The sequence below is a fragment of the Loxodonta africana genome, chromosome 25 (assembly GCF_030014295.1).
Source record: "Loxodonta africana isolate mLoxAfr1 chromosome 25, mLoxAfr1.hap2, whole genome shotgun sequence".
Lineage (NCBI taxonomy): Eukaryota > Metazoa > Chordata > Mammalia > Proboscidea > Elephantidae > Loxodonta > Loxodonta africana.
The window spans coordinates 49,979,087-50,051,175 of NC_087366.1; the positions used below are offsets into that span (position 1 = coordinate 49,979,087).

At 42.1% G+C, this 72,089-nt stretch overlaps 1 protein-coding gene across 1 annotated transcript; it reads left to right on the forward strand.

The window, feature by feature from the left end:
- The first annotated feature begins 5,270 nt into the window (after positions 1-5,270).
- Positions 5,271-44,812, forward strand: ACBD3 (acyl-CoA binding domain containing 3). Its single transcript, XM_003410929.4, has 8 exons — positions 5,271-5,614; positions 26,986-27,127; positions 27,777-27,917; positions 30,213-30,371; positions 32,299-32,473; positions 36,202-36,388; positions 38,495-38,779; positions 44,276-44,812. Exons 1-8 carry the CDS (start codon positions 5,329-5,331, stop codon positions 44,485-44,487), a joined length of 1,587 nt encoding a protein of 528 aa, XP_003410977.2. The 5' UTR covers positions 5,271-5,328; the 3' UTR covers positions 44,488-44,812.
- The last annotated feature ends 27,277 nt before the right edge of the window (positions 44,813-72,089 follow it).

Genomic DNA, 72,089 nt, shown 5'->3' on the forward strand with positions numbered 1-72,089 from the left:
TAACAGGAGGTCCTACAGGAGAAGGGTGGGTCCTGATCAAATCTGAGTGGTGTCCTTATAGGATAAAAGACACAGAGACACACAGAGGAAGGATGGCCATGTGAAATGCATCTGCAAGCCAAGGTGCGCCTGGGGATACCAGAAGCTGGGAGAGAAGAGGAAGGAACCTAGAGATTTCTGAGGGAGTGTCACCTGCCTGAAATGTTGATTTGGGCTTCCAGCCTCCAGAACCCTGAGATAATAAATTTCCATTTTTAAAAGCCACCCACTTTGTGGGACTTTGTTATGGCAGCCCAGGAGACTAATACAGGTGTATACTATCAAGATGATTTATCACTGCTGATGTTCACCTTGACCACCTGGATGAGGCAGTGTTTGTCAAGTTTCTCCACTGTAAAGTTACTCTCTTCCACCCCGCCTTCCATACTGGAGGAGTCCTGGTGGCACAGTGGTTAAAGAGCTCAGCTGCTAACCAAAATGTCAGCAGTTCGAACTCACAAGCCACTCTGAGGGACAAAGATATGCCAGTCTGCTTCTGTAAGGATTTACAGCCTTGGAAACCCTATGAGGCAGTTCTACCCTGTCCTATAGGGTCACTATGAGTTGGAATCGACTCGACAGCAGTGGGTTTTGTTTTGGGTTTTCATACTGTACTCTTTGGAAGGAAGTCACTACATGCAGCCCTCACTAAGAAGTGGAGAGTTACGCTCTACCTGCTTGAGGGCAGAGTATCTACATAAATTATTTGAAATTCTTTTGGAAGGGAGATTTGTGTCTTTCCCCCATTTATTTATTTACACAGTCATTTATCTATATCAGTAGAAACTGGTGGATGTTTATACTTTGGGTTATAATCCAATACTACCTTATTTATCTTGTTGCTACAGTGACAGGCGTATCATAGCAAACGTCTATTGAAAAGTTTTGGGGAGGGGCTATAAAATGGATGATGGATATGTTTGTTAATTGTGGTAATAGTTTTACAGGTATACACACATCAAAACTCACTGTAAACTTTAATTTGCAGTTTATTTGTACATCAATTATACCTCAGTAAGTGTGGTTCAGTGATAGAATTTTCACCTTCCATGTGTGAGACTGGGGTTCAATTTCTGGTCAGTGCACCATGCACAGCTACCACCCAACTGTCTGTCAGTGGAGGCTTGCGTGTTGCTATGACGCTGAACAGGTTTTAGAGGGGCCTCCAGACTAAGACGGACAAAACGAAGGAAAGCCTGGATCACGATTTACTTCTGAAAATCAGCCAGTGAAAACCGTATGGATCACAATGGTCCATTCTGCAACCGATCATGGTGGATGGTGCAGAACTGGTCGGTGTTACGCATGGGGTCACCATGAGTCAGGGGCTAACTTGACAGCAGCTAACAACGACAACAAAGTTGTGAAAACATTTTCTCAAATCCTGCTATTCAAAGTGTTGTCTACAGACAGCAGCATCACCAGAAAGCTTATCAGAAATGCAGACTCTCAGGGACCTTTCCAGACCTACTGAGTCAGAATCTGTAGTTTAACAAAATCCTCAGGTAATTCCTATGCATATTAAAGTTTGACCTCTTGGAGCAGGAGAGCAGTGGGATGCAGACCCCAGATTCTCATAAAAAAGACCAAACTTAATAGTCTGACTGAGACTAGAAGGACCCTGGTGGTCTTGGCCCCCAGACCTTCTGTTGCCCCAGGACAGGAACCGTTCCCGAAGTCAACTCCTCAGACATGGATTGGACTGGGCAATGGGTTGGAGAGGGATGCTGGTGAGGAGTGAGCTTCTTGGATCAGGTGGACACTTGAGACTATGTTGGCATCTCCTGCCTGGAGGAGAGACGAGAGGGTGGAGGGGGTTAGAAGCTGGTGAAATGGACACGAAAAGAGAGAGTGGTGGGAGAGAGCGGGCTGTCTCAGTAGGGGGAAAGTAATTGGGAGTGTGTAGCAAGGTGTATATAAGTTTTTGTATGAGAGACTGACTTGATTTGTAAACTTTCACTTAAAGCGCAATAAAAATTATATATAAAAAAAAATTTCGACCTCTTACTATACTGAATGTCTAGAACTCATCTCCCACAATGGGTTCGTAAAAGGGAGTTCTATTTGCTAATCTTTTTTTAGGTCTCTAAGAGCAACCCTGGTGGTTAAATGCTATGGCTCCTAATCAAAGGGTCAGCAGTTGGAATCTGCCAGGTACTCCTTGGAAACTCTATGGGGCAGTTCTACTCCGTCCTATAGGGTTGCTATGAGTTGGAATCGACTTGATGGCACTGGGTTTGGTTTTTTTTAAGAGCCAACTACCTAGAGTATGTCCCTGATGATTCTATTAGCTAGATGGTTCATGTTCTTCAAGAATATTCAGTACGTTAAATTCCAAAAACATAGTGTGTTTTACCTATCCATCTTCCTGATTATATTAAGTTTTAATATTTATACTGTTTTTAAAAATAACTTTTTTTTCCTGATTGCAAATGAAATGGTTATTGCAGACAACTTGGAAAACAGAAGTAGAGGTATATTTACCATCTCATTTTCACCTTCAACAGTTATTGGTAAGTAAAGGTAGAATGCTGAGCTAGACACAGCAAGGTAATATATTTATGACTTCTTAGAGGGTAGGCCTTGTAATGTGTCTATTTTAAAATGAATTAAAGCTAAATCTAGAGATCAAAGCTAAGTAGAAAAACCACTGGACTTAGAGTAGTAGAATTAATTTTGAGTCCCCTACAACTCAGAAGTGGGTTTACCAAGGCCCTCATAGGGGCCCTACCAGTATATTCACGTGGTCCAATATTTTTTTTTAATTTGAAAAGTAAGATATTTAAGGTCACTCTCTCTTTGCATTCTGGCTTCCCTTCCATCACTCTTCTCTGTGTTAGGTGGTATCAGAATGACCCCAGACTTTTGGGGGATCTGTCTAGGGGACGATGATTAAATAAGGGACACATTTAATTTGAGTTTAGTGGCATGCATTTATGTGGTTCACAGTCACTTCCGGGTACTGTTAAAAATATTGCTCACTGTGGGTGTAAAAATGGCTTTCTGGAATACACCTGCTACCCATTATGCCAACTCAGCCAGCACTATGTCACCAAGGTGCAGAGCCCGAAGGCAAAGAACTTCTGTGGTGCCTGGTACAGTAAGTACATGGGTAATAGAAGAGAAATAAGGTTTGAAATAAAAGGACTGAGAAGCTAGACCATAGAAAACTCTTCCAACTATCAGAAGTAAATTAGTAAGTGGAGGGATCACTTCTGTCAATGCCTAATCAAAACGGAGGTTCTCCCTCATCACAGAATCTACTAAGTAATGTCATACATACAATTATAAATGTACCATACCTCTTTTTAATGGAAATCATGCAAAATGGAATATATTAGAACTCCTGTGTTTACAGGGCACAAAGTTGTAGTTGTACTATAGTGAGCCTGTCTATATGTGAAGTCACATGTTTTATTTATCCGCACAGGTCAGATGATGCCTTAATGCAATAGACAAATTTTGTCCTGAAAAACTCTGGGGTTCCAGTAAAAACTGCATGCAAAGCTGCCACTGAAGTAGTCAAATGGCCCTGAAATATTATAGCTCATATATGAGAGAAACTCAGTAGTTTCCCAGTTTTGACCAAAACCCTAAACATGACAGTATCAGTATTGAGTTGTGAAATTGAAAGTAACTTATAAACAATTAAAAATAAAAAATATTGATTGGCCACTCTAGACAAAAGATATTGATCTTTGTATTTTTTTTTAATACAATATTACAAAATAATTACCATAGGAAAAGGTGATCCAATATGCAGCCAAAAATGTAGGAAAAGTTATTATAAAGGGTGTCCATGAGGTCTGGAAACACAGATGAACATAATGTCATCAAGGACATCTTTAATATTTAAAACAAACAGAATGAAAAAATTATGCTTTCAGACTTTATAAACACCCTATAGAAGTGTATCAGGCAGTTAATAAAAATTTTATGGTTGTGTGTGTGTCACGGATTGAATTGTGTCCCCCCAAAATATGTGTCAACTTGGTTAGGCCATGATTCTCAGTACTGTGTGGTTCTCCATTTTGTGATTGTAATTCTACGTTAAAAAGGATTAGGGTAGGATTGTAACACCCTTACCTAGGTCACATCCCTAATTCAATGTAAAGAGAGTTTCCCTGGGGTGTGGCCTGCACCACCTTTTATCTCTTAAGAGATAAAAAGGAAAGGGAAGCGCGCACAGAAGGGAGACCTCAGACCAACAAAAAAGCAGTGCAGGGAGCAGAGCTTGTCTTTTGGACCCAGGGTTCCTGTTCAGAGGAGCTCCTTGACCAGGGCAAGATCGAGGACAAGGACCTTCCTCTAGAGCCGACAGTGAGACAAAGCATTCCCCTAGAAATGACACCCTGAATTTGGACTTTCAGCCTACTTTACCGTGAGGAAATAAATTTCTTTATTAAAGCCATCCACTTGTGGTATTTCTGTTACAGCAGCACTAGATGACTAAGACAGTGTGTGTGTGCTGTTTGTGGATTTTAACTTTTAAAACTATTAGCAACAGGGTTAGATGTCTGATCTGGAAGATGTTTAAAAATGTCATTTGTGATTTCTTTCTCACTAAATCTATACTCACTTTCCTACCTACATTTCTGTTTGTAATTTTTGTATTTTTTATGTTAAAGAGGGCCCCACAGGTTGTATGAGCTTCAGTTACTGCAAAACTAGAACCTGCCCCTGTCTACAACCACTTCAAAGAAGTCACCGACTTTCTCTGCAGCCTCAGTTGCCTCTTAAAAAAAAAAAGGCATTTGCCCTGCATCCCTCAAAGATGCTGTGAAGAACAAACGAAACTGGTGGGCAAGAGAGTTCTGCAAACCACACAACTGCTCACGAACGTGAAGGTCCTAGGACCCGAAGGGCAGGGTGCTTGCCTGAATCCTTGTCCTCCGCGCACCGACCCCAGCGGGCTCTCCTGACCTCGGCCCTGCCGGACACCGACAGTCGCGGGGTAGAACGCAGTCCAGAGGGCGGCCGGGATGGGGGGCGTTGGGACGGAGCACTTGCCAACCGCAAGGAGCTAAGGTCAGAGAGGACACGGTGAAGGCGCCGGGGCGGGGGGTTTCCCCCGTGGGCGGGACCTAAGGGGCGGGGCGGGGCGGGTGGTCGCGGGGGCGGGGCTTATGGCCCCGGAGGGGCGGGGCACCAGGCATCAGACCCTCTCCCAGAGCCCTTGAGCCTCCTCAGCAGCGGAAGTTCCGGTGTCGGTGAGTGGAGGTCGGAGGTCAGCAGGAAGTCGATACGTGGCCGCCGCCTGTCCCCGCCGAGGAGGCGCAGCAGCCGGAGATGGCGGCGGTGCTGAACGCAGAGCGACTGGAGGTGTCTGTCGACGGCCTCACGCTAAGCCCAGACCCGGAGGAGCGGCCTGGTGCGGAGGGCGCCCCGCTGCTGCCACCGCCGCTGCCGCCACCCTCGCCTCCGGGGTCGGGCCGGGGCCCGGGCGCCGCAGGGGAGCAGCCGGAGCCCGGGGAGACGGCGGCTGGGGGCGCGGCGGAGGAGGCGCGGCGGCTGGAGCTGCACTGGGGCTTTGGCCTGGAGGAGCTGTACGGCCTGGCCCTCCGCTTCTTCAAAGGTGAGCCGGGCCGGCCGCTCGCCCTCCTCTTCCTGGCGCTGGAAGCCCGACCCGGGCTGTGTCCACCGGGGTGATTGGGCCAGCCTCACCCGCACCCACTGCGGTGACCGGAGCAGGGTTCCGCCCCTGGGGCTACCTGAAGCTTGTCACTATCCGCTCGACCACCAGGTCACGCCCCTGAGTGGCCTGGAACCTTGCTTTGGCACTCCCGAATCCCGCCTCCCCGAGGTTAGCAGGGCATTTTACCTGATTTAATTCTTCGGATTTCCACGAGCCAAGGTACCTCTTTGTAAGCCCTTGCGCTGTCTCTCCCAGAGATCCCATTTTGGGGTTGCCTTTTCACCGTTCTCCTGTTTCCCATGGCATGGATATCAGACCTCGCCGAGTTTTCCTCATTCCCCATAGCGGGAGAAGTCTTTCTATAGGTTCCGTACATGCTCTCTCCAGCCATTCTGGGGAACCATAAAGTCGAATAGCACTTAATCACCTGGCAGCGATAATGTGCCAGGGAGAAGGAAGTAAAATATTAAGCCAATACATCCCCTCCGGCTGTTCAGACTCAAAAGAGAAGGGATGTCCACTGTGTTCTAGCAGCTTCTGGAAGGTTAAATTTTTACCTTGTAAGCAATTTGGAAGAGTGAATTCTCAGAGTAAGGCATAAAAGTACCTTCTGTGCTTCTAGCAGAATTAATTGAAAAAATGTCTTTTTTCTTAGAGCAAGACTGTAGTGTGTGATTTTTTCTATTGGCTGATTCACTTAGTCAAATGATGGTGATAGTCACATGATTTTTTCAGTGGGAAAAACTGGTAAGACGTCGTTGGTTTGATTCTTAGAGATACTTAGATCTCATGGGGTGTATGGGTAGGAAGAGATAATGTGCAAATGAGACTTTTAAAGTGGCTGCTAGGTTCTGTATATATTCCAGAACAGCATATTCATGACACCATTCCTGGAGGGAGTACCTTTTTGAGTACATATTTACTAGTTGAAGTTGAGTAGTTCAAATCTTCAAGTTTTTTCCTTGAAATATAACTTAAATTGTGCAAGCTATGGAAAATGTCCCTTAGGAAATTTTCCAGAACATTTGATCATTCCATATACATTGCATTTTTTTAATTTAAAAATTTCCCTTTGAGATATTTCTCGTCATTGCACAAGAAGTTCAGCCCTCTGAGCACTAGCTAGCTTGGGGAATTGGTAATGGCTAGTGGGTTTTGGATACTTGACCTGTAGGTCACCGGCTTGAATTTAAAGTTTGCTGTGGTGATGATATATTACCATGTTTATAAAAATCTAGTGGTTTCTATAGAATTTATATAATTACATTCTACCTTAAATTTTTATTCTTAGAACTTATTTTTCCAGTATTCAGTATATCAGAGGGAGAAATAGCCCAGGAGCAATTAAAAGCTACCTTTCTGCGTGGCTCATTACATCATCTAGCAATGAAGAGGCTGTTACTGTAGGAGATGCCTAATTGAGGGGAAAAAGAAAAGTAGGGATACAAAAGCACTCAGAATTATGGGAAGTGGGGTAAGCCAAGTGTTGCTGCGTTTGTTTTAATGTGTGAATTTTTCTAGTGAAATCCTTGTGCTTTAATCAGTCTTGCAAGGATTTCTAGTAGATCATTATTTTGTGGTTTTGTACCAATAGCTTACAAGAATTAAAAATAAAATGACGTATTCTCTTCTCCTGTGGCGTAAATATGAATCTTAAAAACATGAATATCTTTTCCATTGAAAATAGGGACCCCGTTCTTCATTCCAGCCCTGTGACAGTGGTCATAGGCCACTGACTGAACCCATTATGTCAACTCCCTACCCTCTTAATTTTGTGAAAATAAAAGTAAAATAACAGATGAAAATGTAGGTAAATGTAAGTGTCTTAATTATCCAGTGCTGTCATAACAAAAAATATTCTCTCACAGTTTGGAGGCTAAAAGTCCAAATCAGGGTCTTGGCCCTGTCAATTCCTTTTGTGACTCTCTGTCATAGTTTCTAGTGTCTGCTGGCATTCCTTGGTGTTTCTTTGCATGTAGATCCCAACCACCCCACCCTCATTCTATCTATTCTGACACAACACAGAAGGGATTAGGTTTAGGACCTGCCCTACTCTGCCATGACCTCATTAACATGACAACAGAAACCCCTGTTTCCAAACAGGGTCATATGTACAGGGACAGGGACAAGGACTTCATACATCTTTTTGGGAGCACAGTTCAGTCCATAATGGTATTTTACCATCTAAACTTTGTTCAGTAGACGTTTGCTGAATCCTCATTATAGATGAAGTGTTATATTAGGTTAGCACTATAGTTAAGTAGGGAGCCCTGATGGTGCAGTGGAAACCCTGGTGGCGTAGTGGTTAAGTGCTACGGCTGTTAAACAAACGGTCAGCAGTTCGAATCCGCCAGGCGCTCCTTGGAAACTCTATGGGACAGTTCTCCTCTGTCCTGTAGGGTCGCTATGAGCCGGAATCAACTCGACGGCACTGGATTTTTGGTTTTAATGGTGCAGTGGTTAACAGCTCAGGCTGCTAACCCAGAGGTTGGCAGTTCAAATCTACCAGCCACTCCTTGAAAACCATGTGGGGCAGTTCTACTCTGTCGTATAGGGTCACTATGAGTTGCAACTGACTCAGTGGCAGCAGGTCCAGGTGTATAGGTAAATTGTACATTCCTCTTGCCATTAAGGATCTTTGAGTCCAAAAGAGGAAATAAACACCAAGTGACAGCTGCAGTGCAAAACTGAGGAGGCAGATGCCACTCCAGAGAGAAGGAAAGCCAAGAGCAATGAAGATCTGAAAGGGCAAGCAATACCTGTCCAGAAAATGGCAAATAGGAAATACTTGACCGAGAGAGCTAGAAAAGTAAGGTGGAGACAGATCGTGGCAGGCTATTGTAAATAGTTTGGCCTTTTATTCAGTAGACAGTGGGGAAGTGTTGAAAGTTTTTAAAGGGAGGAGCAAAGTGACCCAGTTCTAGTTTAGCAATTTAAGTTGAAGTGTATGGATTTTCTTCTCTCCTTGGGCTAAGGGCCCAATGTGTTGGTTTTATTATAGTCTTCATATGTCTTGGATAGAGTTAACCTGGGGAGTTGTATTTTGGTTTTTAGTATTCTTGGGGGTAAATATTTCTTTCTTAAGTATTCATTGCCTTAATAAGCTGGTGGTTGGCTGCATTACTTCAAATTTCCAGAGTAATAATTGCCGCCAGTTATTGAGCAGATGTTCACTAAACGTCAGGTACTGTGCTGAAAGCTGAATATATACTATTTTGTTTAATCCTCCACCAGTTCTTTAGTGAGGGTATTGTCTCCATATCTTAGTTGCAGAACCTGGCCAAGACTATTCAGTTTTTATTAGTGAGAGGCAGGGTTGGTTCTCAGCTAGTCCAGAATCCAAAGCATAGCTCTTCCCACTACAGGAGGAACCCTGTGTATTCTGATGGTGTTCTTAGGAAAATAATTCAAAGCTACCTACTCTGTTCTTATCACAGTTGGAACTTTTATTTACTTGAAAATAGTAAGGGATAATGGAATGATTCAAGTTGATTAAGTATTTCTAAGTATGATCACTTTATTGAGTCTCTTTAGATACCTGGGAAAAGAAAATGTGGATGAGAGAACTACTCTGAATTGCTGCATAACATTGCTATCAGGTTTGAAATTTATAATATCATGGTAAAATCCCCTCTAAAGGACTGAAGTAAATGTGCTCATCAAAAAGATTGATACGCTGAATTCCACCCCTGAGGTGACCCCGACGCGTGGCGACCCTGTGTGTGTCAGAGGAGGACTGTGCTCCACGGGGTTGTCAGTGGGTGACTTTTCAGAGTGGATCACCAGGCATTTGTTCTGAGGTGCATCTGAGCAGACTCAAACCTGCAACTTTTGTTGGCATCTGAGTACATTAACTGTTTGGACCACCCAGGGATTCAAAATTCCATTGCTACTAATACAAAATTAGACCTCCTCTGCAACAAGTTAATCTCATCCTTTGGGAGGCCAGCATTCAGCCAGTGCAGTCATTGTTTGTGTCACTTTTTTACTCTGGGTGTGGAAAATTTTTTAGACGAAACCAAAGGCAGAGGAAAGATTAGTCCAAAGGACTAATGGGCCACAACTACCACAGCCTCCACCAGACAGTCCAGCACAACTAGATGGTGGCCGGCTACCACCACCGACTGCCCTGACAAGGATCACAATAGAAAGTCTTGGACAGAGCTGGAGAAAAATGTAGAACAAAATTCTAACTCACAAAAAAAGAGCAGACTTATTGTTCTGACAGAGACTGGAGAAACCCTGAGAGTATGGCTCCTGGACACCTTTTTAACTCAGTACTGAAGCCACTTCTGAGGTTCACTCTTCAGCCAAAGATTAGACAGGTCCATAAAACAAACAACACATGTAGCTCAACCATGTATCAAACACAAACCAAACCCACTGCCGTCAAGTTGATTCTGACTCATAGTAGCCCTATAGGACAGAGTAGAACTGCCCGATAGAGTTTCCAAGGAGCACTTGGCGGATTTGAACTGCCAGCCTCTTGGTTAGCAGCCGTAGCACTTAACCACTATGCCACCAGGGTTTCCCAAAGGGTTTCCCAACCATGTATACAAGACTTAAATGAGCATACGAGCCCAGGGGCAAGGACAAGAAGGCAGGAGGGGACAAGAAAGCTGGACAAATGGAAATAGGGACCCCAAAGTCAAGAAGGGGAGAGTGTTGACATGTTGCAAGGTTGGCAACCAGTGTCACAAAACAATATGTATATTGTTTAATGAGAAATTAATTTACTCTCTAAACCTTCATCTAAAGCACAATTAAACAAATTTTTTTTAAGTTTAAAAATTATAAATTTTTATTATGAAGAATTTTGAACATGCATGAAAACTGAATAGTGCAGCGAACTTCCATGTAGCCGTTACCAAGCTAGATGCACTCCACCCACTTCCCAAGTCATCTGTAAATATATCACGTGTATCTTTAAAAGATGAGAACTTTTTTTTCTAAAATGACAATACCATTATCACACTTAGAGAAATTAAAACTACATAATAATTCATTAGTGTCAAGTGTCTAGTCAAGTGATCACATTTCCAGTTTTTTTCTTTTTTTATATTGTGTTTTATTTTTGTTGAGAGTATACACAGCAGAAAAAATTTTTTTTTTTTTACAGAACATACACCAATTTCCACATGTACAATTCAGTGACATTGATTATGTTCTTCACATTGCACAAGCACTCTCAGCCTCCTTTTCCAAATTGTTCCTTCCCCATTAACATAGACTCACCACACTCTTAAGTTGCCTGTCTTATTTTTCGAGTTGCTATTGTCAATTTGTTCACATATAGATAGTCTTAAAAGAGCACAACACTCAAGACAGACTCTTTTTACTAGTTAAGATAAACTATTGTTTGGTTTTAAGGAGACATCAGGGACTGTTTTTGATTTAATGAGAAACTAATTTACTCTGTAAACTACTTAGGGCGGTAGTTCCAGGGGTTCATCCAGCCTCCGTGGCCCCAGAAAAACTGCATTCTGTAAGAATTTGAAATTCTCTTCTGCATTTTCCCCATCTTGGTCAGGATTCTTCTGTGGAGTCTTCTATCAAAATGTTCAGTAATGGTAGCCGGGCACCATCCAGTTCTTTCAGTCTCATGGCAAAGGAGGCAGCTGTTCATGGAGGCAGTTAGCCACACATTGCATTTTCTCCTCTTATTCCTGACTCTTTCTTCTTCTGTTGATCCAGGTGAATAGAGACCAATTATTTGTGCCTTAGATGGCCACTTGCAAGCTTTTAAGACCCCATGTGCTGGACAATGAACTAGGAGGTAGAACAGAAACCCTAAACATGACATTAAACCAATTAATTGGGATGTCCCGTGAAACCATGACCCTAAGCCTCCAAACCAAGGAACTAAATGCCATGAGGTGTTTGGGTGTACATAAGCAGCATCTATTCTTTGTGTGTGTATATTGTTGTTGTAAATATATCTATCACACAACTTTGCTAATTCAACTTCTTACAGTTTTATAACTTATTGACAGCAATTACATTAATTGGCTTGCAACCCTACCCTTAATCAGTGCTATTTTTCCATCATAGTAAACTGAAACTCATACTCCATAAGCAATACCCCCCTCCCTTTCTCCCTGTATCCTTCACCTGGTTTAAAAAAAAAAAAAAAAAAAAAACCCTGTGCCTGGTAATCACTAAGAAACTTTGGTCTCTATACATTTGCCTGTTCATCTTTTTATGGAAGTGAGGTCATACAATATTTGTTCTTTTGTGATTGACTTATTTGGCTCAGCATAACGTCTTCAAGCTCCATCTATATTGTAGCATATATCAAGATGTCATTTCCCTTACTGGCTGAGTAGTATTCCGTTGTATGTAGGTACCACATTTTGTTTATCCATTCATCAGTTGATGGGCATTTAGGTGGTTTCTACTTTTGGCTGTTGTGAATAGTGCTGCAGTGAACATTGGTGTACAAGTCTTTTCCGGTTTCTGTTTTCAAGCCTTGTGTGTTTATAGCTAGGAGTGGAATTGCTGGCTCATATGGTAGTGCTATTTTTAGTTTTTTGAGGACCTGCCACACTGTTTACCACAACAGCTGTACCATTCTGCATTCCTACCAGCAGTGGGTAAGGGTTCCAGTTTCCCCACGTCCTGAGAAACATTTGTTATTTTATGTTTTTGTTTGCTTTAATCTTAGCCATCCTCGTGGGGGTGAAATGAGATCTCATTGTGGTTTTGATTTTCATCTCTCTGATGGCTAATGACTTTGAGCATCTTTTATGTGTTTGGTGGCCATTCCTATGTCCTCATTGGTGAAATGCCTATAAGTCCTTTGTCCATTTTATGATTGGGTTATTTGTCTTTTTGGTAAGTTGTAGAAGTTCTTTATATAGAGAGATATGTGCCACTTAACATCTGTTTGGGCAGTGTCTGACTGCCTATGCTTGTTTGGTCCCATAAGGGTATCCCAATTGGAGAACAGTGCATAGGAGACTTACTTTGCTATATTGGAATCAGGAGATGGATCTGTGTCTTGTCTGCCCCAGCTCTGGGGCGGCAGGGGGAGGGGATCCTGATGCCTGTCCGAGGCTGCCTGTCCCACTGCGCTTGCCACAGGTGGGGGACATGCATACGCCATCTGAGCTGCCAAGGGAAATGCCCCTTGAGGCCGCTGCCCCACCTGGCCAGGTGCCCTGCACATGTGCCCTGGTGGACGGGGCTGGAAGAGTTTAAAGCCCGTTAGGGAAGATAGGGGAGGCAAGCACAGAGGAAGGGAGGGAGCTGGTGATGCTAGGGGCCAGGAGCCTGCCGGCTGGACATTGAGTGCATGTGTGCGCAGCTCTGGGAGACCAGGTGCGACCGCAGGGGCCAGCAGTGGAGCCGAAGTTTACGAAGTCCCTGGGCCCGCAGGCAGCCCGACCAGTGTCCCCCCTGAGCTCCTCTTTCCCGTATATAGGATGGTGTTCGTGCAACATCCAAATCACGTAGCGTCCTGTTTCACAGAATGTGTTGTGGACACTAAGCTACGCATACCTGTATTTGGTTATTAAATTCTTAATGGCTATGTGATTTCTGAAGACGGTCTCCCAGTGGGTAGCTTGACATTTCCGGGTTTGTGTCATATATATTTTTTAAAATAGTTCGTTTAAATAAGGATCCAAATAAGATCTACAGATTGCAATTGATATGCTTCTCTCTTTTTTTTTTTTTGCGTTGGCAGTTGGGTTGTTTTTTGTTAGATTTTGCTGATTGCATCCCTGTGGTTTAACATACTGCTCTGATAATCTGTATTTCTGTAGTTGGATCTAAAGACATGATCAGGTTCAGGTTCTTTTTTTTTTTTTGCAAGACTTCTTCATGCTGTGTTCTTCCATCCATGAGGCAGATAACTTTGGGTTGTTTCTCTTTCAGTGACGTTAGGAGCCATTGATGATTAATGTCTGAATCTGTTAATTCATTAGGAATTGAAAAATGGTGATACTCTAATTGTCTTTTCTTCGCCAGAATGCTTTTCCTCATCTACCATTTGGTTTCTCTGAAGTGCAGCTCAGATAGGAAAGGAAAGATAAATGCTTCTTTCTCTTTTTACTAGTTTTCAAAACAATGAGTTGTTTCCCCAGCAGCCTCAAAAGGTGACACATTTGTGTTTTATTTTTTAAATATCATTCTGAATTCATGCTTTAAACATATTCGATGATTTTTTGTTTTGATTCTTGCTGTTATTATTGATGCCCAGATTGTAAAATCATTGGTGAATGGGAGCCTCTCTAAGTTGGATCCTGAGGTCCTTTGACGTGACTTATCAGTCTCCGAGCTTCCTTGCTATCTGGTATAAGATGTTGCAGGTTTATCTTACACATTTCCTACCTCAGACCGGGAATCGGCCATTTTTCCAAGGAGCCATGGTTTGTTTTAGCAGGAAATGGCATTCGAAGAGCCATAGTCTGGGTACTGGGGGTCGGTGCTCATTGCTGCTGAATTGGTCATTGTTTCTAGCCTTTTCAGTAGCCGGATCTAGGGTGTGTGTGGCGGGGTGGCGGTAATGTTTGATGGCATGATACATGAAAGGTAAAAGGAAGCTGTAGTTGGGTTTGGAGAGACTTAAATCTTGGACTGTTTCTTTATGAAATAGCTAATATGTTTCCACTAGCATTGCTGTTGATTACAGTTGTTACATTACTAACAGCAGAGAGGCAATCATATGGAACTCCTGAAATGGCTCATTTTCCTGTAGTCTTACTTAAATACAGGTTTATATAAGAACTTTTATAAATGGCTTAATTAATGTTTTAAAATACCATACAGTTGTAAGTTATTCATCGGTAACATATGTAATTAGCATATACCTCTTGGCTTTGAGTGAATGTAAGGTTACTGTGAGTTGGAATCTACTCAAGGGCAACAGGCAAGCCTCAGGTAACAGCTGTTGGGCGCAGTGGTGGTTTAGAGGTAGGCCTTACCTTTGGGAGACTCAGATTCGATTTCCAGCTAGCGCACCTCACACACAGTCACCGCTCATCTACTTCTGAAAATCAGCCATCGAAAACCCTATGGATCACAACAATCGAATCTGCGTTAGATCATGGGAATGCCGCAGGGCCAGGCAGTGTTTGATTTTGTTGTGGATGGGGCCATCATGAGTTGAGTGCCAACTTGACAGCAGCTAACAACAATAAAATGTATAAAAAATTCATTTGCCATTTCAACTATCATATCTATTTTTAATTGCTTGGGAAAACATGTTTTATGTGTTGTATTAGTTTTCTATTGATGGTGTAACAAACTACCAGAACGTAATGGATTACATGTATTAATTATTTTACAGTTCAGGAGATCAGAAGTTTAACACGAATCTCAGTGGGCTAAAATCAAGGTGTCATCAGGACTGCGTTCCTTCTGGAGGCTCTGAGGAGAATCTGTTTCCTTGCCTTTTCCAGCTTCTAGAGGCCCCTTCCTCCATCCTCAAAGCCAGCAGCATAACATCTTCAAATCTCTCTCTGGCTCTTCTGCCTCCTCTTCCATTTGTAAAGATCTTTGTAATTATATTGGGCCCACCTGTGTAGTCCAGAATAACCTCCCCATTTTAAGGTCAGCTGCAACCTTAATTCCACCTGTAACCTTAATTTCCTTTTTTCCATGCAACCAAACATGTTCATAGGTACCGGGAATTAAGGCGTGGATTTCTTTGAGGGTCTATTTTTCCACCTACCACATAACCAAAAAAAAAACAAAACCCACTGCCATCGAGTCAATTCCGACTCATAGTGACCCTATAGGACAGAGGAGAACTGCTCCATAGAGTTTCCAAGGAGCACCTGGCAGATTTGAACTGCTGACCTCTGGGTTAGCAGCCATAGCACTTAACCACTACGCCACCAGGGTTTCCACCTACCACATACCATTAAAAAAAACAAAAACCCAAATCTGTTGCTGTCAAGTCAATTCCGACTCATGGCAACTCTATAGGACAGAGTAGAACTGCCCTATAGGGTTTCCAAGGAGCACCTGGTGAATTTAAACTGCTGACCTTTTGATTAGCAGCCGTAGCTCTTAACCACTACACCACCAGGGTTCCCATATATGTCGTAGTATCTTTTAAACTACTGAAATTGAGCATGTGGGTTTATTCTTTTTACGTTTTTATCAAAGTGGAAGCCTAAGCAATTGAAAAGGTCAAGTTGTACTTCAAAATTCGTAGCGAAAAATAGCCATCCCCTGTCTCTATTCTTCCTCATCTCTAAAACCATTTTCAATTATTCTGTTTTTTTCCCCCCTGATATTTACCTCCATCTTCCTGCTGCTGCTTGCATTTAAATATATATATATATTTCTAATTTATGTGTGTCTGTCTTTTCATTTTTCCCTCTTCCCAAACTCCTACTTTTATGATACCACGTTTTATGGGTAAATCAGTGTTGACTTTTTGTTTGTGGGTATTCTTCATTGCTGAGACATTTTGGTTACATTTTGTTTCTTGGGCGGACTAGTTAGAGATGAATATTATTTGTTTTCTTTGTCTTCAAATAACCTTTTTTTTTTTTTATATATAAAGACATCTCTCCTAGATGCCCCTAAACTCTTGTTCCAGCCTTAACTTTCTGCCTTCAAGGTCTGTTGCCCAGTTGTTGTCATCCCTGGAAATTATCTTTTCCTCTCTCCTCTGTGTTCTCTTTTCCTTCCCTTGTTTTTTTTTATTGTTTATTACCTTATTTGGAAGTGCATATACTAGTTGTACCCTAGTGGTACAAACATTCAGGCGCTCAACTGCTAACCGAAAGGTTGGTGGTTTGAACCCACCCAGCAGCTCTGTGGTAGAATGACCTGGCGATCTGCTTCTGTAAAGATTACAGCCAAGAAAACCTTATGGGGCAGTTCTACCCTGTCACATGGGGTTGCCGTGAGTCAGAATTGACTTGATGATACCTAACAACATTCTCTGATAACTTCTTGAGAATACAGGGAAAGTAAAAATTTTGAGATGTTGCATTTCCAAAAATGTCTTTGTTTTACCATCATACTTTATTTGATTAGCTATAAATGTCTAGATTGGAAATAATTTTGGCCCAGAATTTTGAAGGTGTTATTCCATTGTTTTCTAGCTTTCAGTATTTCTTTTATGAAGTCTGTTGTTATTCTGATTTTTTTGTTGTTGTTAAATTTTTATTGTGCTTTAAGTGAAGGTTTACAAGTCAGTCTCATATAAAAATTTATATACACCTTGCTATATATACTCCTAGTTGCTCTCCCTGTAATGAGACAGCACACTCCTTCCCTCTACCCTCGTTATTCTGATCCTTAATGTGAATATGAGTGTGACCTGGTTTTCTTTCTGAAAATTTTTAGGTTTTATCTCAATTGTTCAGGGATTTCTTCAATTATTGCCTTTTCGCTTTTTTTTTTTTTTTTTTTAATGATTGTGCCGAGCATTTGGTAATCCTTTCAGTCTGGAAACTTGTGCCCTTCATTTATGGAAAGTTTTCTTGTATTATTTCTTTGGTAATTTCCTCTCCTTTTTCTCTGCTTTCACTCTGGTATTGTTACTGTACAGACATTGGAGTTTCTGGATTGAATTTCTAATTCTCTTTTCTCCCTTATTTTCCAGCTTTGTCTTTTTTTTTTTTTTTTTTAAGGAAATATGCTCAATTCTTGTCTTCCAATCTGTCTATTAAAATTCAATCTTTGCTTTGTCTGGTATCCTCACAACGGGAGCTTCTCTGATACATTTTCTCTAGTGGACATCCAGCCCTCTGCTAAACTAGGGGCAAGGTAGCCATCTGCCTGCTTGGGATTGCTAGATACAGTGGGAGGGAGGGTGGCTGCCTGCTTCTTATATAGACTTTAAACCGAAGTTTTGTTTTTATTCAGACTCCAGTTTTTAGAAGAATCTGGTGCCTTGAATTACTGAACCTTTCCAGGTTTCTCTAAATTGGTTTCCTTATTCCTCTTAGTGAGATTTCATGAGAGATCAGAGGTGTTGTGTTATGTTCAGTGCACCATGTTTAGCTGGATGTTTAGATGTATATTTTCTGTCTTTTTAGTTATATTTGCGTCTGTAAAATTTTTTGGAAATTATTTGACTTTTTGAGTGTACTTTTTCCTCTAGTCCAGGGGTCAAGAAGCTTTTTCTGTAAAGGGCTAGATGGCAAATGTTCTAGGAATATTGTTAATTTATTGCTTTGTTTTGTTTTGTTTTATAATGCTTTAGAACCGTTCTTAGCTCACAGACTTATGAAAACAGGCTATGGGCGGAGTTGGCCCAGTTTACGGCCCCCTGCTTTAGTCAATCTCCTTTAATCTCACTTAATTTTTTTTAGTTTTTTACTTACAGACATTTGAGGTTAGTTTTTATTTTTTCATCGTACTTCAGATGAAGGTTTACAGAACAAACTAGTTCCTCATTAAACAGTTAGTACACATATTGTTTTATGACATTGATTAACAACCCCATGACATGTCAACACTCTTCCTTCTCAACCTTGGTTTCCCTATTACCAGCTATCCTCCGCTCTTCTGCCTTCTAGTCCTTTCCCCTGGGCTGGTATGCCCCTTTAGTCTTGTTGTGTTTTTTGGGCCTGTCTAATCTTTGGATGAATGGTGAACCTCGGGAGTGACTTCATTACTGAGCTAAAAGGGTGGCCTGGGGCCATAGTCTTGGGGTTTCTGCAGTCTCTGTCAGGCCAGTAAATCTGGTCTTTTTTTGTGAGTTAGAATTTTGTTCTAATTTTTTCTCCAGCTCTCTCCAGGACCCTCTGTTGTGATCCCTGTCAAAGCAGACAGTGGTGGCAGCCGGGTACCATCTAGTTGTACTGGTCTCAGTCTGGTGGAGGCTGTGGTAGATGTGGTCTTTTAGTCCTTTGGACTAATCTTTCCCTTCTGTCTTTAGTTTTCTTCTCCCTTGCTCCCGAAGGGTGAGGTCAGTAGAGTATCTTAGATGGTTGCTCACAGGCTTTTAAGACCCCAGATGCTACTCACCAAAGTAGAATATAGAACATTTTCTTTATAAACTGTGTTATGCCAATTGAGGTAGATATTCCTCAAGACCATGGTGCCCACAGCCCTCAGACCAGTAATTTGGCCCCTCAGGGAGTCTGTGATCTCACTTGATTTTTAACCTCGCTTTTATTTTTGGTGTTCAGTTTTGTAGAAAATGAACTTTCTTGTAATTGTTGCGGGACAGATGCCAACTGGTGATATCTTTAAGAACAGTTGAATTGAGAATGGCAACTTTTGTAGTCAGAGCCCTGCTGGTGTAGAGGTTAAGAGCTTGGCCGGTAACCAAAAAGTAGGCAGTTCAAATCCACCAGCTGCTCCTTGGAAACCCTGTGGGGACAGTTCTGTCCTGTAGGGTCGCTATGAAACTGAATCCACTTGAGGGCAATGGGGGCTTAACTTTGTAGTCATGTTTCCCTAGGTACTACAAGTAGTCATTTTATATTTTTCATTGACAGTAATAAGAATGTATTTTCACACTTGAATCTGAAAAATAGCTGTGTAGCCTCTTGCCAAGTGTATGTTTTTTGTTGTTGCTGAGAAAGTAGAATTCCAAAATTGATTAAATCAAATAACCTTGTAATAATTGACTCCATGAGTGTGGGAGCCTAGGATGGTGCCTGTGTTACTTTCTGCCAGGACTGAAATAGAACTTTCCTCTAGGAATATGGCTTAGAGAATTTTCAGTTTCAGCATGGCCTTTTCAGTTTATGCAATTAATGGTAATTATTACTTTTTTTCTTGCTAACTATGTTTAATGCTAGTGGAACCAGAAATAATTTAGAAGGAAGTTATTCTCATTTAACTTAAAAAAAGAAAAAACCAACAGAAACCTTGTGATGTGTGAACCAGAGCCACCTGGAGAGTAAGAGCAATGTAGCTGTGGTTTGGAATCCTAGTTTTCTGCCCAGGATGTGGACTGAAGGCTTTTCATTCAGTGTTTTCTCTAAAGCCTAGAAAGTCAACATGATGCTGGTTGTGCTGTAGTGAAGGTGGTTGGGAGTAGCATTTCCTCCTGGGTTTTGTATTTTCCTCATGGGAGAATAATTGATCTGTTAACCTCACTTCAAAGGCTGAAGGATAAGTTGCCTTGACTTCTTTAAAATGTATGTTTAAAAAAAGGTGTGTGTGTGTTTGATGTAAAAGTACGATGCTTACTGGGGAAAATTTAAAAAAATAATAAGAAAATAAAATGAATCCATAATTCAGTCTTCCAGAAATAATAATTATTGCAAGCATTTCTGTATGTTTCCTTTTCCTGGATTTTTTTTTAAGACAAATTTGATTTACAACTAGAACCAAAACGTGAAACCAAACCCGTTGCCGTTAAGTCCATTCTGACTCCATAGCAGCCCTATATAGGACAGAGTAGAACTGGCCCCATAGAGTTTCCAAAGAGTGGCTGGTGGATTTGAACTGCTGACCTTTTGATCAGCAGCCAAGCTTATTAGCCACTGCACCATCAGGGCTTTACAACTAGAACAGTGATGGTTAATTTGAAGATTCAATAAAGGAAGGATTATTGGGCAATTCTAAAAACCCTAGTAAGTGTATAAACGATTCTATGAAAAATGCCAGTACAGTACAGTTCACAAAAGTGGATGTGCTGTTTTGCTGATTCTCATAGAAATTGACCCATAAAGTCAGTTTCTTCTTTAGTTAGATTTTTTGGGGTGATTTGACTACTTGACCAGGACTTAAATTTAAAAGGATAGTCCTCTTTTTAAAAAATCCTTTATGGGTTGACAATTTATTCTTTTAACTCTGTCAGGTGTAAAAAGGGCAGACATTTACATCTAAAACCCCTAAAACTCACCCTGTCTACTGATGAGCCCCCTTTTCAATGCTCCAGCCTAGACTAACACCTTGCTGAACCATAGGTACAGTTTCCTTATAGTTGTTTACTCATCGTCTCCCATAGTCTCCCTAGTTTGCACTATCAAATGTTTGAAATAAAGCACATTTGTCACTTGGTAGGAAATTGACCCTTCCCCCATAGTTAAAAAATAATGGCAGTGTTTTACAAATAACTTAATAGTGGTCATAGATAAAATTTTTTTCACATCCTCTAGTCATAACTATTAGCTTAGAATCATCTCCCTACAGCAAAAAAAAAAGGATGTTTAGACATTGCTATATGATTAATTGGAAAAATGTTCTTTCAATGAATAACGTTTCCATGGGATTTAAATCTTTACTGACATTTGTTTAGGTCAGTGGCTGCAACAATGGGTTCATATATAGCAATGCTTGTGAGGATGGTGCAAGACCCGGCAGTGTTTCGTTCTGTTATACATAGGGCCACTATGAGTCAGAACCCACTCGACGGCACCTAAAAGACTAACAAACATTTAGGTCAAACCACCTGCTTTCATAGAATTCATATGCTTTTTTATTTATTTTTTTTTTTAATTTTTATTGTGCTTTAAGTGAAAGTTTGCAAATCAAGTCAGTCTCTCATATACTTCTAGTTGCTCTCCGCCTAATGAGACAGCACACTCCTTCTCTCCATCCTGTATTTCCATGTCCATTCAGCCAGCTTCTATCCCATTTGGCCTTCACATCTCCCCTCCAGCATATACCTTAAAAAAAAAAAGGCAAGCAAAACCCCTGAAATACTAACTGAACAAACTCAAAGGAAGTTTTCTTTCATCTGTGTACCTTGCCCCAACTATTTCTCAGGCTCAGCACACCTTTTTTTTTTTAATCACCAGCAGCATATTTCCCTTTTAGAAGGCACAAGGTAAGATAAGATAGGTTATTGCCGTTTTGATTTTAAAGAATAAAACCTCCTAAATAATCTTTCAATTAAAGGATTAAAATCTGAAGTTGGAGCAGTTTTTCAAATCATCATAATATAAGCATGGGGAGGTTTTTTGAGGATGGTGAAAGTGAGAAGGAAGTTCTGGGTGATATTTCTCTAATAATCACCTTGACATAATTAGCATAAGAAAACTTTTGGTTTGATTAATATGTGCAATATTAAGTACATAGTAAAGAAAGGTTATGGGAACCTTTAAAAGGCTTTTTGGTAAGTAGTATAAATACAAACAGTAGCTGCCGTTGCATTACATATTTCAACAGCCTGACAACATCTTAGAATACAGAATTCTAGCTAGCTAATTTTGTAAGATCCATTGCCATAGAATCGATTCCGACTTACAGCAACCCTATAGGACAGAGTAGAACTGTCCCAAAGGGTTTCCAAGCAGCAGCTGGTGGATTTGAACTGCTGACCTTTTGGTTAGCAGCTGATCTCAACCACTCCACCACCAGGCCATACTGTTTTCACTGACCTCATATACATGCGAAAACTGGACAATAAATAAGGAAGATTAAAGAAGAATTGATGCCTTTGAATTACGATGTTAGCAAAGAATATTGACTATAATGAGCTGCCCAAAGAATGAACAAATCTGTCTTGGAAGTACAGCCACGTGCTTCTTAGAAGTGAAGGTGATGGACTTTGGACATGTTTTCAGGAGGGGCCAGTGCCTAAAGAAGGACATCATGCTTGGTAAAATAGAGAGTCAGCAAAAAAGAGAAAGACCCTCAACCAAATGGACTGATACAGTGGCTGCAGCAATGGGCCCAAGCATAACAAGGTTTGTGAGGATAGCACAGGACTGGGCAGCGTTTCATTCTGTTGTACATGGGGTCACCATGAGTCGGAACTGACTCAATGATACCTAACAACAACAATTTTCTAAGAAAAATCTTAACTGTGTTTTAAGTGAAAGTTTACAGTTCAAGTCAGTCTCATACAAAAACTTACATACTTTGCTATGTAACCCAAGCTGCTTTCCCCTTAATGTGACAGCACACTCCTCTTCTCCACCCTGAATTCCCTGTGTCCATTAAACCAGCTCCTGTCCCCTCTGCTTTCTCATCTCACTTCCAGGCAGGAGCTGCCCACATAGTCTGATGTGTCTACTTGAGCCAGGAAGCTCTCTCCTCACCAGTATCCATTTCTGTCTTATAGTCTAGTTCAGTCCCTGTCTGAAGAGTTGGCTCTGGGAATGGTTCCAGTCTTGAGCTAACAGAGGGTCTGGGGGCCATGACCTCTGGGATCCCTCCAGTCTCAGTCAGACCATTAGGTCTGGCCTTGTTATGAGAATTTGAGGACTGCCTCCCACTGTTTTCCTGCTATGTTGGGAACTCTCTGTTGTGTTCCCTGTCAGGGCAGCCATAGGTTGTAGCCAGGCACCATCTAGTTCTTTCGATCTGAGGCTGATACAGTCTCTGGTTTATGTGGCCCTTTCTCCTCTTGGGCTCATATTTACATTGTGTCTTTGGTGTTCTTCTTTATCCTTTCCTTCAGGTGGGTCGAGACCAATTGATGCATCTTAGATGGCTGCTTGTGAGCGTTTAAGACCCCAGATGCCATTCACCAAAGTGGGATGCAGAACGTTTTCTTAATACATTTTGTTATGCCAACTAACCTAGATGTCCCCTGAAACCATGGTCCGGAGACCCCCAACCCTGCCAGTCTGGCTTTCGAAGCATTTGGTTGTATTCAGGAAACTTCTTAGCTTTTGGTTTAGTCCAGTTGTGCCAACCTCCCCTGTATTGTGTGTTGTCTTTCCCATCACCTGAAATAGTTCTTGTCTACTATCTAGTTATTGAATACCCCTCTCGCTTACAATATATATATATTTTTTAAAAAGTTACGATTGAATTGAATTTATCTAAATTCTTAAAATTTTATCTTTTCACCTTCCCTTTGTGTCCTTGGTCATGTTGTAACATTACATAAAAAAAATTACATAGTGAATATATAATTCTGCATTCTGCTTATTTTTACAAATCTGTTCTCTGAAATGCTGTATAAGCCCATATAGTTGTCATTTTAATAGCTGTATAATCCATTCAATGGATTACTATAATTTAAGTTATTTAAATAATGCAGTAGTGAACATGTGTAATATTGTTTTTCTCAGTAAGATAATTTTTCAAAGTTGTATTTCAGAGAGATTTCATTGGGAAAGGAATGAAATAAAGAACAATTCTTTTAGGCTTTTGGATTTTATGTGAAAAATAAGGTAAAGTTTTTTAATAAATGCTAATCCATTTTTATTTTTAGCATACAAATTTAACACAACTATTGGCCTAACAGAGTTGAAGCAAATCTATTTCATCACCTTTTTGACCTAATGTTATTTTTTCTAGGCCAGAAGTAAACTCTTGATTTTTTTCTTCACCTCTTCATATAATTTTGTTATAATTTGTTTGCAATATATTTATTTACCTGAACTATGCACCTAGACATATTTGCTGTGTCCAGGTTACAATTTTTAATTGACCTGAATAGCTCGTGACTTCATGAGGACAATAAATCCCTAGTGTGTGGCACACAGATTTTTTTGTGTGTGTGTGTGCTATATAGATGAAGGTTTACAGAGCAAATTAGTTTTTCACTAAACAATTAATACACATATTCTTTTGTTGCCAACACCACAACATGTCAGCACTCTCCCCTTCTTGACCCTGGGTTCTCCATTTCCATTCATCCAGCTTTCCTGTTCCTTCCTGCCTTCTTACCCTTGCCCTTGAGCTGGCGTGCCCATTTAGTCTCGTGTACATGGTCGAGCTACGTGTGTTGTTTGTTTTATGGGCCTGTCTAATCTTTGGCTGAAGAGTAAACCTCAGGAGTGACTTTAGTACTGAGTCAAAAGGGGATAGCACAATGATTTGCATGCAGGGGCTCAATAAGCATTTGTTAAATTGAATGAATGACTAAAACAAGATTAATGTAGTATCAATCACTGATTAAATAGCATTCTAAAAGCTAGACTTTTGAATTGAGAATTGCATTTTAGTTGGTAAACAGAACATGTTAGTCCTAAGAGCTTAGGGGAAGTCCCCTGGTTCTACATAGTTTGGAGGTATCGTTTGCTCAGTGGCAGATGGCAAGTTCAGAGGTTACTGAATTGTTTCCATTTTTGTTAAATAAGGTCAGTGTCACAATGTTGTCTTCTTAAAATATTTTTCCAAGTGTTGCTGCTTTAGTTTGTTCTTATTGAAAAAATTTAGCTATATAAATGTTATATTTAAACGGGAAACTCGTCTTCAGCACCCCCGCAATTTTGCCAACCATCTTCCTAGAAATACTTGATAACAGTTTAGAGTGTGTCCGTCCATACATTGTCCTTCGAAAGACTAAAATGTCGCAAATAAGACTTTTCGTTCTCTTTAACGACCACTCCCAGTCCCCTCCCTTATTTCTCATTCTCATTTTTTTGGTGTGACTCCTTCCAGATCTTTTTTTTTTTTTTTTGCATTTACATTCATATAAATGTACTCGTGGTATATATATGTGGGTGTGTTTTAACATGCTGTATTTCATCAATCTAAGACTCTATTTTATGTACCATAAACAGAGAAAAACTGCCAGTTGTAACCATAAGATAGCGTAGATTCTAAAACCTAAACTGATATTAGAGATATTAAGGGTGTGTGTGTGTACTTTTTAGGATTGATGAAGTACATTGTGTGCTATGATTGTATGTAGTTTTCTGCAATTTACTTTTTTCACTTCCCAACGTTTCCTGTGATTGCTTCATTTATACCACAGAATGAATAGACCACATTTAGTCATTCCCTTATTGATAAACTTTTAATTTGTTTCCAACAAAGAGAAGACAGTACTGTATCTGCCTCCTTCTATATATTTGGGAGCGCTTCTCAAGGGTAGAAACCCTGGTGGCGTAGTGGTTAAATGCTACGGCTGCTAACTAAAAGGTCAGCAGTTCGAATCTACCAGGCGCTCCTTGGAAACCATGGGGCAGTTCTCCTCTGCCCTATAGGGTCACTATGAGTCAGAATCGACTCGACGGCAGTGGGTTTGGTTTGGTTTCTCGAGGGTAAGAGCCCTCATAGCACAGTGGTTAAGCACTTGGCTGCTACCTGAACTCACTAGGCAGCTCGTAGCCACCAGCCGCTTCACAGGATAAAGATGTGTGGCGGTCTGCTTCTGAGAAGATGACAGCCTTGGAAACCCTGTGGGGCCGTTCTGCCCCGTCCTTAGGGTCGCCATGAGTCTGAATCAATGGCACGGGGTTTATTTTATTATTTTTAATATCAAGGGTAGATAATGAGAACTGGAATCCCTGGGTCGTAGGGCTTTGTCCTGGTTAGTTGCCGCGGAGTTGGCCCCGACTCGTGGTGGACTTGCATACAGCAGAACCGAACACTGCCTGGTCCTGTGCCGTCCTCAGTCTCTGGTATGTTTGAACCCATTGTCGCAGCCACTGTATCAGTCCATCTCATGGAGGGTTTTAATTTCCGTTTCCCTGATGACTAGTGAGATTGAATATTTTTTTTGGATGCTTATTTGCTAAGTGTATTTTTTTTTCTTGTCTGAATTTCCTGTTCATGTCCTTTGACCCATATTCTTCTGACCTCCCGTTATCCCATTAGTGATTTTTATTTTGGTGACCACTGTGTATATGGATCATACTAACTTGTAAGAGTATATGCTATTTTTCTTTTTTTTTTTTTAAGTTTGAAATTTGTTAGTCTGTTGTTATCATTGAAATCAACCATAATTAATGCTACCATTAAGCAGAACTGTGCTCTGTAAGGATTTCCGTTTTACCAGTACCCAATTTCATATTACTTTTGAATATTGGTGGTAGTTAAGACTTTATAGTGTAGCTGACTTCGCTCATGATTGCTCTTATGGAAACTTGTCGGAGGCCAACCATAATTTGAAGAAAGGAAAAGGATCTGATAGTTATTAGTAGTGATATTATCTTATCTGTGAGATAGTGGTGGAGTCCTTACCTTATTAATGTACAAACGGAATCTTTACTTATTAATGGACACTTATTAAATGTTCCTCAGCTAGGAAATGTCTGAGATGAGATTTAAACCTAGATCTGTCTGATTCCAAAATTCCTTCCCCTGTATCATACTGCTTCAGTGGGAGGGATAAGTTTTGAATACAGCACTTCAAAGTATATATAATCTGTTATGCATGATCGTGTAAGAAGGAGTATAAATTTATTTTAAAAGACTGTGGTTCTTGCACATTGTTCTTAATATGTGTAAAATGTGATAAGTGGTACAATTGTCTATGTATATCTCAGTGCAGCTTGATAGATTTCTGTGTAATAGTTTTAACATAAACATTGGTACTTCTTTTTTTAAAAATTAATAATTTAGTATAAAGGGTTTCTTAGATTCCCAACTATGAAAATTTAGTAATTGAAATAAATTACTATAAAAATCACTGTAATAGTGTTTATATCTGCCACACACGGTTTGTGACATACCTTATAGCAAGAGTTTGGACTGTAATGCTGAAAACGATGTTATTTTTTCCAGTGCTAATTGTTTTCTTTTTCTTATAGAAAAAGATGGAAAAGCATTTCATCCCACTTATGAAGAAAAACTAAAACTGGTGGCACTGCATAAGCAAGTTCTCATGGGTCCTTATAATCCAGACACTTGTCCTGAGGTTGGATTCTTTGATGTGTTGGGGAATGATAGGAGGTAACGATGTTTTGTTGTGTGATGAATTTAATGCGAGGAGTGTTGAAAGGGGTACAAAGTGAATTGCTTAGGATGTAAATACTTGGTTCCCAAGCTTAGAATAAGAACAGAAACAAACATTTCTGCTTGCAGTGTCTAGAGTCTTCAGATGTTTCTTTTTGGCTTGGAAATGTTTGTGACTAAATATTACGAAAGAAGATTACTCATCTGATTATGACCATAAGACAAGGACAGCTGAATAATTCTTCCTGAACAATGTTAAAACCAGCCTTTTAAAATAAGTAGTAATTGATCCCCCCGTTGAAGCAGATGCAGAGTTGTGACAAAAAGAATACGTTGAGTATTTTATTCGGTTAAGGCTAAAATATGCTATCAGGAGAATAAAACTTTGAGACCCTTCTGCTACCATAGGAGTTATAAGGAATGAAGTTATAAATAGCTCTTTGCAGTTCACAGCAGTAAGCTTGGATTGTATGTGGCATACCTAATTTAGTAAGTCACTACATGCTTATTGAAAGAGTTTTGAGCCTTCTGCTTATAGTAGAATCAGATTGCTTGGGTTATAATTGAGAATTGTTTGTAATTAAGTTTAAATTAAATTCTCATTCTGTTAAGAAGGTTAGATAACTTTTCTTATTATTATTTACAGGAGAGAATGGGCGGCCCTGGGAAACATGTCAAAAGAGGATGCCATGGTAGAGTTTGTAAAGCTCCTAAATAGATGTTGCCATCTCTTTTCAACATATGTTGCATCCCACAAAATAGAGAAGGAAGAGCAAGAAAAAAAAAGGTGAAGTTTGCGAGCACAGAATACTTTATCTCTATGCGACCCAGCACCTTGATGCTTTTGCTTTATGGGATGTCTGTTCTAGGCCAGGTGTCTTACTTCCCTTGGACGCCCACTTCTTAACGGCAATTGTTCAAACTGCCTGATGTGAGCAGGTATTTATATTATGAGTTTTGGAGGGAAGGGGTGCTGCTTCCTTCTGGCTGTACCTTTAAAAGGACCTGCCCATCCATCATGGTCGCATTCCTTTTGTCTTAATCACACTAAGTTTCTGAGCACACTCCACCATGAACCCAGCCTCTGGCTCTTCCCTACCCTTCTGGGCTGACACAAACACCCTTCGCAGCTGTCTCCCTTGACCTTCTAGAGTATTCGTGCTCCATTTCGTGGTTGTCATCTGTGCTACATGGTCGGCCTTATGTAGGCATTCATAGTTAGCTCTGGTTCCCAGGTGGCCTGTTAGTTATTCCCAGGGTTAGGAGGAGAGCTGCTAAATGCGCTGTTGACATTTGTGAAATTCTGCTGTGATTGTGAATTCGACAGAATTATAGTTAACAACTTATTTATCTAGAGGTTACACTTTCAGCAACTTTGATTATCTAGGACTTCTAGGTAACCAAAAAGATGCTATAAAAACAATTTTACCTCGGATTACATTATACTTATTTTAGAAACAGGTATTTCTGTGGTTTCCCACCTCAAACTGGATGAGAAATAACAGGTTAGAAGAGAAAATAGCCTGATAATGAGGGAGAAGACAGGAACTGTGAAAAATAGAAAAGAATTTTAAAAGAATGGCAGTCAGGGGCCATTTAACATGAGCGCAAGCTTGTCCATCACTATATTATGACAGGACAATTTTTATGTTTGTAGTTATAAACCCTGAGCCATCAAGAGGTAGAGAGCACTAAGTGTCATTTATCCATGTTTAAGAAGATAGGAAACAGCTTAATACATTTTTGGATTTTTATCTAGAGGAAGATAATTATTTTTCTCCAAGGAAAAAAGTTGAAGCTTGTAAGAATGAAATGAGGTACTTTTAACTGGAAAATGGGTTTGTGTGCTTTAGTCTGCTGTGCAGTCATGTTGGCTAAATGAGTTGTAGCTGTGCTGTCTTTGGAAGTGTGTACATTGCTTTTTTGAGTTCTTATTTAAGTGATAAATATTCAGATTTCTCTTAAGCATTGTCAAAAGTTACTACTCGTTTTAACATATGAAACTGCCGTGTTTTCTTTTAAAACTATACTTCTGTCGTGAGGTGAAGTTCCTGTAGAATTTTTTAAAGTGTTTAAGACTGGAGTTCATCTCTCTTGAACTGTAAGCTCTGACTTGTGGAACATCTTGCCCTGTACCAGCTGTGACACATTGAAAGAGGTCATGTTATTGCTCCATTGTGAGCCTTGGCCGTGGCTTAGGTACGTTGTTAATCATTTACAGGAGTTTGGGGAGAAAAGAAATCTTACCTTTCATCCTATCTTAACCCGCTTGTACGCCACACCACTCTTAGACGCAAGGTGTTCATTCCTAGGGCGACAGACGCATTCTCCTTTTTGGAAAGAAGCATGTTGGGATGAGTAAAAGAGCTGGATGAGGGCAGCACCTAGGTGTCCAAAAACTGCACTTGGCTTTTTCAAATTAAAAGTTTTTAACTTTTTTAAAATTTCAGAAACAGTATACAAATATATGCGGTATAAATGGCTTTTCTATGTATTTACCTGCTTTTTTCATTAACCAAATGTATTCAGCGTCTTTACATACTAGCCCACATAGTTCTGTCGCTTTTCCTGGCTACATCACATTCCAGGATGGGTTTTTCATCTGTTATGCACATTAGTTGACTTGCGGTTCCTTCCAGCACTGTGCTAAGCCCTGAAGGTGTAGCAGTGTAAAAAGGTGCTGTCTGCCCCTTATGGAGCACCTACTATTAACTAAACTTAGCACACAAGTATAATTCTGACTGTAGCATATTGTGAAGGAAAGACTCATGGTACTGTTAGCACATATTAGAGAAGAATCTTCAGGGTACAGGTATGTGCGTGATTGAAGTGGTGTCTTACTGAGGGACCCCTTCTGTTGCTGTGCTGCAGCGGTTATTCTTGACATAGTTTTGTATGTTGTGAGATTAGATCCATGTGATAGATTTCTAGTAGTGGAATGTATGCGTTTCAAATTTGATCGATACTACCACATTGTTCCCTAGAAACGCCGTGTCCGTCTTCACTGGAAAATGAAGTCTTAGGTTATTTCTAAACAGAATTCATTACATAAGGTTCATTCCCTCTGTTCTTTACTTTATAGGAAGGAGGAGGAGGAGCGAAAGAGGCGTGAAGAGGAAGAAAGAGAACGTCTGCAAAAGGAAGAGGAAAAGCGTAGGAAAGAGGAGGAGGAGAGGCTTAGACGGGAGGAAGAGGAGAGGAGGCAGATAGAAGAAGAGAGGCTTCGGCTGGAACAGCAGAAGTAAGCATATTGTGTGGTCTGTCTTTGAAAGGAAAAATGGACTACCACACCTTATTACTCAACTTTTTACCCTTGCGTGCCTTAGAATAGTTCTGTACGCTGGTAAGCCTAAGGACCCACCCAGTAGGTCAATATTATCTGGTACCAAAGAGTGCTTAGTCTTAAGCATCATTTGGTTGCAAAAAGGGGAAGTTATATTGGGAGGATTTGGGATTAGCTCACAGAGCCCAGGGACTAGAAGCAAGAGCTGAGCTTGCTTAACTGCTCTCTCTGTTTCTGGGTCCACGTGACCTTTTGTCTTTGCTTCTCTTAGCTCCCGTCTCTGCATCGTTTTTCCTGCCTCTCTGTAAATTGTCACTCTGCCTTGGCGTATGCAAGGCTATCCCAGCCTGGATTTATGTGGTCTGTGTTTCCTTGCATCTGAGGGAGACTAGCTGGAGTATGTGAGACCCAGTTAGAAATTCCTAGGAGAGAAAATCTAGTTGGCCCAGCCTATGACAGGACTGGGGAATGAGAGCAGCTGTCTCAGAAGGGCCTGATCCTTCAGGAGGGAGCTGTGGGTACAAAGAGGAAGTGGTCAACACCATGAAACACTGTGGGAAGAAGGCCTGGGGCCCTAGGGGTGGTGTGGTGGACAGGTTAAACCAGAGAACATGGAAGTCCATGGATTTCTTCTCATTTCTGGGTAGGACCTCAGAAAAAGTTTCAGTGCTAGCCTCAAACTAATCTAGGGCCTCATTCTCCTTTGGAGAGAAACTATGAATGCTGCTTTTTTCTTACCCCCACGAGGGTTGCCCTAGGTGGACAGGGTATCAGGCCCTACTTAGGAGTTTGTGAGGTTTTGTTTCATTAATAGATTACTTTGAGTTTTTGTTAGGTTGGTCACATAACTGAGTTAAGCATGTGGTTCCTCTAAGAAAAAATATAAAAAATAATTGTAATAGTTGGCAGAAATTAGTATCTCTAAACGAAGTGTAAGGAGCCCTGAAGGTGCAGTGGTCAGTTAAAGCACCTGGCTGCTAACCAAAAGGTCGGCGATACAAACCCATCAGTGACTCCGTGGGATGGAAGACCTGGTGGTCTGCTCCTGTAAAGATAGCAGCATAGGAAACCCTATGGGCTAGTTCTGCTCTGTCATATAGGGTCACTATGAGTCAGAATCAACGCGACAGCACACAACAACAAAAAAAACCAAGTGTGTCCAGATACTGTTTTCAGTGTTTCTTTTTAAGGCAGGCTTTAAATTTAAATAAAATGCTTTAAATTAAATGGACCCTCAAGTTTTGACTGGCTTTACTTATACTTACTAGGGCCACCTGTAACATCTTTTAACTATTCTTCTTGCCTCTTATTGCCATTTGTGTATTTAAGTAGAAAAGCCATAACCAACGGTTAAAGATCCCATCTTTGCCACAGGTAATGTACCATCACGGCTTGCAGCATCGTAATTAAAGAGTATAGGCTCTGGAGCAAACTGCCTGGGTTTGAATCCTGGCTCTGGCATCTACTAACAGTGTAATCTCGGGCAAGTTACCGAATGCCTCCACTTCCTCCCGTGTGACACCCTACCTCATGGGTGTCGTGAGGGTGAGATGGGTTAGTACGTGTGTGTGCTTCAGCACCGTGTGGCACGTGTAAGGACAGTGAATGTTAGTGACTGTTCATGGTGATGATGGCGGTGATGACGATAGACTTGTCCTCCCTCTCCATCCAGGATTTTCCTTGAAAACTCTAACTAAAAAGTTAGAGGCCAATTTTATTTTGTTAAATCTTTCTTCTGGGCCTGGGACACATGCCGATGGTATATATTACTAGCTGAGTCATTTTGAAGAGTTGTAAGCTTATAAAAATAAATTGACAAGGACATTTTATTTTGTATGAACAATCTCCTGTAGTCAGACTAGCATATATTTTTTAATGTTTTTAGGCAGCAGATAATGGCAGCCTTAAACTCCCAGACTGCCGTGCAGTTCCAGCAGTATGCAGCCCAGCAGTACCCAGGGAACTACGAACAGCAGCAGATTCTCATCCGCCAGTTGCAGGAGCAGCACTATCAGCAGTATATGCAGCAGTTGTACCAGGTCCAGCTTGCACAGCAACAGGTATGATAGAAAACCCCAGATGTCAGCCTTAGAGAGGGTTTTTAGGTGCATCAGAACCTGTGTTCTTTTCTTTTTTTTTTTAACAGTTGCTGTTAAATTTTGCATTAGCTAGCCTCTTAAGATATAAAGTAGCTTTTAGGTGACTATTATTAAGGACAGATTTTAACACTGCGCTGGCAGTTATGAAAGAAAATGTATTAAAGCAAAAAATGATACGACCACTGTCAGTTGTACGGTATTTGAGAGCTGGTATGGACCAAGTGTCACTGTAGTGAGTCTGGCACAGACCCGATAGTAGACCCGGAACCATGATGACTGGGGAAACTAGCCTTAGCTTAAGCTCATCCTTCAGGCAGCGCACAGTTACAGGCCCAGACAACTTCCAGTGGGAGGACTCCCCTCCCGTATGACTATAGGCTGGTTCTCCAGGGGTAGATTGGGTCCATCCTGACTTTTATGCTAGATGAGCCCGGTGTCCTGGAGTTATGGAAATGAGGGTACCCCAGGATTAGTAGCCCTAAGTAGTTTTGACCATAAGTAGGCAGTACATACCTACAACACATCAATATTCCTCCTCCAACTCCCCACCCCCAAATATTTTGCTTCCACATAAGAGAGGGTGGTTGGGGGTAAAGAACACAGGGCTGGGAGTCATATACACTTGGATCCTGTCCTGGCTTTGCTGTTATCTTGTTTGATCACAAGCTACCTACTAGCGTGATCTTTCTGCCCGTTCTTCCAGTCTGTAAGAATGGAATATATAATTAAAAAAAAAAAAATTAAAGTATCTTAAATATAATGGAAAGGAACCCTGGTGATACAACAGTTAAGCGCGCTCAGCTGCCAACCAAAAGGTTGGCAGTTCAAACCCATCCAGCAAATCCATGGGGAAAGGATCTGGCTGTCTGCTTCTGTAAAGATTAAAAACAGCCTAGAAAATCCTATGGGGGCACTTCTGCTGTATTTTGTGTTTCTTTTTAAAGGAGGTTTTAAGTTTAAGGAAACCCTGGTGGTGTAGTGGTTAAAAGCTATGGCTGCTAACCAGAAGGTAGGCAACTGGAATCCACCAGACGCTCCTTGGAAACCCTATGAGGCAGTTCTCCTCTGGCCTATAGGGTGGCTATGAGTTGGAACTGACTCGACGGCAGTGGGTTTGGTTTTTTTTTTTAATTTAAGTAAAATGCTTTAAATTAGTCTTAATGGTCTGACTGAGACTAGAAGGACCCTGGTGGTCATGGCCCCCAGAACTTCTGTTAGCCCGAGATAGGAACCATTCCCAAAGCCAACTCTTCAGACAGGGATTGGACTGCACAATGGGATAGAAAAAGATGCTAGTGAAGAGTGAGCTTCTTGACATCTCCTATCTGGGGGGGAGATGAGAGGGCAGAGGGGGTCAGAAGCTGGCAGAATGGACATGAAAAGAGAGAGTGGAGGGAAGGAGCGGGCTGTCTCATTAGAGGGAGAGCAGTTAGGTGTATATAAATTTTTGTGTGAGAGACTGACTTGATTTGTAAACTTTCACTTAAAGCACAATAAAAATTAAAAAAAAAATAAAAAATGCTTTAAATTAAATGGATCCTCAAGCAACATGGGGTCACTATGAGTCAAAATGAGTCTTTGGCATCAGTGAGAAGCTGAAAAGCACTGCAGGCTTTGGTTAATCTGTAAGAGGGCGAAAAGGATCTGAAACCAGGAGTTATTCGAGACAATAAGTGGCGTTTTTGAGGCATTTCTTCTGTCCTCTAAAGCCTGTTTCTGTTTTAGCCTGTCACTCCCCTTTTCCTGCTTGTGTGTTAGGCAATGCGATAGGTTTTGTTTTCATAGGATAGCTCATACCCACTGTTCTGCTTGTAGGTTGCTGTCACTTAATGAGAAGAAAGTCAGACAGGGCAAAATGAAGAATCTCTGAAATGGAATTAGAGTGTCATAATTTAGATTAGAATGATCAACCTCAGTTTATCAAATTGATTGGCTGTCTCTGGGAAGAGAGAAGGCAAGGAACTAGGGAAGGAATAAAGGAAACTTCAGCTCTGTACAGTATTAATTTTTACAGAAATACTGAGCAAAGTGACAAAATGTGAATACTTGTTAATATTGGGGTGTAGTTACATAAGTGTTTGGTATATTATCCCTGTACTTGTCTGTGCTTTTAAAAATGTCTCAAAGTATAGGAAAGAGATTATGTAAAGAAATAACTTCAGTCTGTTGTATATAATACAGTAAAACCTGTGGAAGCGGGAACCTGTGTAAGGCAGAAACCTGTCAGATATTTTCCACTAAATAGAGATAGAAAAATGGTGACAGCACTCTGTCAAAGGGGGAAACTTGCGCGACTCAGAAAGACAAGGCAGCCCTGTCCAGTTCCAGCTCTTCCAGGGCTCACTGTAGATGCATGTGCACCGGCAGTGGGATCCCAGAGGAAGAAGGAGTTGTCCTTTCACGAGTGAGTTTCAAGAAAGGGACTGTTGGGGCTGGGCCTGTTGAACATGAACACGAATGTTCCTTTTGCTTTGCTGTCATGCAGTGGATGTTCTGAGCGTGCTGCCTTGTTTTGATCATATGTGCTTTTTCTAGAAAACTAATGCAAAAGTTAACTGAGAGTAGGTCAGTCTAGCCTTGGGAGCTTCTAGAGACTTGTTACTAACCTGCTGTAGCGGAGGAGGGAGGTGTTGCTGTTTCTTTCAGTGAATGGTTTAGAAACGAGATGTTAGAGGAAACACAGACACAGACAGGCATAGAGACAAGTGGAATGATGGGCCAACATGTGTGACAGTCCCCGGTCGTGGTTTTATAAAGGCATTTCCTCCCAATGTTTTCTGATTTTTTTAACCATAGTGAATGTGTGCTTACTTCTGTGTTTTAATTTTGAAAGTACTTCAATGCCCAAATGCTCGTCAGAAGTAGAATGGATAATTAAGTTTAATATTTTCAAAGTGCAGTATCCTTTAACAATGTAAATGAATAAACTACAACCACTCATGACCCTGTAGATGCACCTCCCAAAAGTAATGTTGCGCGAAAGAAGCCATACATACAAGAGGACATAAACTATATGATTCCATTTAAGTTCAAAAACAAGCAAAACTAGTCTGTAGTGTTAGAAGTCAGATTAGGTCTTACCCTTGGGGCACTCCTGTGTCTGAAGGGAGCACAAGGGAGAATGCTGACATGCAGATAATTTAATTTATTATTTTTGTCCATATTTGATCAGTTGGTTATTTTGGGGGGGGTCCATATAGATTTTACCAATTATAGCTTCTGCCATGTGAATTTTCTTCTGTGACCATTTCCACCAAGTGTGATATTTCTCATTCATATTTTATTATCTATTATCAGTATTTCATTCTTCCATTTTTAAGGATAGATATTACTGTGTTCAGCTTTTACTCTTAATAGTTTTATTTTGGATTATTTCTCCCTAGCCTTGTTTATTTTTCTGTAGTGTTCTCAGATCACAAAACATGCAATCCTCAGTCACAGTTTTTTGTCTCTGTTACTGTCTGACATTTTTGCTGTTGTTTTCATATTGTGTTGATAATATGAGGTGCCCTTGTGGCGCAGTGGTTAAAGCACTCGGCTGCTCACTATACGGCCAGCGATTATTAGCGGACTTACTAGTGATTCCTTGGAGTGGAGCACTTTGCAAGGCAAAGGCATAGGATCAGATGCAGCTGTCCCACTTGTTAGCCCTCCTGGTCATTGTATCTTTACTTTTTCTTGAATTGTAGGCAGCGTTACAGAAACAACAGGAAGTAGCAGTAGCTGGGGCTTCTGTGCCTCCGTCATCAAAAGTGAATGCAGCTGCACCAGGTGATAGGATGTCGATTAACGGACAGGCCAAACCCCACACTGACAGCTCTAAGAAAGAACTGGAACCTGAAGCTGCAGAAGAAGCCATGGAAAATGGACCAAAAGGTACTGTTTGGCACACATGTGTTCACCCATCCAGATGTCCTAGTTCAGACTCCGTGAAAAACAAAAGTCAGGAAAGTCCGCTTAGCTGGCTTTTGAAAGCAGTTTCGTATTTGTGAGAGTTGAACAAGTTTTCACTGTTTTTAGTCTGGATCTCAGTGCTTCTGATAACCCTTAAAATACTGTAAAAGAGCAAGTCAGATGTCTTTTGGACACTTTGGGTTATCTTGTAATGTACATTGGTTCTCTATTGCTGTGTAACAGTTTACATCCAAATTTAGTGGTTTAAAATAGCAGTAAACATTTATTATCTGACAATTTCTCTGGGCCGGGAATTCAAGAACAGCTTAGTTCAGTGGTTCTGGCTCAGGGTCTCATGAGGTTGCAGTCAAGGTGTTGACTGGGGCTGTAGTTGTCTGGATGCTTGACAGGGACTGCAAGATCTGCATCCAAAGTGGTTCACTCACATGGCTGGCAATTTGGTAGTGGCCATTGGCAGGAGACCTCAGTTCCTTGCCCAGTGAAGCCTTTCTATAGGGCTGTCTTCAAGACACAGTGACTGGCTTCCCCCAGAGCACGTGGTCCAAGAGAGAACAATGCAGAAGCAGCAATGTCTTTGATGCCCTACCTTGGAAGTCATACACTGTCACTTCTCCTGTATTCTGTTGGTTACACATACCAATCCTGATACTGTCGGTGAGAGCTATATAAACTATGTGAGTACTTGGAGGTGAAGACCACTGGGCACCATCTTGGAGGCTAGCTACTATGTATTACAGTATTTTTTTTTTTTTTTCTTTCTCTAGACAAAGTACTGTGGTACCCAGAAGAGAGTGTTTTTCAAAGCTCTCCTAGTTTTTCTTGGGCAGCTTATTCATTCATTCAGCAATTGGGTGAAGGCTTTCTAAGCACTAGGGATATAGTAGTTAGGCAAAATAACACACATTAAATGTAAATTGTACCTGTGATAAATACTGTGATGGAGAAAGAGGTACATTATACTTTGAGAACACCTAATATAGGACGTTTGACCTAGTCAGAGAGGTCACTGGAGGCTTTCCTGAGGAAGGAACAATTGGCTGAGATCTGAAGCAAGGGTAGGAATTAACTAAGTAAGAAGGAAGGGAGCATCTTATGACAGTGAGCAGGGATGGGATGGTGGTATAGTTTATAAGAAATTTGGTTTCAGAGATCTTCCTTGTCTTTTTAAACAAGTAACAGAAAATGACTGCAGAAAAAAAACCTCCTGTTTCCTTGGTTTATCTTTCCCCCTCCCCCGCCCCCCCTTTTTTTTTTCTCCTATCAAGAGTTAGACCAGTATTTTCAAATGAAAGAATCTTTTGTCAAAGACCCCGTGACTAAATCTGGGAAACCTGTTGAATAGTCTAGGACATGTAGATACTGCTCGATAATAAGACTTTACTCTTTTTTAAGTCTTGTCCAAGTTTTTCTGTTTCTTTCACCTCCTTTAGAATAGCCGCTAGAACTGTGGAATACTTGGAGGTCAAGACTTTTTTTCAAAATAAAGACTAAAGTCAAAGCCCAGTTTTTTTGGCCATGACAAAAACAGTCCAGATCGCTCATCCTTGCTAGACTGTTTCCCTAGGCTCAGTTAGGGAGTTTACAAGGCCATTCTGAAATCCCTTCATGCAATTAGAGTGTTGAAAAAAATGACTTATAAGATTATGATTGCATTTGTTACTTGAAGTGGTGGTATCCCAACCCCCAGTGCCCTCAAGTTGATTCTGACTCACAGTGACCCTATAGGACAGAGTAGAACTGCCCCATAGAGTTTCCAAGGAGCGCCTGATGGATTCGAACTGCCAGCCCTTTGGTTAGCAGCCGTAGCACTTAACCACTACGCCACCAGGGTTTCCCATGACCTCTGAATGCCTGTGATACTGTTAAATGTAGTAGTTTTGGGAAAGACTTCCATGAGGAAGCTTTTATATCCCTTTCAGTCCTTGATCTAAACTAGCTGTAGCCCTGAGGCCAGATGTATTGCACTTGGTGCCTAAGTGCTGCTGGCAGCTGGTCCTAAAAGCAGGTGTTGCTGCCTGCAGGTATAGGCTAGTCTGCTTTAGCTTCTGTAATTCCTGTTGTCTTTAGACTCTCTTCCAGTAATAGCGGCTCCATCCATGTGGACACGACCCCAGATCAAAGACTTTAAAGAGAAGATTCGGCAGGACGCGGATTCTGTGATTACAGTGGGTCGAGGAGAAGTGGTCACTGTTCGAGTACCTACCCACGAGGAGGGATCATATCTCTTTTGGGAGTTCGCTACAGACAATTATGACATTGGGTTTGGGGTGTATTTTGAATGGACAGACTCTCCAAACACTGCTGTCAGCGTGCATGTCAGTGAGTCCAGCGATGACGACGAGGAGGAAGAAGGTAAAGCCAATATGCCGTATTTAGTAGCTGCTAGGCTGTGTCTTGGCAAAAATGGTGCTACAGTTCAGATGTCAGCCATTTTAATGCTTCCTGATTAACTCTTACTGCAAAGGGAAAAACCTCTTCATTAGTGGAATCTTAGGCTGAAAAGGTTATGGGGAATGGGATCAGAGATCTTCTTTGTCTTTTTAAAAAAAGTAACAAAAAGGTTCTGAGAAAGGGGAATGAGACCTAAAAGTGAAATTTTCTAAATGCCAGGAAAGTGGCAGTTTGTCATTTTACTACATTCTGAAAACGGTTTTGCTTTCAACCTTGTGTGTTGAAAAGACAAACGTATGAAGTCATTTTGAAAAATTTTAAAGGATTAAGTAAGAAATTACGTCAGCCTTGGAATTTATTTAAATTTATATACTTTAGGTCATTATTCTAAGATTTTTTTTATGTAAACAGAAAACATCCCACCCTAAAAAATTCTTCAGCTCTTCTCCTTGGAAATTCCAAAGTGTAATTTTTTATTTTCTCTGAATAAATAGACAAAATTGGGTGTTTTCAAGGACAGTTGAAACTTCTAATAAGTAGGTTACAAAAGGTAGCACTTAGTGATTTAGAAGTTGGTCTCCTTTATTTTGTTATTCAGAAAAGTCAGAACTGGAAGCTTTTCTGCACAGCTAGTAAGCATTTAAATTATTTGTTGACTTGATTGGGAGTGATAGGGAAGGAGTGCCCTAACTGTGGGAATGGAACAAGCACCATCACACTTCTTTGGGACCATCCTTTCAGGTAGCTTGTAAACAGACTGCTTAGTCTTGAAGAGGGTTGATAATGTCGTAGTTCCATAAGGATTATATAGGGATAAATTTAAAGAGGTAATGTTTAGGGAAGTGAAGAGAGCCTGTCTTAGTTATCAGTGCTGCTGTAACAAATAACCACAAGTGGATGGCTTTAATAAATATAAATTTATTCTCACAGTCTAGGAGGCTACAAGTCCCAATTCAGGGCACCAGCTGCAGGAGAAGGTCTTCTTTCTCTCTCAGCTTTTGGGGAAGGTCCTTGTCTTCATATGGGGCTGGGAGTTTCTCAGTGCAGGGACCTCGAGTCCAACGGATGTGCTCTGCTTCCGGCTTTTCTTTCTTGGTGGTAGGAGGTCCCTCACCTCTCTGCTTGCTTCTCTTACATCTCTGAGGAGATTGACTTGAGATACAGTCTAATCTTATAGATCGTATCCTGCCTCATTAACATAACTGCCTCTAGTCCTTCCTCATTAACATCATAAACCCATTGACCATTGCTGTTGAGTTGTTAAGTGGATTCCTACTCATAGCAACCCTATAGGACTGCGTAGAATTGCCCCATAGGGTTTCCAGGGAGCAGCTGGTAGATTCAAACTGCCGACCTTTTGGCTAGCAGCCAAGCTCTTAGCTACTGTGCTACCAGGGCTCCTGTTTACATCATAGAGGTTAGGAGTTACAACACATAGGATAGTTATATTAGATCACAATACTGGGAATCATGGACTAGCCAAGTTGACGTATTTTGGGGGGACATAGTTCAATCCGTGACAGCCTAAACCAAATTTTGAGGTACACAGTTATTCCATTCATTTTACTATACCATACAGCACTTTGGGACCTCTGGTGTCGTGTATGAAAACACAGCAGGTGTGCCTTAAGCATTTCTTGAAATTAAGTTTAATACTTAATTTAGTATTCATCGTATTTAATTTAACTATCAGCTTTTTACCTCCAAAACCAGTTTTTGTACCATTACCTACCACTGTCTGTACCTGTCCAGTATCTTCATTAGAGCATCCCAGAAATGCCAGTACACCTTGCAGATGGATTCTTACCCCAGAGACAGATCAGGTATCCGGTATTATATCGCAGGTCCAGATTTCAGCTGACAAATGTGGAGCCATGTCCATGGGCCAGTGTCATTTAGGAGTTGCGTTGTCTTATATGGCATTTGGTTTTCAGCATTCTTTATTTCAGAGTACCACTAGCATGATAGAGCATTGCCCATAAGTACTACTGACTGAATTAGAAAAAATACAAGAGTGAAAACAGAGGAGAGATGAAGGCTTTAGCAGACTGGGCAACCATTACTACCATTGTCTGAAGTGCCCCTCAACAACATCAGAACCAGGAGCTGCCAAATCCCATACTAGACTTTTGGATGCATCCCAAAAAACCAAAACCAAACCCGTTGGCATCGAGTCGATTCCAACTCCGTAGTGACCCTATAAGACAGTAGAACTGCCCCATAAGGTTTCCAAGGAGCAGCTGGTACGTTTGAACTCCTGACCTTTTGCTTAGTAGCCGAGCACATTACAGGGACTCATTGAAATCAAGCTATTTGAGCAGAAGAACTAGTTGGTGCCTGGCCACAACCGATGACTGCCCTGACAGGGAGCACAACAGAGAACCCCTGAGGGAGCAGGAGATCAGTGGGATGCAGACCCCAAATTCTCATAAAAAGACCAGACTTAATGGTCTGACTGAGACTAGAGGAATCCCGGCGGTCACGGTCCCCAAACCTTCTGTTGGCCCAGGACCGGAACCATCCCCGAAGACAACTCATCAGACATGAAAGGGACTGGACAGTGGGTAGGAGAGAGATGCTGATGAAGAGCGAGCTATTTGTATCAGGTGGACACTTGAGACTGTGTTGGCATCTCCTGTCTGGAGGGGGGATGGAAGGATAGAGAGAGTTGGAAGCTGGCAAAACTGTCACAAAAGGAGAGACTGGAAGGGCTGACTTCTTAGGGGGAGAGCAAGTGGGAGTATGTAGTAAGGTGTATATAAACTTATATGTGACAGTCTGACTTGATTTGTAAACGTTTAGTTGAAGCTCAATAAAAGTTAAAAAAAAATCAAGCTATTTGTCAATGTCTGGGAAAGAATTTTTTGTATGCAAATTATTGAACTTATCAAGAGCTTTGTGAGTAAATGGAAGAATTCCCTGTTGAGAAATGGATTGAGGTCATACATTTTTCCTGGGTTGCCAGCTGGGGGAGCTTCTAAAAGGAAGTACTTTCTAGTCTAAGCTCTGAGTTGGTTATAGTTTTGGGGCTGTTGTACTGGGACAAGCACTGATAAAAATGACTGGGGTCCAGTGCCTATCTAGAGGTGGGAACCTCAATATCCTTGACCTTAGCCCTAATAAAAAAAAAAAAAAAAAAACGCCAAATCCATTGCTGCCAAGTCCGTTCTAACTCTTAGCGACCCTATAGGACAGAGTAGAACTGCCCCATAGGGTTTTCAAGGAGCGGCTGGTAGAATCGAACTGCCAGCCATTTGGTTAGCATTCGTAGCTCTTGATTGCTATGCCTAATATGTATCCCTAAAATGGAAGAGAACTTTACCCGCTTATGTACCCATTCCTTATCATAAAATGATTTGCGACTGAAACAAATCCATTAGAACCTCTGTATTAGCAGCATCTACAGTGAGGTCTTAACTGCTCCTCAGAACTGTTTGCTAAGAGGGAGCATGACAAACCCAGATCCCTTCAGAGCCTGCTGTGCCACCGTATCCTGTCCACATTGTAGGAGCCCTTTTGGCTTGACTTAGGAGGGAAGAAGAGTTTGGGGTTTTCTGATCTGGTTTGGTCTTAGGTCCTAAAAGGTAGACAGAAGAATTTTTCTCTGCAGTATGAATGGTAGCCCAGACTCCTCTGTTTTAATTCTTTGTTTTCTCTGTTGTTTCTGAGTCTCAAGTCTTGGTTGAAATTGATGAAAGATGCATTATTACCTATCGCAGTAACCTTTAGTTTTGCAGATTTGGAACAAAATTTTTGTCTTGAATTAATGGACTAGCCTATTTCATGGATATCCTGATAGACAATTATATAGCTCTCATTTGTCAATGAACAACATGTAATTTTAGGTATTGCCATGGTAAAGCCTACTTTTGTAAGAGTGTTTTCTGCCCTTTTTTTCCCAATAAACCTTTATTTTAGAATAGTTTATAGAAAAGTTGCAAAAATGCACAGAGTTTCTGTATGCCCAACACTCAGTTTCCCCATTGTTAGCATTTTACATTGTATAGTAAAACCTGCGAAAGCCAGAACCTGTGTAAGGTGGAAAACCGTCAGAGAAGGACACTGATAGAGAGCTATAAGGAGCCCTGGTGGCACAGTGCTTAAGTGTTCAACTGCTAACCGAAAAATTGGTGGTTCAAACCCACCAGCCACTCAGAGGGAGAAAGATGAGACAGTCTGCTTCCATAAAGATTATAGCCTTGGGAGCTCTATGGGGCAGTTCTACTCTCTTCTCTAGGGTCGCTGTGAGTCTGAATTGACTCAGCAGCAATGGGTAATAGAGAATGATAGAAGACTGGTAAGACTGCACCCTGTCAAAGGTGGAAAACTTGCAAGACCTGGAAAAACAAGGCAATTCCATCGAGTTCTGACTCTCACAGGTTTCGCTGTACTTGGGTACATTTGTCATACCTAATGAACCGATACTGATCTATTAGTATTAGCTAAGGTCAGCATTTATTCAGGTTTTCTTAGTGTTTATTAATGTTCTTTTTCTGTTCCAGGATACCACATTGTAGTTAGTAGCCATACCTCCTTCAGCACCTCTGGACTGTGAGAATTTCTCAGACTTTTCTTGTTTCCTGATAGCAACCGTTGACAGACATCTCCCAGTTGACTTGTGCCACCAAAATTTACTCTGCTATGTTACAAACCTGAAAATCTTTTCTCTTCTGTGCTGAATGTTCCTTTGACCTATTTCCTTGAGGCTGTTTATGTTTCATACGTTAAATGAAACTTCTAAGCTGGTTCATGATTTTCTCATAGTTAGCCCGTTACTCCTGTAGATTTCTAGAGGTATTTTTTTTTTTTTCCTAATCTCATTACCATTCAGAAAACTATAACCGGGGCACACCTATAATCAGAGCTCATTTTTTGCCACTTGGATCATCTCCGGATTACACAGGTCTAGCGAGTGCCTGTTGTCATGATGTCTCTGAATGCCCGCCTCCCCTGTGGTTTCCTCGTTTTGTGCTTTGCATGCCAGACACACAGAAAGTAATAGTCCTCAGAGACTTCCTTTCTGCTTCCTAAATTGGGTGGGGGGGGGGGACTGTTATTGTTGAAAAGAGGGAATATCAGAGCAGCATTTTCCTTGGTTTTATTCCTATTGGGAAAAATTAGGAATTGAATGAATAAGGAAGAACAAAAATTGGGCCCAGAAATAGGAGCAGTGGTCAAAGCGCAGGGAGGGATAGGATGCTGGTGGCTAACACAGCCAGGTGTTTCTGCCACCGGGCTCCCAGGACCCAGAACAGTGCTTGGTACAGAACAGGTGCTCAGGTGTGTGGATGAACGCGTGCATGAACAAACACATGCTTGCATGCAGGTAAGTTGCAGAGTGGATCAAAAGAATTCCTGAAGGAGTCATTCTCAAAGAAAGGATGGCATATAATTGCTTGCTGCAAATATGGTTCTCCTGGATCCATTCATTGACGTCTCCCTTATTCTTTCTCACAGAAAACATCAATAGTGAAGAGAAAGCCAAAAAGAATGCCAACAAGCCTCTGCTGGATGAGATTGTGCCTGTGTACCGACGGGACTGTCATGAAGAAGTGTACGCTGGCAGCCACCAGTATCCAGGGAGAGGAGTCTATCTCCTCAAGTTTGACAATTCCTACTCTTTATGGAGGTCAAAATCCGTCTACTACAGAGTCTATTATACTAGATAAAGATGTTGCCACAGCCTGGAGTCTAGGGTTGGGCAGAAGATGGCATTTAATTTGGAAATTTCATTTGACTTCTGTGGAGCATTGGAGTCAGTGTTTACTCGATTGATTCTGGTCTGATGGCTTTTGACCTCTTGTTGGGAATCAGGATTTCCCTGAGACCCTTTAACATTAACACTTCGGGGTTAAAGGGATTCCTCAGACTCATCCAGCCCTTGGGTGCTGACCAGCAGAGTCTCTAGTGGATGCTGAAGTTACATGAACGACGTGTTAAATCTCTAAAGTCTCAAAAATAAAACTTCCCAGCGCTGACCCTGCTTGGCTGATGGTTAGTCCATTGCCGCCTGTTCTGTGAGAGCCCCTACTTACACTGCCCTCTGACTTGACACCTTTCTGTTCAGTAGGCTCCGTGAGATGCAGCTGGCTTTGACGGCAGGTCACCATTTTTACAACCTTAAAAGCTCAAGACCTCACTGATTCAAATAGAAAAAGAAGGGGTCTCAACTTGGTCTTCTTCTGAACAATCTGCATTGTTTGTGCTTCTGGGGCAGCTGTTAGTTCAGTTACACTACAGAGAAGTACTTCCTGAGATAATCTTGACCTAGGATGTTCAAACCCACCTGACAGTCGAAGGGCCCAGATGCATAGAACACGTCCAGCACCCTTCTCAGCGAGCGGCCCCAAACTCTCACTCGCTTTCTCTCTCTCTGTTTTCCAGGCTACTGGTAGCAAAGAAAAATTAGTTTTGTCTTAATTCGGCTTTTATAGATCATCTCACGTTGGAACCGTTTTCGGCACAGCCATACAGTTTGAGACTTTGTAGTTACATTGGCACCTACTGAATTTAAATATTTACAGTCATTTTAATATAATTTAGTGATGGGGAATAACATTACACTAGTATGGAAATCACTGCCAGAGACAGTCCGTTTTCTTTTTGTCACTAGTTAGGCACAGATCCTACATGATTCCAGTTTGGAATTACTTATTAAAGAAAATTGGAAATACACGTGCACATGCTTAAATTTTATAGCTTTAATCTATATTATGTCTTTATTGATGGAAAGAGGTACATTTTTGTTTTCCTCACTGAAAACAAATATGAATTAATTGCCTCAAATTTGTCTTAAGTGATTGACTAGTCTAGAGATTCTTGTTTTCAGAAGAGAGTGTGGTATAGATAGAAATCACAAAGATGGCAATATGCACTTAACGTTGTTATATGTTGTTACTGCAATACTTAGGTGTTTGTAGTTCAGATCACACATCACTTGTAGAAGGGTTTCTGTTGGTTAGCTGCGGTATATTCAGTTCACTACATAATCAGCTGTTTTGAGTTTCTGACGTACCGCCTTTCCTTCAGTTTTTTAATACCTGGCTTCATACATATCTCTTTTGGTTGTTCAGAAATTGGATTGTTTTCTCCTAAGAAGTGCTTAATTTGTGTTTTTTTTTTTTTTTCATTTTGATTCAGAAGTACTCCCAGCTCATAGGTGTCCAGCCAGACTGCTGCCTCCAGAACATCCATCAGGCTGTCCCTCAGCTCTGACGTACATATGGCATAGAAACCATGGGGCGAGGCACTTCCTGGCAATTTTTTTTAATAAGAAAAATACTGTATTTAAAATGTAAAATAAACTTTTAAAAAGCAGGCACTAATATATATTTCTTCCAGGCTTTGAATTACAGATTTTGTCCTTACACATGTTAAGATGGATTACCTTCTAAAAATATCATTGTTCTTGGGAGCAGTATGTTACTTTACATAGCAGCGGTTCCTGTCATGTGTCATGTCAGAACATTTTTGGTTTTAAACTTTTTTATTGCCTTTGGCTGTTGATTAGTACAGTACAAGTGCGATTTCAAAAAGATCTTGAAATAATATATTTAATCAATTAAAATGTTTATCTGTAACTTGTTGGTGTTTCGTTAATATAGTTGCTCTCTGATGCATGAGTACTGTATTTCATTATTTCAGTAGGACAAGAAGAAGTGTTTTAAATGACCTTTTCTAGCTTAAGAAAAGATCTAGTTAGAAAACAACAAACTACTATTCTGGCAAATTATTTTGTTTCTTCTATGAAGTACCCTAGTGAGTTCAGATTTAAATTTTCTCAGACTTGATGAAAAGGAAAGCACTGACTTTTCTTATTGAAAATGACGTTATAAACTGTCTCCCTACACAGCCGTGTGTGTAGCTTGTTCCTTGAAGTGCGCTTGGAAAATCCAAAATAGCTCCGGAAGGGTGGCGCCTACTCCGAATGGGTGGTTGCAAAGCAGTCACAAGGGGAGCACCCAGTCCATGTGATGTGGAGGGCCAGAAACTGTTCTACTTAGAATTGACCCTACTGAAATGCAGGGCGGCTTGGGTGGTTTTTTCCCCCCCTTAGAAATGTGGAGTAGACAAAAGGAGGTGATCTCTTCGTATTTCTGCTGTGTGGGCTGTGAAGCCAGACAGAGAACAGCTAAGGGAGAGCTGCTGTGAGCGCCCCTGGAAGCCATGCTGCTGAGTCTTGACCATCTGTTTTGTGGAAGAGGAGAAGCAACCAACTCAGAATAATAAATGATTGCTGATAACTCATTCGGGCCTAGCGTGCAGCAGTCCCAACCATAACCATTTTTGCATCTATCCCCAGCTGCTGCTCCACTCATGTCAGCAGCCTAGGGACGTGGGCGTGTATATTTTCTTGGGGTAGAGTAAATACTGTATTTCTGTTCACTGACTTTTCAAAATGTGTGTAATTAGCATTGGCCTTTTATCTCACACACCTGAGCTTAGGATTATTTAACTTTCTTACTGGGTGTTTTTCAAGACATTTGATTATTGGCCTTCAAAGCCTCTGTTTTAAATTTATTGTCATTATTCCAAGTGCTTGTTATTTTGATTCCTTTGTCGTGAACAGACGTAAGCAGCGGTAGCTGTGGACTGATGAGGATGGGATTCAAACCTACTCTTAGAGAGCACAGTGGATTAGCAGCCCATCACATTGACCGCTGAGGCCACCTAGTCTACAAACCAAACCCGTTGCCATCGAGTCCATTCCGACTCATAGTGACCCTGTAAGCAGAGAACTGCCCCATAGAGTTTCCAAGGAGCGCCTGGTGGATTCAAACTGCTGACTTTTTGGTTAGTAGCCGTAGCACTTACCCACTACGTCACCAGGGTTTCCATAACCCAGACCCATTGCGGTTGAGTTGATTCTGACTCAGCGAATATGGCTACTAACCAAAAGGTGCCCCTTGGAAACTCTAGGGGGCAGTTCTACTCTGTCCTGTAGGGTTGCTGTGAGTCGAAATCGACTCAATGGCAGTGTTTGGTTTTGGGGTTTTTTGTCATGAAAGGCAAAAGCACTCTTACAGTTGGTATGTTGCATGCAAGTCGTGACTTGATGAGGGCACTTAATTCAATACTACGAAACTAAGTGACTGATTTTTCCAAATTGTCATTGCCATTTGAACTCAGTAACTCATGGGCTAAAATTGTAGATTGGAACAGTTAACTCATTTCTCGTAACTAATGAAAGCTTGTGTCTGATTGCTCAGTTCAACCCTGTCACTCAAACTGTTACCTCAAAGTTTATTTCTGGAATGAGCAAGTATAAGTGGGATTACAAATGCGGATCTATTTGATTTTTTTACCTTCAGTGATATTTGTATACAATTTTTAAGTTTTTACCCTTTTGCAAGATCATCAATTTAAATATCTTTAGTTGAAATTGGCACACCTTTGGCATGGCAGGTACATAAATGTAAACATGTTTTTCATAAGGCCTACATTTTGCAACTTCTTTATTCCAGATTGTGTTTTGGGGAATTCTCCCTGTTCGTAAATAGAGTGTTCTTTTAATGTGCCGTGTATTCTTCCAGAGAATGCCTCTTTGGCCGTTTTTCTGTTATTGAGCATTAGGTTACCTCTGGTTTTTTGGTATTACCAATGGTGCTCCAGTGAGCATCCTTTTATGTGTCTCTGCAGATCTGCATGCTGAGAAATTGCTGGGTCGAACACACAGGTTCTGTGCATTCTTTTTATTTCAATAGACACAAATTCCTCCGAAGTGGCTGGACTAATTTCCCCTCCCACCAGTAGTGTATGAGAATATGACTTTTTTCGCTGTCAACTTTTGGTATTATCAGACTTAATTTTTGGTCATCTGGATGGGCAAAAAATTAAACTTCATTTGAATATGCATTTCCTTGATACATTATAAGGTTAAGTGTCTATGTTTATTGGTCATTTGTAGTTCCTGTAAATTGCTTGTTTGTGTCCTTTACTCATTTTTTAATTGGGTAATTTCTTTATATTGATTTATTAGCTTTTTAAAAAATATAGTTTTGTATACTAATCATCAGTTGTATGTAAATATTTTCTTCCGGTTTATTGCTAGTGTTAATTTTGTTCATGGTGGTTTTGTAGACTGTTGGTTTTTTTGTTTTGCTTTCCTTTTTTTGGTCATAGATATTTTTAATTATGTTGTCAATTTAATGCTTTTTTTTTCCATTATGGCTTTTGCTTCTTGCCATATATATATATATATACACACATCTTTTCAGAAATGGGTTCTACTTATATGTCCAGTTGTGTACTAATATCATGCTTTAAACTACTTTAGTTTTATAATATATTTTGATATAAGGCTAATCTCTACTGTTCTTTTGATAAATTTTCTTGGATATTTTTGCACCTTTACTCTTGCATATAAATTTAATCATCAGCTTGCCATGTTTCATGAAAATTATTGCTAGGATTTACATTGGAATATCACCTTGAATTTATAGACTAATTTGTGGACGTTCAGCTACTGATTGCTAATGTAAGCTTAGGTTGCTTTTTAAAAGATTGGGAGCTCTTCTTTATTCCTGAGTGGTACCTTCAGTAGAAGGGACGGAAAGTACAGCTCTGTAGTAGTCCTTTCCGCCATTATTATTTAGGATCCTGGCTAATCTGGGCCAACAGAAAACTCAAAAAGAAAATGGCCCAAATAAGATAGTTTGTTTGCTCTCTTTGTACACATTAAAGAAGTCAACTGGTATAGGGTGAGTGGGCTCCTACACTTCATTAAGTGGTTGTAAGCTCAAAGTTTCTTTTGTTTCACCCTGCTAAGGGATAGTATTGTTTTTCTATGCATGGTTAGAAGCTGGCTTGCCAGAGGGTGGGAGGGCCCATGCAATTAGGAAGTGTTTAGTCACATAGCCTCCACTAGCTGCAAGGGCTGCTGGGAACTGCCTCTAGCTGGGGAGTCAGTCATGTTCCCAGCCAGATCTCAGAGAGGAACAAGTATATACAGAATTACACAAAGGAAGGTAGCAGCAGACAGCCCCACTGCCCTAAGCATTGATCAGGTGAGTTTTAAAATGTATAACTTGCATTGACTTTTTTCCGCCATTATAAAAGCCACGCATAGTTTTTATAGAAAATTAAACAGTGTACATAGGCAAAAAGAACTAAACCTGAAATTATAGACCTACCACTAAGAGTTAATGGGTGTCATTCTGAGAAATTTCCTTCTGGTCTTTTTTTTTTTTCCCCCTTTAATTTTCAATTATATAATTCTAGCATACAGAGAAATAAAATAATGAGTTCTCACATACCCACCACCCAACACTAGTCACATCTTACCATTTTGCCCTATTTGCTCCCATTCTTGTCTAAGTGATAAAATGGTAATGAGAGAGTTTGAGCCCTGTGTACCTTTTTCTGATTACCATTGCCCCTTCTTCCTTGCAAAGGTAACCATTATCCTGATTTTGATGTGTATCATTCTGGATGGTCTTTATAACAAATGTATGTTGCCATAAAAAATAGGTAGTATGATTTTGCAAAATGCTTTTGAGTTTTATGTAAAATGTCATTTGGAAGTTTTTTTCTAATCCACATGGTTTTTTAGTGGTATACAGTTGATTCTTGCAGCTCTACTATTATATAGTAATCCATTCTTTAGTAACTTATATGGATACTATATGTACCATGTGGTCATTCTCCTGCTGTTGGACATGTAGAGTTTGTCACAGGTTTCTACCATTGTAATCTTCCTTGTATGTGTCTGCTTATGCTCACGTGCAAGAGCTTCTGTAGTGTATGTACCAAAAGGTGACATTGTTGAGTCATAAGCTGTGTGGGTCTCGGACTATGCTGTTCTTGTTGCTAGGTGCCTTCAAGTCGGTTCCAACTCATAGTGACCCTATGTACAAACACTACCTGGTCCTGCGCCATCCTTGAGACTGTTGTTGCAGCTACTATGCCAGTCTGTCTCATTGAGGATCTTCCTCTTTTTTGATGACCCTTGATGTCCTTCTCCAGGGACTGATCCTTCCTGATAACGTGTCCAAAGTATGTGAAAAGTAGTCTCACCACCCTCGATTCTAAAGATCATTCTGCCTGTACTTCTTCCAAGACAGATTTGTTCATTCTTCTGGCAGTCTATGGCGTATTCAGTATTCCTCACCAACACCGTAATTCAAAGGCATCAGTTCTTCAGTCTTCCATCCGTCATCCAGCTTTCATGTGCATATGGGGTGATTGAAAACGCCATGGCTTGAGACAAAAAAAAAAAAACCAGACTTAATGGTCTGACAGACTAGAGAAACCCCAAGAATGTGGCCCCTAGACACCTTTTGGCCCAGTAATGAAGTCCCTCCTGAGGTTCACCCTTCAGCTAAAGATTAGACAGGCCCATAAAACAAAGCGAGATTAAATGGGCACACCAGCCCAGGAGCAAGGATGAGAAGGCTGGGGGGCGGGGGCGGGGGGGACAGGAAAGCTGGCGACGGGGAATCCAAGGTCGAGAACGGCAGAGAGTTGACATGTTGTGGGGTTGGCAACCAGTGTCACAAAATACGTGTATTAATTGTTTGCTGAGAAACTAGTTCTGTAAACCATCTAAAGTACAATAAAAAAAAAAAAAAAAAAAGCTATTGAGGCTGCTTATAAAAAAAAAAACACCATAGCTTGGGTCAGGCACACTTTATTCTCCAAGGTAACATCTTTGCTTTTAACAGCTGAAAGAGGTCTTTTGCTGGCAGATTTGCCCAGTACATTGTATCATTTGATTTCTTTACTGCTGCTTCCGTGGGCGTCGATTGTGGATCCAAGTAAAATGAAATTCTTGACCACTTCAGTCTTTTCTCCCTTTATCATGATGTTACTTACTGGTCCAGTTGTGAGGATTTTTGTTTTCTCTGTGTTGCGGTGTAATCCATACAGAAGGCTGTGGTCTTTGATCTTCATCAATAAGTGCTTCAAGTCCTCTTCACTTGCAGCAAGCAAGGTCGTGTCATCTGCATAATGCAGATTGTTAAGAGTCTTCCTCCAGTCCTCATGCAGTGTAGTCCAGCTTCTCGGATTATTTGCTCAGCATACAGATTAAATAAGTACGGTGAAAGGATACAACCCTGATGCACACCTTTCTTAACTTTAAACCACGCGCTAAGTATCACTTTGTTCTGTTCAAACTACTGCCCCTTGGTCTATACAGGTTCCTCGTGAGCACAATTAAGTGTTCCAGAATTCTCGTTTTTTGCGAGGTTATCCATAATTTGTTATGATCCATACAGTTGATGCCTTTTCATAGTCTAAAAACCCAGGTAAACATCTTTCTCATATTCTCTGCTTTCAGCCAAGGTCTATCAGACATCAGCAATGATACCCCTCTTCCACGCCCTCTTCCAAATCCGGCTTGTGGCAGTTGCCTGTCAATGTGCTGCTGCAGCAGCTTTTAGGTGATCTGCAGTGAAGTTTTACTTGCGTGTGATATTAATGATACTGTTCGATAATTTCCACATTCTGTTGGATCACCTTTCTTTGGAATGGGCACAAATATGGATCTCTTCCAGTTGGTTGGCCAGGTAGCTGTCTTCTAAATTTCTTGGCATAGACAAGTGAACACCTCCAGGGGCTGCATTCGTTTATTGAAACATCTCAATTGGTATTCTCTCAATTCGCGGAGCCTTGTTTTTCACCAGGTTGCCTTGAGTGCGTCTTACATCTCTTCCTTCAGTACCATTGGTCCTTGATCATGTGCTGCCTCCTGAAGTGGCTGAACGTCAACCAGTTCTTTTTGGCAAAGTGATTGCTTCCACCTTCTTTTGATGCTTCCTGCGTCATTGAATGTTTTCCCTATAGAATCCTTCAATATTAGAACTCGAGGCTTGAATTTTTTCTTCAGTTCTTTCAACTTGAGATATGCCAAGCATATTCTTCCCTTTTGATTTTCTAATTCTGGGTCTTGCACACTTCATTATAATACTTTGTCTTCTGGAGCCCCCCTTTGAAATCTTCCGTTCAGCTCTTATCATTTCTTCTTTTGGCATTAGCTACTCGACGTTCAAGAGCAAGTTTCAGAGTCTCTTCTGACATCCATTTTGGTCTTTTCTTTCTTTCCTATCTTTTTAGTGACTTCTTGCTTTCTTTATGTATGATGTCCTTGATGTCATTCCACAACTCATCTGGTCTTTGGTCATTAGTGTTCAGTGCTCAAATCTGTTCTTCAGATGGTCTCTAAATTCAGGTGGGATATACTTGAGGTGATACTTTGGCTCTCATGGACTTGTTCTAATTTTCTTCAACTTCAGCTTCAACTTGCACACGAGCAGTTGGTGGTCTCTTCCACAGTCTGCCCCTTGCCTTGTTCTGACTGATGATACTGAGCTTTTCCATCATCTCTTTCCACAGATGTAGTCGATTTGACTCCTGTTTACTCCATCTGGAGAGGTTCACATGTATAGTCTCCGTTTATGTTGGTGAGAAAAGATATGTGCAATAAAGAAGTCATTGGTCTTGCAAAATTCTGTCATTGAGTCTCCAGCATCATTTCTACCACCAAGGCCTTATTTTCCAACTACCAATCCTCCTTCTCTGTTTCCAACTTCCACATTTCAATCACCAGTAATTGTCAACTTGTCCTGTCTGCAAGTTTGGTCAATTTCATACTGCAAAAGTGGGTAAAAATCTTCAATTTCTTCATCTTTGGCCTTAGTGGTTGGCGTGTAAATTCAAATAATACTCTTATTAACTAGTCTTCCTTGTAGGCATATGGATACTATCCTATCACTGACAGCGTTGTACTTCAGGATAGATCTTGAAATGTTCTTTTCGATGGTGAACGCAACATATTCCTCTTCTGTCATTCCCCACATAGTAGACCATGTGATTGTCTGATTCAGAATGGCCATTACCAGTCCATTTCAGCTCACTAATGCCTAGAATATCGATCTTTTTGCATTCCATTTCATTTTTGACGACTTCTAATTTTCTTAGACTCATACTTCTTGTATTCCACAATCGAATTATTAATGGATGTTTACAGCCATTTCTTATCATTTTGAGTCATGCCGTATCAGCAAATGAAGGTCTCGAAAGCTCGACTCCATCCACATCATTAAGTTCGACTCTACTTTGAGGAGGCAGCTCTTCCCCAGTTGTCTTTTGAGTGCCTTCCAACCTGATGGCCTCATCTTCCGGCAGTGTATCAGACAATGTTCCACTGCTATTCATGAGGTTTTTACTGACCAATTTTTTCAGAAGTAGACGGCCAGGTCCTTCATAGCCTGTCTCAGTCTGGAAGCTCCGCTGAAACTGTCTACTAAGGGTAAGCCTGCTGGTGTTTGAAATACCAGTGGCAAAGCTTCCAGTATCACAGCAACATGGAAGCCACCGCAGTACGACAAACTGACAGACGTGGTAGTGAACTATTCTAGATAATGCAGAATTGCTCTTGGACTGGTTTTGCCAATTAAACCCCCAATAGCAATGTACCTGAGTTCGTGTGTTCCACAATCTTGCCAACAGTTGATAGATTTTGTAATTTTATCAATTTGATGGGCGTAAAATAGAATTTTATCTGTGGTTTAATTGCATTTTCTTAATAACCACTGAGCATCAGAGTTTTTTCATGTGTTCACTGGCCTTGTGTGAAATGCATGTTCATAGCCTTTATCCATCTTCCATTGGGCTTTTTTCTTGATTTGTAAGAGTACTCTAAGTATGCTGGATATTATAATTTTTTGGTCATGTCCATCACTAAACAAATAATTTATAAGAATTGCTAAGCTGGTTCCTATGAAGCAGAGGTTAAAGATGTCCCTAACATCTAACTTTTCCAAGCCAGTGTACCACCCCATCATCTCTCACATCAGCTACTGCCTCTCACCTCAGTACTCTCCCTCTTGTCTTTCAGCTGCAATGTCACACCGAACTGACGAACCGTATAAAGGAAATGGCTCACGGGGTTGTGGAGGCTGGCAAGTCCCAAATTTGTGGGTCAGCCATAGACTTCTCCCTGGCCCTCAGTCTCTGTCTGAAGGCACTCAACTTTCTCACTCTGTCTCTGTCTTCTGTGGGTCTCTTATTTGGTGGTGGTGGGCTCTCCTCTCTGCTCTGGAATTGGTTCTCTTTTAAGACAAAACCGACCAATCCCCTCATGGGCTGTGATTATCTTATATGCACGGCCCCACCTAACACCTAGGTGGGAGTCACAAGACCGTGGCTAGAAAGGACCCACAAAAGTAATCACACAGCAATCACAAATAACTTGTGCAAGGCTTTGATTTTTTTTAAAGAATTTTGTTTATGATGTGTTTTATTCTTTAGAGGTTTTTACTTCTAAATTTATCAAACTTTCATCGTTTGTACTTTCTGTACCCTTAAGAAGTTTTTCCCAGCCCTGAGGATATAGTCTTCTGTATTCTAGGCGTCTCAAAGTGTTTGCATTTAGGCCTCAAGTACACCTGAAATTTACATTTGGTTTGAGACCGGAATCTGATATTACTTTGTTTTTCATAGAGCTAATTATTCCAGTAGCATTCACAGACTTCTTGTCTTTTACCCATGATTTGTAATACCATCTGTGTTATGTATCAGACCTCCATATCTATATATGGAAGTCAGTCTCTGGGCTCTCTATTCTGTTTAGTTATTAATTTTTGTCTACTCTTGTGCCAATATCACTCTGTCTTAATTAACTGTTTTTTAAAATAAGTCTTGCTATCTGTTACAGTGAAGTTCCTCCCTCTTTCCCCCCAAATTATTTTTAGCTAGTTTGGACCTTTGTTTTTTTTTTTTTTTTTTATTGTGCTTTAAGTGGAAGTTTACAAATCAAGTCAGACTCTACACAAAAATTTATAAACACCTTGCTATACACTCCTAATTGCTCTTCCCATAATGAGACAGCACAGTCCTTCCTTCCACCCTCTCTTTTCGTGTCCATTGAGCCACCTTCTAAACCCCTCTACCCTCTCATCTCCCCTTCAGACAGGAGATGCCAACATAGTCTTGTGCGTCTACTTGATCCAAGAAGCTCATTCTTCACCAGCATTATTGTCTGTCCCCCCAAAAAAAAAAAAAAAAAAGTCCAGTCTAATCCCTGTCTGAAGAGTTAGCTTTAGGAATGGTTCCTGTCTTGGGCTAACAGAAGGTCTGGGGACCATGACCTCCGGGGTCATTCTAGTCTCAGTCAGACCATTAAGTCTGGTCTTTTCACGAGAATTTGGGGTCTGCATCCCAGTACTCTCCTGCTCCCTCAGGGGTTTTTTGTTGTGTTTCCTGTCAGGACAGTCATTGGTTGTAGCTAGGCACCATCTATTCTTCTGGTCTCAGGCTAATGTAGTTTCTGCTTTATGTGGCCCTTTCTGCCTCTTGGGCTCATAATTACCTTGTCTTTGGTGTTCTTCGTTTTCCTTTGCACCGGGTGGGTTGAGACGAATTGATGCATCTTAGATGGCTGCTTGCTAGCGTTTAAGACCCCAGACGCCACTCTCCAAAGTGGGATGCAGAATGTTTTCTTAATAGATTTTATTATGCCAATTGTTTGCCCTTCCATATGAATTCTATTTCTGTTAATTTTTCTTTTTAAAAATTTTAATAGCAATATATTTATATTAGTAAATGCATATGTATATCAAAGGTACAATGGCTTATATAATAAAAATTTATCACTTGTCCCAAACCACCCAAGGACTCCAGTTTTCCTCCCTGGAGGTAACCAGCATTATCAATTCCATCTGTATTCAATACCTAAGTGTAAATTCTCCCCCACCTAATATAGTCTGTTCTGTAACTTTTTTCACTTAGACATTTGTTTTGGTAATCTTTCTATATCAATATATAAGAACTTCATTCTTTTTCATGATGGACCAATGGATTTTACTACTTCATTTGTAAAGGACATTTAGTTTTTTTCTAATCTTTTGCCATTAAATTTGGCTGCAACTGATCATGTACCTATATCATTTTGCATACGTATCTGTGTCATTTCATGAACAAGATTGAGACACTTTAAAAATCTCAGACATTTTATGTTATAGGTTCTGTATTTATTTTAATGTTAGGTTTATTGAAGTATGAGGAGCCCTGGTGGTGCAGCAGTTAAAAGCTCAGGCTGCTAACCGGAAGGTTGACAGTTCCAGTCCACCAGCTGCCCCTGGGAAACTGTATGGGGCGGTTCTGCTCTGTCCTATAGGGTCGCTATGAGTTGGAAGTTATTGCAGAGAGTTATTGGGGTATAATTTACAGACAATAAAATGCACTCCTTTTAAGTGTACAGTTGGATGGATATCATCACATCAAAAATGACCTGTTCCGTTGGAGTCAGTCCCCTTCCCCAGCCCCCTGGCGACCACTAATCTGATTTCTTACTCTCTAGATGTGCTTTTGCCAGAATGTCATATAAATGTAATCATACAGCACGTAACCTTTTGTACCTGCCTTCTTTCACTAAAGCATAGTGCTCTTGAGACTCACGCCTCTCCTTGATGCATCAGCCGTCCGTTTCATTGCTGAGAAGTATTCTGTTGTATGGGTGTGCCACACTGTTCATCCATTCACCGGTTGATGGCGTTTGGGATTTTCCAGTCTTTGGTGATTATAAATAAAGCTGCTGTAAACATTCACATATAGGTCTTTGTGTAGACATATATCCTCATTTCTCCTAGGTTAATAGCTACGAGTGAGTTTGCTAGATTGTATAGTAATTGTATATTTAATTTTTTAACAAACTGCCAAACTGTTTTCCAAAGCAACTGTACCATTTTGCATTCCCTTCAAAACCGTATGAGAGTTGTAGGTGCTCCACATCCGCACAGTACTTTATATTATCAATGTTAAACATTTTAGCCAGTTAGTAGATGGTGTCTCACTGTGGTTTTAATTCGCATTTCCATAATGATGTTGGGGATCTGTTTATGTGCTTTATTTGCCATTTGTATTTATTCTTTGGTAAAGTGTCAGTTCAAATCTTTTGCTCTTTTTTAACTGGATGGTTTCCTTATTATTGAGTTGTAAGCATTATTATTTTTTTCAGGGCACAGATCCTTTATCAGAACTGTGTTGTACAAATATTTTCTTTCATCTTTTGGCTTGTCTTTTAATTTTCTTAACAGTGCTTTTTGATGAGCAGAAGTTTTTAATATAATGAAGTTCAGTAATTAACTATTTTATGGTTTGTGGTTTCTGAGTCCTAAGAAATCTTGGCCTAGTTCATGGTCACCAAGGTTTTCAGCTATATTTTCTTATAGAAATTTTATATTTTACATTTAGCTTTACGGTCTACTTTGAGTTGATTTTTGTTTTTTTAGATGCTGGTTTTTATTTTATTTTCACATGTGGCTGTACAGTTATTCTACCATTTATTAAAAAGACTATCCTTTTTTGAATTACCTTGGCAACTTTGTCAAGAATCAGTTGACCCTGTATATGTAAGTCTGTTTGTGGATCCTCTGTTCTTTTCCATTCCACCTATATGTCTGTGTATGCCGATGCCATGCTCTCTTGATTACTCTGCATTTCTCATAAGTCTTTATATCAAGTAGTATGAGTCTTCTAAATTGGTTCTTTGTAAAAATGGTTTTAGCTGTTTTAGGGCCTTTGCTTTCCCAAATAAACTTCAGAATCATCTCATCAATTTCTTTTTTTTAAATAAATAAATAAAGGCTGCTAGTATTTGGTGGAAACCCTGGTGGCATAGTGGGTAAGTGCTATGGCAGCTTACCAAAAGGTTAGCAGTTTGAATCCACCAGGCACTCTTGGGAAACTCTATGGGGCAGTTGTCCTCTGTCCTATATGGTCACTATGAGTCAGAGTCAACTTGATGGCAACGGGTTTTTGGTTTTTTAGTATCTTGATTGGGATTCCCTTTGGTCTATAGATAATTTGGGGAGAATTGAAATCTTAACAATATTGGGGTCTTCTGATTGGTGAACATGGTGTATATCTCCATTTATTTAAGTCTAATTTCTCTCAGCTGTGTTTTGTAGTTCACATTGTACAGATCTTAAGCATATTTTCTTAGATTTATTCCTAAGTATTTATTTTTTTATAATATAAATGGCACTGGTTTTATTTCATTTTTTAATTGTTCAGTTGATTTTTTTTTAATACTCAACTTGTAACTGTGACTTCACTAAATTTTTTTAGTTCTAGCAGCTTTTTTGTAGATTCCTTAAGACTTTCTGTGTAGATAGTCATACCACCACAAATAAAGACAGTTTTAATTCTTTCTTTCCAATCTCTGTGCCTTTTATTTCTTCTTGCTTTACTGCATTATCTGCTACCTACAGTACATTGTTTAATTTGAGTGCTAAGTGGGAACATCCTTGCTTTATTCCATCTTAAAGGGAAAGCATTCAATCTTTCACCGTTAAGAATGATGCTACCTATAGGTTTTTCATAGATGCCCGTTATCAGGTTGAGGAAGTTACCTTCTAAGTTTGCTGAGAGTTTTTATCATAAAGAGATGTTGAATTTTATCAAGTGCTTTTTCTGCATCTTTGGATATGATCATATAGTTTTTCTTTATTGGTCTGTTGATATGGTGAATTACATTGATTGCTTTTCAAATGTTGATCCAACTTTGTATTTCTGGGATAAACCCACTGGGTAATGATCCTTTTTATATATTACTGGATTCGATTTGATAATATTTTGTTGAGGATTTTTAGTCTCTTTTCATGAGGGATATTGATCTATAGTTTTGTTTTTCTGGTAATATCTTTGGTTTTGATGCCAGAGTAACAAAGGTCTCATAAATGAGTTGAGAAGTATACCCCCTTTTCTATTTAATAGAAGAATTTGTGTAGGATTGGTATTATTTCTTCCTTACATGTTGATAGAATTCTTGAGTGAAGTCATCTAGGCCTGGAATTTTCTTTTCTTGACTGAAAACTCAGTTTCTTTAATAGATACTGAACTATTCTGGTTATCTATTTCTTCTTGAGTGAATGTTGGTAGCTTATGTCTTTCAAGGGATTTGTCCATTTTATTTAAACAATAAAATTAATTGGCATATAGTTCTTCATAATATTTATTTTCCACTTAATGTCTTAGCATCTGTAATGATGGCTCCTCTTCCATTCCCATTGGTAATTTGTATCTTCCCTCTTTCTTGATCTCATTGGCTAGAGGTTTATCAATTTTACTGGTTTTTTTAAAGAATGAGCTGTTGGCTTTATTGTGGGTTGTTCCCCCCCATCTATTTTTGTACTTTAAATTTAATTGATTTTGTGTCTTATTATTTCTTTCCTTCTGCTTGTTTTGGACTTAATTTGCTTTTTTTCCCCTGATTTCTTAAGGTACATAGGTTATTGATTTGAGATCTTTCTTTTTCTAATACAGTGAAACACATGAGAGCTGGTACTCTTTGGGACTGCCTTGCTTTTCCAGGTCTCGCAAGTTTCCCACCCTTGACAGGGTGCAGTCACCCCTTTCCTATCGCTCTCTGTTAGTTGAAAATATTTGAGTTTTTCTTCTCTGACAGGTCTTATATAGGTTCCGTCTTAACACAGGTTCCGGCTTTCACAGGTTTTACTATAATCATTTAAGCTCTACATTTCCCTCTAAGCGCTGCTTTCAATTTTGATATGTGGGCTTTCGTTTGCATTAGTTTAAAATGTTTTCTAATTTCTGTTGTGATTTCTTCTTTGATACATGTGTTATTTAGGAATATATTTAGTTTAATTTCTAAATTTTTAGGGATTTCCCAATTTTTTTTCTGTTGTTGGTTTCTAATCTTAATTCCCTTGTGTTCAGAAAATTTATTTTGTATTATTTCAACCCTTTTAACAGTTGTCTATCTGAGAATGGTCTCTCCTGGCGGATGTTCCGTGTTCACTTGGGTAGAATGTATAGTGTGCATTGTTGCATGGAGTATTCTGTAAATGTCAAGCAGGTCACGTTGGTTGATAGTAGCTTTCAGATTTTCTATACCCTTACTGATTTTATGTCTACTTGTTGTATTGATTACCAGCAGAGGAGTGTTGAGGTCTTCAGCTAAATTATGGATTTGTCCATTTCTCCTTTCACCTTTGTCACTTTTCTACTTGTGTATGTTGAAGCTCTGTTACTGAGTGTGCACACACTACTCAAGATTCTTCTATTTTCTTGGAGAGTTGACCCCTTTATTATTTTGTAATGTATCCCTAGTTATATTCCTTGATTTGAAGTCTGTTTAGTCTGGTGTTACTATTTCCACCCCAGCTTTCTTTTGATTAAAGTTTACACAGTATATCTTACACATTTTTTACTTTTAGTCTATCTATGTGTTTATAGTTAAAGTTGACAGCTTATAACCAAAAAAAAAACCAAACCCATTGCTGTTGAGTCGATTCCAACTCATAATGACTATACGACAGAGTAGAACTGCCCCATAGAGTTTCCAAGGAGTACCTGGTGGATTCAAACTGCTAACCTTTTGGTTAGCAGCTGTAGAACTTAACCACTACACCACCAGGGTTTCTGACAGCTTGTAGTCATGTTTATTGGTGCTAGTTGTTTTGTAATCCATTGTGACCATCTCTTTCTTTTAAATGGGATGTTTAGACAATCTGCATTTGGTCTAATTATTGGTATAGTTGGATTAAACCTGCAGTCCTGCAGTTTTTCTTTCTTTTTTCCTATCTGTTCTTTGGGGTTTTTTCCCCTTCTTTTCTGCTTCCTTTTGGATTGAGTATTTTTTATGGTTCCATTTTATCTCTACTATAATTGGCTTATTATTTCTTTTTGTTTTCTTTTTTTAGTGCTTGTGCTAGGGTTCACAACATAAATCTTTAACATATCACAGTCTACCTTCAAATAATGATATACCACTTCACTTGCAATGTAAGAATATTACAACAGTATACGTCCATTAACTTCCTAGTGGCTTAAGAAGATATTTTTGCCTGAGCTTTGGAAGCAAGCTGGTTTGCCTCCGTTACCCGGCAGCATAAGGGGGAGGTAGGCAGGGCTTTATGCCAGACCCTTGGAGCTGCTGCCTGGTCTTTCCAGCATCACTGCTGGGTTCCTGGGCTGTCAAGGGCAGCATTCTCCAGTCTCCTGCCTGTACCACGAGGCCAGTAGAAAAGAGTTGACAAGTGAGTGTGAGCGCCCTTGTCTGGATCTCTCAGCTGTTCAGTGCTGACAGCCCACATTTGGCCTTTAAGAACTTGTTAAAATTCGACCTCTCCTCTCAGGTGGCCCAAAAAAAAGTTACAATTTTAATATCTGTTTTGTTTTTTCCTCATTGTTAGCATAAGAGAGAAATTTTCTCCCACCTTTCTGCATCTCAAGCGGGAGCAGATCCTACATGATGTATTTTTAAATACATTTTCTCATGGTTTGTTGCTAATTGTTTTGCCATATTGATCTTGGTATGCAGGAGCCATTGTCTTTTGGAAGAAGTTATTCTATCCTGAGGGAATTTCACCTCTCTCTCCAGCCTTAGAACAAGACCATTTGACACCCTACATTAAAACAAGGCAGTTATACCAAATCGGTGACAGTGATTTTTTGAAGGCCTCTGCTCTTTTCCCCAGCGTTATGGCCAGGACAGCTGAAGCTGTTCAGCAGTAAGTGCAGAAGAAGTGGGTAGTGCAGCCTCTCCACCCACTGGGCCGCAGGGTTGTGTCGGGAGCTAGCTTTAGAGTCAGCGCCTGGTTAAGGCGTGGTTTGTTACAGTTGGTGGTTATACTTTGAGGTATGCATTCAGTACAAGGCCTCCTCTGTGTTCTCAAAGACCTTTATTTGACCAGTTCTACTCTTCTGAGGGCTTCTGTTTATGTGTTTTGTTTGTTTGTTTGTTTTTGTGTTTTTAAGACCCTGTTGTCAGCACTCTGTGAGGAGTCTGGGAGTTTGTTCAGAATGGAAGGGCTTTAGTCTGCAAGGTCCCCGTGGTGATTGCTAGGGTCTCCTCAGAGGTCAGCCTTTTCTAAATAAAGCAAGAAGCAATAGCTCTGTTTATGTCTGTGGGGCCAGTGTAACCAGAGACCTTTCACGATAAGCCACTAGGAGAGCCACACAGAACTTTTCCTAGAGCAGATTTATTTAGCTCTTTAATATACTTAACTACCTTAAAGAGTAGAAAACCCTGTGGCAAGCACTGTATTCCATTTATTAACATCTTATGAATGCAGTTTCTGCCTGAGGGATTATATTCCCCTATAGAGTCTTGGGAAGATCTTCATATTTTACAACAAAGCATGGAGTACACATGTCCCAGTGACTAGTGTCTGAACAGCCGAGTGCCTATTTCTCAGTCACCCTGTTTTCCTAGGACACGTCCCCCACCGCAGCGTGTTGTAGGGGCAGACTGCTACCACCTGTGAGGTGGCTCCCATCCCTGAACCTCCCTGGGCTGGACTTCTCTTACCTGAGGAATGGGAGGATGGACCAGGTAACTCTGAGACGGTTGGTGATAGGACGTCTTTCCTCCTGGGCAGTTCTTCCATGCTGGTGGCAGACACCTCCCTCCTGGCTCCCCTAGTACAAAGATCCTCTGCCCCGGCCAGAAACAGCACAGAATTCTAGAGGCAAAGTTAAAGTTGAAGGAAGAGTGGCTGACTAAAGAAAGCTACATATAATTACTGCAGTCCTCACAGGCTGGTAGACCCACTCCCAGGAACCCTCACTTAGACATGTTTGTGCCGAGGCAGGGGCAGGTCAGAGGTCACAGGGCCGCCAGACTGCACCTCGGAAGCTGTGCCAGGGTTGCCGGCTCCCTGGAGCCTCTGAGGTTTAGCGTCAGAACACAGCCCACTGCTCTCCAGTTCCAGGCCTTTTTTAACAAGAACTTAGAAAAACACAGCCAAAGGGAGCACTGCACTCATCTAAAAACATACTCATTTGCAGCAGACCCAAAACTAGATTTGGAGCCAACCAGTTACCTTGCCTACCTAGTTTTTTTTTTTTAATTCCCTTGGTTTCTTCAGTCACTTTTTCCAGGACTTTGGTGTATGTCCTGCAGTGGGATTGTGTCTTTCCCCTGTAAATACAGTCCTCTGACCCCTTTTTTGTTTGTTTGCCAGTTTTTTCTTGGCTTTCCTAGAATGGTTTCCATCTCTGTGTTTTATTGTTAAAATAACTCTGGGTTCCTGGAGCCCTGCTGCTGACAAAAGTAGGGGCGGGACTGGTGCCTCCTCCGTAAGAGGATGTGCTAAGAGGATGTGCGGGAGGAAGAGGACAACCCCCAGAGTCAGTTTGTACACTTGGGCTGGAGCGTGCGGCCAGTCTCCCTGCTCCCTCCTTCCTCCCCCAGCCTTGGCCCAGGTCATGTCCTGGGCTAGGGGCCACTCAGCTTCCTTCTGCAGCCTTCCCAGGCCTTCCTTCCCACAACAGCCATCACAGGCCATGGCCACCCCAAGTGAAAACACCCTTAGCCTCCTCCCCGTCCTCCTCACTGCAGCTGAGCTCACTTCCCACCTTCTACCTGCATCAGTTTAGGCCTACTGCCTGGCACAAGGTTCCTGGGTGGCTCAGATAGTTTACGCTGGACTCTAACCCAAAGGATGGCAGTTCAAACCCACCCAGCAGCACCCTGGAAGCAAAGGTTGGGCAGTCTGCTTCCATAAAGATTACTGCCAAGAAAACCCTGTGGAATAGTTCTCTGTAACACATGGAGCCACCATGAGTTGGAATCAACTTGATGGCAATGGGTTTGGTTTGGTTTTTCCTGGCATGGTCAACTTTTCCCTTCAGCATGTAAGCAAGGTCAATTTTCATCTTAAGAGGAAAAAGCCTGTGTTCCCTGGCCCTGGTCCCCATTCACTTTTGCCTAGTCTCCTTTCTTTTGCACGCACACAATCTACTCAGGACAAAGTCTTAACACTCCTTGCCACTGCTGTCCCAACACTGCAAGCTGGCTCTGTCCCCACCTTTGTGCTGAAACTCCCATCACCCCCATCAAAAGTCACCAACAATCTTGTGGTTAAAGCCATTGGCCCTTTAAATCCTAGACTGCTTTGCAGTATTTGAGTCTACCACTCTTCAAGGAGCTCTGGTGGCACAGTGGTTAAGAGCTTAGCTGCTAACCAAAAAGTCAGCAGTTTGAATCCACCATTTGCTAATTGGAAACCCTATGGGGCAGTTCTGCTGTGTCCTATAATGAGTCAGAATCGACTTGACGTCATCGGGTTTTTTGGTTTTCCACTCTTGAAAGGAGCCCTGGTGGCCTGGCTGTTAAAGCACTCAGCTCCTAGGCGGTTCAAACCCACCACTGTGCCATGGGAGAAAAGTGGCAGTCTGCTTCCATAAAGATTACAGCCTTGGCAGCCCAATGGAGCAGTTCGATTCTGCCCTACAGGGTTGCTGTGAGTCAGAACTGAGTTGAGAGCAGTGGGTTTGGTTTTGGTTTTCCACTCTGGAAATTCTTTGCTCCACCGGCTTCTGTGTTTCCTGCTGCCACCCTGGGCATCCTTCCGCCTCCTCCCTCCTTGTGGTTTCTCCATCTGTCTCCTGAAGCCCCTGTTGCTGGGATTCTGGCCTCAGCCCTCTGCCCCCTCCCCCTGTGCCGGGGGGCCATCCTGCCCTGCCCGCTGGCTTATGGGCTTCCTCTTACAACCAGGAAATCAGCTCTTCCTTCATGGCTTCTTAGCAGGTCTAAGGAGACCTTGAGTGCAAAATGCCTGGGACAGCCGGTAAGTAGTAACCAGTGTTCGCAGTTTAGAGAATCTGGGGGGAGAGAACTGATGTGGCCTTTGGCCCCTGGGGATAGGCTGTGATGACATGTACTTCCCCCAGAACCTGTATGCAAGGTGGGACAGGTAGGTATTGTTCTGTTTTCATTCTGTTCTCAGAGGACTCTGTGACCCAAAAGAGTGCCAGTGCTCTGCTCCCACTCCCTCTCTTCCAGGGTTGAGCCTCCTCCAGCTGCCTCCTGAGTCCTCCCCTCCAGCCCAGCTCCAAACTGGTCTAAGAAGGCAGCCACAGTGGCTTTCCCAAAAGGCGTGTCACTCATGCCAGAGCAGGGAGTGGAGTGGACTTCGCAAGTGGAAGAGGACAGGTGCTGGAGAAAGGCTGGCCCCAGCCCGGAAGTGGCTGTGGGGTGCCAACTGTCCCTGGCACCCGGCTTGGGCAGTGAGGAGCCACAGTGTCAGGGATCATTCTGCTGCTGGGTGCACTGGGGGACATAAGTCTTCCTCAGCCTGACACTTGCCACTAAGTGCTGTCCTCAAGTGACAGAGCTGTCACCAGGCTGCCCAATGCCAGAGCTAGGGAACAGTTTGGACCAGGGCCTCTGCAGCATTCAGTAACTAAGGAGTTACATGGGCTGACATATTTTGAAAAGATTTCTCTGGTTGCCGTATTGAGAACAGGAAAGTGAAAGTGAAAGCAGTTAGGAGAGGACTGCAGTGCTCCAAGTGAGGTGAGGGTGCTGGAGCTTGGGGGGTGGCAGCGAGGAGAGGGAGGTGTGGGTGAGCTCAGGAGGAATTCTGGAGGTAGAACTGACAGGTGATGGGACCCTGTCCTGAGCGGCTTTGCAGAGAATTGCTGGATCACAGTTCATACTGTGTGACCCACACCTGCCGAGGTGGGGCCCCGGGCAGTGGGGTTCTCTGCTGGAGACCATGGTGGCCATACCAACCAGAGTAGGCTTGGGGGTTCTTGGTCTTGTGGGAGGTCATATGGGGAGAGGAAGGTAAGTCTTTGGCCAGTGTTGGGAGAGGAGGTGGACTGATGTATTTAGAAACACAAGGGGGGGCTGCCACTCATGCTCACAATGGTGAAGGTAGGTGCCCATTGCATTAAGCTACCCGATTCCAACTGGACTCTACTGTGGAGTCCCTCGGGCATCTCAAGTTTATTGTGTCCAAAACTTCCCTCCGAATCTGTCTTCCTCCTGAATACTCCATGTTAGTGAATGGTAGGTGGCCTCTTTCTCCCTCTTCCCCCCATCAACCCCCAAGTCCTATTGATCCTGCCTCCCAAGTATCTCTCATCCAGTTCCTCCCGCATCCCCAGGGCTGTCACAGACTCTCCACTGATCCCTGACCCCACCTCCCACCTAGTCTCCCAGCCTCCGGCCAGCTGGCATAGAGGTGGCTCCTCCATCCCTCCGAGCCAGCATCCCACACAGTGTCCCAGCCTGGCCCTTGTTCCTTGACCCTCATTCCCACCTGGCGAGGCCTCTGGGATTAGGGTGGTGCTCAGGCAGTTCTCCTTCCCTGGCAGGCCTGGGCCAGATGAGCAAACAGGATCATGCCCCAGCAAACTTGCTGTCTTGAGGCCTCGTAGGGCTCACCCGGCCCCAGGGGGAGCTTTCTGCACAGAGTCTCAGCCTCTTCCAGCCTGCCCTCTTTTCCTGCCCTCCTAAACCCTCCCCAGCCTTTTCCCAGCACCCCAGAGCTCTTTCTGAGCTTCATTGCTTGAGGGGTGTGTGGGGAGGTAGGTACAAAGCCTTAGGAATCCCAGCTAGAGGCCGAGGGGTCCCTAGGGAGTGATGGAAGGGGTGGTCCAAGTAGTAAAAGAGGAAAAATGGAGGAAAAAACTAGAGGGAGACTCTCGGAGAGGGTAAGCTACCGCCGTCAGTTCCTTTCCACCTGTCAGGTGAATAACAATGGCTAATACTGAGCATTCACTTTGTGCCAACTCTGGTGCCAAGTGCTTCAAACATGCTCATTTATTTTCTCCATTTTACAGAGGTGAACACTGAGACTTAACCGGGGTCAAGTACCATCCATTGCGGTGGTGGTAGTTGCTGTCAAGTCAGCCTCCAAATCATGGCGACCACATGCAAATCATTGGCAGATCTGAGATTCAGATTCAGGGCTTTCTGACTCCAGATCCCTAAATATAATTAAGATCTTGGTTTTTAGAGCCAGACCACCTGAGGTCAAGTCTGACTCTTCTCACTTACCTTTGGGAAAACTTGGGCAAGCTTCTCAGCTCCCTGGGCTTGCATTTCCTCATTTGTAGAATGGTGGGAATTTGTTCTCAGGAGTAACTGAGTTGATACATGCAATGTGCTTGGCAGAGGGCCTGGCACACGATAAGTGTTCAATGAATGTCGTTATCCATTATCATTATCGCGCCATAGACCCAACACTGGCCTGCCGAGATTCTGCTGGAAGGAAGCAGGGCTAAGTGGACACCAAAGCTCTGCTGTCCTTCCTTTCCTGACACAGGACCCAGAGCAGAGTCCCTAGGCCCTAATGATTGTCTAAGGCACTACTACATTTGCTTTCTTACTGGACCAGAAACTAAGTCACCTGTTAGGAGAGCAAGAGTCACTAGATCTTTGGCTCTAGGACCACGACCTCCCACAACCCTGCACCACTGTCAGGACCAGTGGTACTCATTTTTCCTTTGGCCTCGGACTTCGCTATAATGGCTCAGCATGGCACTGTGAATGAGCCAGTCTTAATTTACAATTTTGATATTTTGTTCATCATGGATTTTTCTGTATTAAATATCACATTAAATATATACATCCTGATTACTGAGTTTTTTGGCACCCTCTTAAATTTTGCACCTGAGGCAAGCAGCTCACTCCCCTCACCCTAGTCCCAGCCCTGCTCCATAGGGCTGCTTGGGTGTCCCCACAATATGGCAACTGGCTTCCCCTGGAGCAGGTGATCCAAGAGAGAGCTGCAGAGTCTTTAATAACATAACCTTGAAAGACACACTCCATCACTTCTGCCATATCCTACTGATTACACAAGTTGTGGATGGGGACCACATAGGGACAGGAATATCAGGAGACAAGAATCATGGGGCCATCTTTGAGGCAGGCTACCATACCTGGTCTCTTGCCCAGAGGCTCAGTGGTTTGGTACAGCCTCCACATACTAGACCAAGAATCTGGTGAGTCCTTCCTCCCTTCATCACCACACTTCCCTACCTTAGGCCCTGAGTAGTACTGACAAGGGCTGGACTGTTGGGGCCCACATGGACCCCACTCACCTGATCAAACTTCACTGGTCCAGAGAAGCACCTGACCCAGTCAGCCCTCCCCCAGGAGTTTTTACTTGAGAGAGTGAGTCAGTCCCTCTCAGGGGGCAATCTTGAAAATGTGACCTGTGGATGGTTGTTCCCAGCTGGGTACAGAAATTAGAAATAAGAGGCAACATATGACTCAGCCTGGGCCTGGCTCCCATCTTTCACGAAGCCCAGCTTTGTCCTCTGTAAGGGTTTTAGAATCAGTAAACTCCCCCTTCCTCTCAAGTCTATTAGAGTTGGATTCTGTCACTACATCACCTCTTTGTGGGTCACCTGTGGAAGATAATGCTAGGGAAGTGTTTCTCAGAGTGTGGCCATCACTACCTGCAACCAAATCACCTGGGGCCCTTGAAAATGCCAGTGCCTAGCACCATCTCAAACCTGCTGAATTGGACTCTGTGGATGGGTCCCAGGACTCTGCCATTTTGACACTGAAGTTTGGATATGACTGTGCTTGGTGTGAGCCCGGTGGCATAGTGGTTAAGAATTCAGCTGCTAACCAAAAAGTTGGTTGTTCAAACCCACCAGCCGCTCCCTGGAAACCCTATGGGGCAGTTCTACCCTGTCCTGTAGAGTTGCTATGAGTCGAAATCGACTCCAAGGCAACAGGTTTGGTTTGGTTGGTGCTTGGTGTTATACAGTACAGCAGGCAGACGCTCTCCACCATTTCTGCACTGGGGCCTGCACTTCACATTGGCTAGTGCTGATGTGGGCTGAGAGACCCAAAACATTGATGGCCCAGGAGGGGCGCTGTGGGCTCGAAGCTTGGGAAGAAGTGGAGTGAGGAGCTGTGAGGAGAAGGGTACTGTGGGGAGGCCAGGCTGAGGTGAGGGGCTACCACGGAAGATGGCCAGTGGGGAGGACCTTGTTCTGGCTGTACCTCACTCTCAGTGGGTGGTCTTGGCCAGTCATGTCAATTCAGCCTGTTCCTCACCAGTTGGAAGAGGAGGCTGGACTGATGCTTGCAAAGGTCTGTTCCAGCTCTAAAACTCAAGCCAGAGGCCCTCAGAGTTGGCTGCTTTTCCCAGAAGGCTTGGTCCGAGGTTGCCCTGGGTTGCTTCTTGAGGGGCAGGACCGTGCAGGTGCACCTCCTTGGCCAAGGGCTGCTCCCTGCTCCTCAGGTTGTTCACTTAATTCCTCCCTGGGGGCTGAGGTTCTCTCTGGGAGGCAGGCACCTAGGAGGCTGGGCACTTCTGGGCTGAGCCTTGTTACCATAGCACCCAGCCACCCCATTACAGACCAGTCACCTTGCTGGTTGACAGCAAGAGAACCTTGAACCCCTGCATTTCCTGCCCACACTGCAGAGGTCAGACTTAGGAGGAGGTACTGGGACTTGCCAATAAATTGGTATTTGCAGGTTCCCAAGCCAGTGCCTCATTTAGGCCAGTCTTTCTGGAAGCGTGTACCCCAACCATAAGCACCTGGGAACTTGTGAGAAATGTAAATGTAGGGCTCCATCCTGGACCTGCTGAATTGGAAACTCAGGGTGCCCCCCAATCTGTGTCTTAATAAGCCCCCCAGGTGTTTCCAATGCACATACACACGGTAAGGACCACTGCTTTACTGAGTGACCAACTGCCCCAGTTTGTCCCGGGCTCTCCCAATTTTAGCACTAGAAGTCTTGAGTCCAGGTAACCCTTCAGTCCAACCAAATCGGGACAGCTGGTCACCCTTAGCTTTCGGTCTTGTGTTCCATTATTCAATGCTGTGAAATGCCACTCTCAAAATGCAGTGACTTGAGATAATATTCCTTTGCTCACGAATCCACAGTTTGGACAGGGACAGCTCATTTCTGCCCCACTCAGTGGGGGCAGCTCAAAGACAGTTCTGTTGTCAACCGTCATGTGGAAGCTAGCTCACTGACACGTCTGGCTCCTGTGTGCTGGGGTGACTCAAACAGCTAGAGGCGGGAGTGGCAGAGGCTACATGTGGTCTTTCAGCATGGCGGCTTCAGGGTAGGTGGACTGGACTTCCACCTGTCAGAGCTGGGACCCCAGGGGGCATGGCCGAGAGAGAATGCCAGGCAGAGGCTCTATCACCCACCATGGGAAATCACTCCGGTGGCAGTCACAGGCCTGTCCAGAGCCAAGGGGAGGGAACACAGAGCCCCGCTGAGTGAAAGAGTGTCAGCCTCCCATTTCGGAAGAGCCTGTGAGCGGGAGCTATTGGTGGAGCCAACTTGGAAATGCCATTCTGCCGCACCTCGTCTCCTGACCACATACAGAAGATTGAGGGAAGAAAGCTTCAATAAGGCAGAATCCATTCTTCCACCTCCCTCCCCTCTTCCTAGTCCCCAAAGTTAACTGAGCACGCACAGGGTGCTGGGAATGCACCGCTGCAAACTCATTTTTTAAAAAGTCAGGTCTGAGCTCCAGTCCCAGGAGACCAGGGCAGCTTCTGACGCTGGGAGCGGGCAGGCCTGGGCACAGCTATGGCCGGAGAGCTGCTCTGGGGCCTGAACTGAGGGAGAAGGAGCAGGTACCAGGGAGGGAAGGAGGGAAGGCAGGGAGAGGCTGCTGCTGCTTTGCGGGTTTCCTGGATCAGTGGTGATAGGACAGTGGGGTAGGACAGGCGGTCACCCCGTTTGATTCCAAATGGATCTTCAGTGCCGGGGCACCTTCACCCAGTGTCTGCTTCCTCTGCCTGATGGTGAGTTCCTTTGGGGGCAGGGGCTCGGAGTCTTCAGTGACCCTTCAGCATAGGCCCCTCAACCCCACCCCACCTTCCTGTCCGCGGACCGGCAGACGACATCAAGTGCCCATCTGTCTCTCTGTAGTCTCCCACCCACGCCGCGGTGAGCAGGCTCTGAACTTGCCTGGATTAGAAGAAAGCAGCCCCTTCTCTGAGCTATCGCGGGGCTGTCCCACGGCTTGAATTTCAGCCCCCCACTTTGGTCAGTGGAATCAAATATACCAACGATCATGAAGATGGTGTGAGACCAGGCAACGTTTCATCCATTGTACGTGGGGTCGCCTTGAGTTAGGGTCGCCATGAGTCAGAGACTTGACTGCAACAGCCTGTTCGACTACTCTGGCTGGTCCTGGTCAGGCCCTGACCCTGACCCTCCAACCTTCCAGGTGTTTAGGGAGGCAGCCCGCGACTTGGGAAAACACCATACTCTCTAGGCACTAGGAGTCAGCAACTTGCTTCTGCAGCAAATTGGAGCGTCTGAAGCCAGGGCTCCCTCTCACTGGCTTTGGCGCCATCTAGTGGATGTGTCGGGGCATGGGGGCGCGCAGTCCTTTCCATCGAAAAGTGGTAAAAGCAGTCACTTACGTGGTCCCAGCCACTCTCTCACCAGAGCTCACTGCCGACTGCTTGCTCAACACCAAGTCAACATGCCTTCACCTCAGGTTGACAGGGACTCAACTGAAAAGTCTTCCTCTCAAATCCCAGCCCTTGTACTCAAACGTGTGTGTGAAAATGGGTA

Bases quoted from the DNA above. Each gene is read 5' to 3' on its own strand.
- ACBD3 (XM_003410929.4), top strand. From the start codon at position 5,329: ATGGCGGCGGTGCTGAACGCAGAGCGACTGGAGGTGTCTGTCGACGGC. The intron at 27,918-30,212 runs GTGAAGTTTGCG...TTTACTTTATAG, and splicing joins GAAGAGCAAGAAAAAAAAAG to GAAGGAGGAGGAGGAGCGAA. The intron at 30,372-32,298 runs GTAAGCATATTG...TAATGTTTTTAG, and splicing joins CTTCGGCTGGAACAGCAGAA to GCAGCAGATAATGGCAGCCT.